We start from the raw sequence: 72089 nt of genomic DNA, 5'->3' as shown, positions 1-72089 counted from the left end.
CATCCGAGACTACAAGGAGGACATCCTCTCTCTGTAGGCTTCTGGTGACGAGGAGGTCATACAGGAGGGAAGTTCTTGCAGCTCGCTGGACAAGCTGCAGCAGGAACAGGAGGCATCTCCAGGACCTCTGTTGAGGCTCTGGTTGTGAGGGCGGCTTGATGCCTGGGGGTGGAATGGCCCATGGACAGGGAACCCCAGGGCTCCTGGTTCCCCTCGGCTACGCCGGTGCATAACAGGACACTGCCCCCTTTCCCGGACTTTGTCAGGGAGATCCAGTCTACCTGGTCCAATCCAGCTTTGGCACCTAGTACGGTTGCTGAAGCTCGGGTTTTCTCTTCCATGAAGGGAGCGGAAGGTGCCGGCTTGGCAGCCTTTCCCCCACGGTTGCCTCCGCCTTTGCGGCCCTCGTACAGGCGCCGGGCATTGGGCCAACCAAGGACCTACAATGTCCAAATAGACAATGCAGGACAACAGAGACGCACCTCAAGAAAGCTTATGCTGCTTGCTCCTAAGCAGCTAGGCTTTCTAACATATCAAGCATGCTCTCTATCTATCAGGCGACCCTTATCAAGGAGCTCCCTGATGTGATCACGGTGGCTCAGAGACGGGAGCTGAATTAGTTCCAAGAGGCTATCACCAGACTGCCCCATCTCACAGCCAGAGCGGAGGGTCGGTGCCTCGCAGCGCTTGTCGTCACCAGACGATAACTCTGGCTCTCCCAGGCTAGAGTTAAGGAGCAGGGCAAGTCCTCTCTCCTGGATGCCCCTATCACTCCTGGTCATACTTTTGGCCCCGCAGTGGAGGAGATGCTCCAGAGGAACCTGAAGACCAGGAAGGCGTCAAGGCAGTATGCCCAGCTGATCCCAAAGAAGCCTGCCTTGCCCGCTAGGGGTCCCCCCTGTGGGGGCGACAGCCTCCGCCCAGGCCTGCTCATGCTCCTATGGCACGCCCAGCAGCACCTGCTCTGCAGCGCGGTCGGCCTGCAAGGAGGGGCAACTGGCACCCTGGAGGGGGGCGGTGATCGCCAGCGACCCACGGGTCCCGTGACTGCGCCCCCCGAGCGGCCTAAGGCTCAGCATCCCTGAAGGCAGCCTTCAACCCCTGTCTCCCAGTTGCCTTACTGGCAAATCAGCACCAACGACAGTTGGGTGCTCAAGACTAAGCAGTCTGGTTACAGTCTTCAGTTCCAGTTAAAACCACCCCCATTTCGGGAGTTGATAGTAACTGCAGTGAAGGACCCGCTCCAACATAGAAATCTAGAGAAGCGTGCCATTCACAAAGTAGATTCTTCCTCTTGCAGGGAGGGGTTCTATTCAAAGTACTTCCTAGTGCCCAAGAAGGATGGTGGGTTCCGCCCTATCTTGGATCTGAGACTTATGAACAAACACCTTCGGGTGTTACGTTTCAAGATGCTCACGCACAGCCATGTCATCTAGGCCATTCGGCCGAGCGATTTGGTTTACCACCGTGGACCTAAAGGATGCATACTTTCACATACCCATCAGGCCCGGGCACTGGAAATTAACTAGACACCTGACATAAAAAGTAGTGTCACTATTACATTGCACCCCACTTTCATGGATGCACAATCTTTAGTTTTGTCAGGAGAGGGTCTTGAGTGTTTCCCAGCACCCGAAAATGAAGGGAAAATGGCTGTTTTAACTAGATACCTGACCTAAAAAGTAGTGTTGCTATTACAGTGACGTTTTCTGTACCCCCAGTGTGTCTACATTACATTGCACCCCACTTTCTATGTGGATATAAACTATATATTTTTTTGCTGAATACGGGCTTTTATTTTGATACATTGTCTGCGCTAAGCCATTTCAAAACCGGAAGTAATCGTCTTACTGTTGCTTATTGTTACTAGCTTCACATTGCTATATTAAACAGCACATATCGCAAGAAAAAAACACCATGGTTTGAACTTGCAACATGACGTCCTTGAAAAGCACACAACCTTAGCCTGCTGCGCCACTGGGCAGTTGTTGTAATGCGCTAATTTTTTAAGCTTACATCCATGCCTGATTAGATTTTGCTGAAAACGGAGATTCTGCTCGATTCTAGAAATGCTCTATTTCCTGTTTGAAAATTTCTGGTTTCCTGTTTGGTAGAATGTAGTGCTCCGGGCAAATTGTTCCCTCAAGTACTGATCTAGGATCAGTGAGAGAAACAAAAAAAACTAAAAATACCTTGTCATTAAGTCCTGATAGCGGGAAGGCAAGCTGTACTTAACCGTACCCTAACCCTATCCTTAGCCATAACCTATATAGTGAAAATCATTTTCTGTGTTTTTCTCTCACTGATCCTGGATCAGTACTCGTGGGAACAATCTGCCTGCACTGAATGTCATTCCTCGTTTAACACTAGAACTGCCGGGTCTATGCTACTAACCACCAGCAGTTTGTAAGGTTTCTGCCAGACTAACAGTGTAGGAAAGAGTCCTTGAATGAATACGCAGAAGTCCAGATATTTGGAAAGGCCTCAGTTTATTTTCCAACACATACTTCGTTACTCCATCCTCACAATCGAGTACACAAACCCCAGATAGCCAATATATGCATATTGTTGTAAGAGTTCCCGTATCCCTGCACAACTATTAACCGCCATGCTGTACTTGTTCCACTCTCCTCTCCTCTGTCGGGAGGTGGAGTTTGACGTCGGTCTCTCAAGAGCCCCAAACCTTAAAGGTGCAGAGCTAATATTAATATATAAGGGATTGTGGCGTTGTGGTCATAAAAGGAAAGAGAGCGAGTCTGTGCTATCCAATGCTAACACGTCTTTATTGTTTCTTACGTTCTCTCCAGTTACAAGGGCACATGCGTATACAAAACAACATAGCTTTATTAACTGCTATTACAAGAACAATAGCAACCCATCACAGGGATCATCACAAGTTGTCGTTTTGTCGGGTACATTTTAAACAGCTTCGATATAAAAATGAAACGCCAACTATCACATACAACTGAAAATATTTATTAACATTATATCTAACATTTGCATAGAAGAAACACCGTATTTAAATGACAAAATAAACATAAAAGTCTTTATTTCGAAATGTGCACATATAATTTTAAAAAAATGAAATACTGTAATAATAAAAAAAAAACATTTAAAAAAAATATATTATGTAAGCAGGTGTAAACTACTATATGTACATATACAATTGTAAAAATGAAGTAATTATTTACAAAAATAACATAAAAAGGCTTTTTTCACATTAGCCTACTGCAGCACAACTTCAAAAAATGAAAACTATAATAAAATAAACATTTCAAAAGAAAATATTGTGTAACCAGCTGTAAACTGGTTATATGTAGGCCTACGTACAGAACTGTAAAATCGAAATCAATATAAAAAAAGAAAATAACTGTTCACATTGTGTAACGGGAATGCACATTCAAGGAAACACAGCCTACTTCAAAGTAGCCCCATATTAGCACAATCCACACAGATGTAACGCTCATCAACTTGTATTATAGATAGATAGAATAAGCTTTGGTTGTTTAGATGTTTGTAGCGTACTCAATTAAAAAAATAAATAAATAAATAAATAAATGACTGTTTCTCATTTCGTTAATGTTTACAGTGTTTTGAATACAGCCGTCATAAAGACTGCTGCGGGGCTTCTAGTATGAGTATATCTCCTGTCCTTCTAGTGTTAATTGATATGGCTGGTGCTTTAATCCAGAGCAATTGACATTTGTATACCTATACAAAAAGTATGTTTCATGTTAAAGAAAAAAGTTTAGTATATGTGGAGTAGTGATTAGAGCAATGTGCTCGTGACTGAAAGGTCGCAAGTTCCATCACAGGTGCGGGACGCACTGTTGCTTTACTTAGATTGATCAAGTATTTTAATAAAAGAAAAACACCTGTATAAATGAGTAACTGTATGCAAAAAAAGTACCTGGTTGGTACTTGGATGGGAGACTGCCTGGCAATACCAGATACTTCAAAATTTCTTTGAAGTTGTACTTGTTTACAATAACAAATAGTACATTAAACAGCAAAAAATGCTGATTTATTCATGCCAGCTCGCTGCGCTGAACTTAAAAAATTCCCACCTCGCTTTGCTCACCATAAAAAAGATTCCCGGGTCTCTGGGATCGCCAGCTACTCACTACTATTCTCTCCTGGCAGAACTTTTCATTTCTGATTCCAGTGAGAGGAACGGTAGTTCCTCGTTCAAGTTTTACAGCAGCCATGCCGGTGCAGCGTGCTGCTCTTTCACTTTTCTATAAGGCACCTGAGACGCGTTGTTATGACTAATTTTATTAATCGCTATTGAAATCTATTTATTTCACGCCTCCACCTGCTGTTTTGATTGCATTTGGATCATTCCAGACACCACCTGATGCGTGAGCGCAACAAACTCAGCAATCCACCGTTGGTTGAAAAAAAAATAAAACGGACACATTTGTTATATAAGGTAGGCTATTAGGTAGATGGCAGATTACTAATATTGTGAAGGTCGCTCTTTTGATAAAAAACAAAGTAGTCGTAATAGTAATAGTTGCCTACTTACTTTGAATATTAACTTTTAAATATTTAGTCGTGCTGTTTTGAGAATAGGCCTATACAGTGTATGTTTTTGTTTTAATTAGTCATGGCCCTAAAGGAATTGATACACTCTCATTTGGCCCCTAGAAAAAATATTCTTGATAAACACCTCGGGCAGATCCAGACTTTCATGAAAGGGGGACCAGACTGTCGTGAAGGGGGGATACCTGATATGAAACATACTGTTAAAGTAAACATTACATTGACATTTTTAATGAAAAGGGGGGGTCTGGACCCAAGGACTGTGGCGAAGAAGTGCATATGAAGCAAACCTGCCCTAAGCTCAGATCAACGGCTGCGGCGGAGGGCAGCGCTGAAAGGCAGTGGGCTGGTCTGGCTGAGGGTGTTCAGGGAGCACAGGTGGAGGAGTCAGCGGAGACGCCCGTGCCTGCGCCCTGAGTTAAGAAGAGGATTGCTACGGAGGAGCAGTCTGTAGTAACGGATCCTCCTGCAGAGTCAACCGTACAGGAACCCCCTGCCAATCCGGAGGGGAGCTTTCCTGCTGTGATAAAAAAAAAAAGAAAATGCAGAAAAGAGCTGAAGCAGCGGTCGTGGGAGAGTCTATCTGGGGCCCTGTGGCGGCTCACAAAGGTAGCGACGAGCCTCAACTCGCTGCTCCTGGGGAGCCGAGCCACGGCTCGCTGGTTGGTGGTGATTTTACTCAATTAACTCATTAGCTTGGTACAAATGATATTGAGCAGTTTTCTTATCTGATTCAGTTCCGCTGTGGCTGGATTCCCTGCTCTGGAGGCGGCTGCAGCTGCGTAGCTGTCTGGCTGGGCTGGCTGCTGCTGCTGCTGGCTGCTCACTCTGCCGTTGCTGTACTGTGCGGAGACTCGGGGGCTGGGGGCTCTGCGTGGTCTCGCGGTCGGGGGGTTCCTGTGCACTCGGGGGCGCCTGGGCGTGCTCCTGACCTCAGTGTAGGTGCTGGTGGTGTCTCGGCCCAGGGCAGTGTCCTTGAGGACCTTAGCAAACAGCCTCATGCGCTCCCTGTTGAGGTACACCGGGTCGTAGAGATGATGATGCCGGATGTCGCGGTGGTGTGCCAGGTGCACGTTTGGCATCAGGGCGCAGCCTCAGGACACTTCCACGTTGATGCCATGGATGACTCGTTGTGGCACCTCTGCTCTGGGTAGTAGGGTGGAGATGGTAACCTTGGCTGATGGGAATTCCTTGGTGGCTTTAGCTGCTACCTGCCTCAGGGCTTTGGCCAGATCGCCCCTGTGTGTGCTCAGGTCATTGGTCCCCGTGTGGATCACAATGTGTTTGGGGTCACTAAGTCTTCGTTCCGACAGCAACTCCAGGGCTGTCTGTGTTGTTGGGCACCAGATCTTATTTACCCTTTTGCCAGGGAAGAGGCGCTTCTCATTTAGATATTTCCCATTCGAATCGCTCAGGATGACAATTTCTGCACCGGCCATCTGCACCGTGTGTGTGTCAGGGATGGGGGTGTTGGGGGGGGGCAGCGTCAGTGCTGTGGGGGGTAGTGTGTGTATCAGAGGTGTGAGTACTGGGGGTGCTGGGGGGGGCAGTGTTTGTGTCAAGGGTGTGAGTGCTGGGAGTGGCAGTGTGCGTGTCAGTGCTGGGAGTGGCAACAGTGTGTGTGTCGGTGCTGGCTGAGCGGTGGGTGTTGTGCAATGCCTCTCTCAGTCCCTCCAGGTCTCTCTGCAGGCTCCTCATCTGGCTGGCTTGTGCTGTCTTGCAATGCTCCTCTCTCAGTCTCCGCAGCTCAGTTTTCATGGCCTGGTTGTCCTCCTCCAGTCCTCTCAGCGCCGCTCTCAGCTCCTGCACCTCGGCCCGGTGCTCGCTCTTGAGTCTGGTCATCTCGTCCCTGAGCTGCTGTGTGGGGCTGGGCTGGTTCAGGCTAGTCAGGGTGTGCTCCTTGAACTCGATGAACTGCAGCTCCAGTACTGACAGGCACTCTCTCAGGGCTTTAATGTTGTTGTAAACTTTTGGAGAGGCAGGGGAGCAGGGAGTTGGGGGTGTTGCTTCGCTCCCTGGGTCGGTGTTTGGAGGGGCTTCATTCTGCATGGTTGCAGGCTCTTGTTCTTGTTTCTCCGTAGCTGCAAGATCTTTTAGTTTTTGGAAGCCGAGTGCAAATTGGTCCAGGATGCTCTCACTGCCCTGCTACATGATTGTGCCATTGTTATACACATTTATTGTGATCATGGTACTGTCTTCTTCCATCACCGAGATCTGCCTGCCCTTGCTAATCCCTCTCTTTTTAATGTTTGGATAGCTCCTGCACAGGGCAGTGTGCCAGGCTGTGGGGTGCTGTGTATAGAACAGCAGGTTGCTTTTTATTCTCCTCTCCTCCTTTTCAGTGTAGTCTACTATGAGGGTTTCAGGGGACTCCCACAGAACTTTATTTTTAAATAGTTTTTTAGCCTGAATAGAGCGAATCTCAGCTGGGTATTTCACTTCATATCCCTGCTCTGCACTGAGGCTGCTGCTGCTGCTGGGAGGAGGAGCTGCGATTGATACATTTGTATCAGTCTGGGGGGCCTCTTGGTCTAGCAGCTCAACTGTCTTTTTATTTGAATTTTCCCGCTGCATTTTTTTTTAAATGAATTGCAGTTAGTCTGTTATTGTGAATTGCAGTTATGAGTTTTTAATTTTATATGCTATTAATAAATAATTCTGCAGTTTTCTTTGTCTTCTCTTCAGATTAAATGTAGACAGGCTTACCTTGGCTGTCTTCTGTGCCTCTTTTTCACTTTTCCCCTTTTCTCTCTCCTAAAATCTTTCCTCTTTCTTGCCTTTTCTGTAAATTATTGTGATTTTGATGGATTTTCTCCTGAAAGCTGTCTTCCTTCCTTCCTTCCTTCTCTAGGTATTCACATAGCTTTATCTTCAATTTTAGATCACAACTCAAACATTTTAATGTGCAAACATTGAGAAGGTTAAGATATTTTTAGGAGCTAATCTCACTGCTTGCTTGCTTGCTCTCTCTCTCTCTCTCTCTCTCTCTCTCTCTCTCTCTCTCTCTCTCGGAATATAGTGAGGCCTTCTTTCTACTTTGCAGGGAAGGAGGTGATAAAGTAACAGTATTTACACAAGTAGAACATTTGCAAAGGTCTAGAATTGCTGGTAGCCCCTAACTGTAACAGTTATATGTGATTAAAATAATAACACGTATATAAAGCTGCAACAGTTTCACAACATTTAGTTTTTGCACAACGTTTTTGTTCTTCTTACTTACAATGACAAAAAAAGCCTTTAAATGTATTTAACATATTCATATATGTACATAGGCTATATTTGATACAAAATGGATACAATGCAATTACAGTGCAAAGGCAAGCAAACACACTACCTTACAATTATGTAGTTTACAACATGTAAGGAAAAATAAGCAAACAAAGCAAAACAGTTTAGATTTTAATATTATGCAGGGTGACATCAAATACAGAAACCTTGATGCATTTCCCATTTTCTTCTTCAAAAAATTAATTTGTTTTTACATTGTGTGTCATATGCATAAATAAATAAATAAAATAAACAGAATAAACAAACTAACATGTTTGTGTTTTATTTGGGAACCTCCTGTCTGAATACGAGAGAGAAATGAAACAATGTATTCTTGCTCTAAATGAGTTGCTGCTATATTAAACTATGTAACAGTGTAATGCCTGAGAAAGCACGACTGAACCCTTGAAACAATGCATCGAATTGAAGTGTTTGGCTGAAACGCTGTAACTAACAGATAGCACTAGTTTGTGCAATATGAGAATTGAAACGAAATTGTGTTTTAAATAAATGTGACTATTTTACATCCCTGGCGTTTTTATTGTGTGTTTGTGTTGTACTTGGTCAAGACCTTATCCTCTGGCCCAAATAAAATAACCTGGTGCTAACAACCGAAAATCTTAAACTTAATCTGAAGGTAGTGCCTTCAGTAGCGTAGACGGCTACCATAAATTATATTTTAAACTCAGTTTAGCCCTCGCTACAGTGTGACCTTTATTGCTAATAAGTAGCGGAATGTTTAGTCACCAACGAGGTATTTACTGTTGAAGTCTAATTGAATATATGGCTTTCAAATGTGGAGCCATGCACAAAATCTGTGATTTTTAATCAATTTGCATGGCTTTTTTAGTATTAGGCTATATAGATTAGAACCCCTGGGGGTTATTTTTGAGTTTTAGGGTTTCTTATTAATCTCTCGAGATTTCAACGTTTATTTATGGTTTATTATTATTATTTATTTATTTATTTATTTCTTAGCAGACTGTTAGCAGACTGTTTAGCCTGCTGTTTAAAAAGGTTCTTTGTATACTATTTGGAACCTCTGAAATACGTTTTCTTGGAATGACTTTTTCTAGATGTAAGATTTTTAAACCTCACGAATATGTTTTAGAATATTCCCAGAAGGTATTAGTAATAATCAGACACTTAACACAAGTGTAGCCCATCAATCAACAAAACCTTTATTATTTAACTTTCAGTACAGTACCACACAGTGTGAGTTGGGATTTGAACCGAGAACCACCTGGTATGAAGCCTTTGTCTTTTGCCACCTTACCCAAGCTTCATCGAACACCTAGCTAATTCACCTTTTTAACTCTCGACTCTCGCTCTTATGTCATTAGTCGAGTGCATGACAATTTGTAATTACACTGTAGCCTATAATATTCTGTGCACAGAGGGAGCACATTTACTAATGTAACAGGAGGAGGGAGGAGGAGGTGTTTTGGGGAGGGGTGTGTTGGGGGCTATTGTTGGTTGTTCGGCCAGGGAGGGAGGGAGCAATTACTGAATGGCTGGATATTGTGAGCACGGGTGTGGAGTGTGATTGTGGGGTTATCTGGGGGGGTTATTATTGGGCTTTGTAGTGGCTGCCAGGGTTTACAAATAACTTCAGTCTTTTATTTGCTCAGAGTTCCTGTTACCTTTTTCTTATTAATTTAATAAACATTGGCTTGAGATGTGTTGTAAAAAAAATCTGCCATTATCTGCCTCATTCGTACCACAGGAGTTGTATCTTACATTAAAGGCTAATGAAACCCCAATCTCATCATGCCCAACAGATAGGCCTACCACGTTAAAAATGAGATCCAGTTTAACAATCCGACCTACATCTCACTCGTTTACGTTGCAATCTTAATAGCACACATTTACTACTGCCGCTTTTGCATCTCACTCTAAAAACATTCTCATCAACAACACTAGCTTGTTAAAGAGAACAATCAACAATTTATATGTGGTTACACAGTCAACGTCTTAAAAGTACACACACATGTTTCTTATATTATGACTCTTAAAATATGTACATCTAGTAATATGGATGAATTCTCTCTCTATTAGTGATATGTGGACCAAGAAGCAGCGCATGGGAACCCAGGAGCAAGCTGATGCTCTCTAACCCCTATATTCTCATCATTCAGTCTACAACAACATCCAGTGTACCACAAACTTACCAACACAAGCTTGAATGGTTGTCAACGCTAAGCACATTCAGCAGTTTACAGAAGTCATGACATTTTGGAGAAATGAGTACAGAGTTCCCAGCATACTGCATGGACTATTAAACTGATTATTATAAAGTACAAATACAGAATCTTACACGTGTTTTCAAACAGCACCACGTAAACGGTTCCACATCTAAGACATAGAACCGTTTTTGCTCCATTTTGTTTTCCTGAAAGTATAACACATAGCTGAAATTTGCTTCTAGTGCTTAATCACTAAAAACAATATCTGGTCAAAAACATGACATTCTCTGTCGTCACTGAATTTGTAGGCAAATGTTGTGTTATGATCCAGTACAATATTAAAGTACTAACCAGTGGCCCTTTGCAGGTGTTTCCATCAAGGCTGAAAGGTGTAGTTTGTATAGACAGTAAAAATCAACGAACATCCCCTCGGCTAAATGCGCATTCTTGAATTCGCAGTAGATCAATTCATATTAACCCATTTCATGCAGGGAATCGGCAATTAAAGGTCAGTTAACACTTCGGACAGTTTTGTAAGTATGTTACTCACTGTATTGTGTGTCTTTTTTTTCATCTCCTGTGCAGCTTCTGGGCGGCTTTATTAATCAAGCTGTTTGTTGCACGCAATGGGAAATGAAAGATGGGTTTGGTGGGTTTTTTTCAGCAGTGTTATGATGTCCTCACTTAGTTGTATTGTGTGTATCATTTTCATACTCTGTGCAGTTTCGGAATCCCGTGTTCTGGCCGGTTTTGTCTATACAGCTGTTTATTGCACGGAATGGGCAGTTAAAGGTCGGTTCGGTGGGTTTTCTCAATAGTGTTATGATGTCCTCACTTAGTTGTATTGTGTGTATCATTTTCATACTCTGCAGTTTCGGAATCCCGTGTTCTGGCCGGTTTTGTCTATACAGCTGTTTATTGCACGGAATGGGCAGTTAAAGGTCGGTTCGGTGGGTTTTCTCAATAGTGTTATGTTGTTCTCACTTAGTTGTATTGTGTGTATCATTTTCATACTCTGTGCAGTTTCGGAATCCCGTGTTCTGGCCGGTTTTGTCTATACAGCTGTTTATTGCACGGAATGGGCAGCTAAAGGTCGGTTCGGTGGGTTTTCTCAATAGTGTTATGTTGTTCTCACTTAGTTGTATTGTGTGTATCATTTTCATACTCTGCAGTTTCGGAATCCCGTGTTCTGGCCGGTTTTGTCTATACAGCTGTTTATTGCACGGAATGGGCAGTTAAAGGTCGGTTCGGTGGGTTTTCTCAATAGTGTTATGTTGTTCTCACTTAGTTGTATTGTGTGTATAATTTTCGTCGTCTTTGCACCTTCGGAACCCAGTGTTCCGGGAGCTGTTAAAAAGAGGGTTCTGGGCCGGAACGGGTTAATGACAGCGCGTTATTAATCGGTTGTGATTGCTAAAATTTCTCCTCAAGTGTGTGTAACTTTCTATGATGTTTTATAAAGCAATTGAATTCATTAAAGTACCATTACGGGCCGTTCCGGCTTTTACCCCATCCCCTTGTATTAGTCTTTAGGGACATGCCTGATAATCAAGCTGCGTTTAGCCTCATTATTTAAACGTGTGGGGCAGGTAATAACATGGAGGTGGCTGCTGCAACAAAGCTTTGTTATTTGGGGATCTGGCGGGTTTCTTTTAGATTTTATCTAGTGACAAGGAGGCGCTTGTCACTATTTTTGTCATTTGAGTTAGGTCCATTTTATTTATTTGTATCACGTTTGTGTACACATTTAATTTTTTTTGTATTATTATTATTATTATTATAATTATTATTATTAACGCCAGGTTAAAGCAATGCAATCTTCCCAATAATGCTATTATCATACTAAATAAATCAGGACTTTTGGTATATGATTGTATTTAATAAATAAACCATGTTTGTTTTTACAACTTGACCTTACTGTTATTTTTCACCGACATAACTTTGGGTCACACATCATTAAATACATATTTTTGTTTTGTAATTATTTAAACCTTTTGTAAGAAACAAAGTATACGGTGCGTGGTGCGTGGTGGTTATAAATACAGAGACAAGTTCATATTGTAATGAGAATGTTTTACCCGAGAAGTCCATTCAATAAAGCGTGCAGTTCCACAGCGAGCTGGTAGTATGAGCGCCACGGTATGTCATAAAACAGGATCTGCGATGGAAATTGCTACTTGCGACTGCTGTCAGTCGCAGGTTTCTAGTGAAAATCTGCGATGTCGCAGCCCTGCGAAAGTTTTATGAAACACGAATTGCAACCTGCAAGGGGACTCTATATGTGGCAATTTCCGTTAGGATTAGGCTACTGTTCATTTTATTTCGTACTGCACGATACACAGTGCTTAATTTGAGCCGAATCCTGCCGGAGCAGGATCCGGCACCTCTCAGATTTGACTTTTTTCGTTCCGGCACCTAATTTGTCCGGATCCGGTACCTCTCGCGGCATGATTTATTATTTTTTCCACTGTTTGCACTGTAAACATTCTAATAAAAGCGATCAGAGTTAAAGTTGCTTCTGCCTTCTCGTTATTGCTCTCGTCCCCCGTAAAAGCGCATCCTATCCTGCCACACCGATTCCAGACCTGCTCTCTTATTTGTACAGAGAGGTTATAACTGATCTTGAAACAGCGGTGGTAAGCTAGTGAGAGGTCCCTACGTAATCACATCTCGTAGCCTAATCTTCGTTACTGAATTTGAAACGTGTCGTGGGAAAGGAAAGCCAAATCAAAAATGAGGTGGAAACTGCTCCTGATGGCGATGCCTTAGCTAGCAGAGCTGTCTGCGCTGCTAATCCCGTCAGTTCAGCATCACCACCGGCACGTCCTCCACTAGCTAGCAGGCCACTAGTGAGTCAGACTCGGCGTGAGAGGGGGACGGGGTCGGGGAGGACTAGTGATGGGCACTTCGATTATTTTTAGTGACTCGATTCATTTGATTCAGTTCAGTTTGGTGAATCGATTCATTTCGTTCATTAGATTCACTGATTCAATGACACAAAACCAATAAATGTAGACCGCATTAAGATTGTTTACGTAGGTTTACTTGAACCGGAAAGAACAAGTCGTTCACGAAATGCACATCACAAAAGCTAGGGAGAATCTATATTTGGTTGACTTGGTTCATAAACATTAAATTTAGTTTGACATATATATATATATATATATATATATATATATATATATATATATATATATATATATATATATATATATAACTGGAGATAACATAACAGTTTGAACCATTAGCATTGTTTAGCCATCAGTATCAATCTTATCTAATTTAATTTAATCTTTTTAAAAAAATAGTCAATTGCATTTCTTATGTGTTTTTTTCTATACATTTGGAGTCACCCATTGTTTTTTACAACAACAAAAAAGAGAGGCTTGAACGAGTGGTATTTGTGGAACTAATCCGTAGTATTTATTCAGCACAGAGCAAAACGCTGTTTGCCCAATTCCTCTTCTATCCAGTAAATCTTAGGGATTAGTCATGTGATCAATCACACGTTGAAGCACACCCATAACCGCAACATGTATATTTTATAAAAACAAAGTTTAAACGTGTATATATTTAGTATTTTTAGTGTTTAACACAGTAAAATAACATTTAGAAAATGTATATTTAATGTGCGTGTAAAATATAATAGACGTTTAAGAAAGTCATCCATTAGAATGTGCAATATCCTCCTAAAAGGTTGTTGTATCACAGCTGATACTACGTTTCACCTTGTGGACTAAGGGGAATCGCCGTCATTATTAAATTATAAAATATTAACCATAGTTGTAAATTGTCATATATAAAATACATTCATTCCTCTAGGTCAAAGATGTGATCAAAAGTTATATAATTAAGCCTTGGGTACAATAACGTTACAATACCAGTAGATGTTTGTATTTATTTATTTTGGAAATGAGGTGTATATCTCAATTATTATTATTATTATTATTATTATTATTATTATTATTATTATTATTATTATAATATAGTAATTTGGCTGACATTACTCAAGATGACTTAGAAGTATTAATCATAGGGAGGGATGAAACTAGCAAAAGAGTGTGTGGAATGTACAGTAACGTCCTCTGTCCCTCCGACGTAAAAAAACAACAACAAAGAGCCCTCAGAAAAAAGGTTTTTGAACATGCCCAAACCAAGGCCCATTTAACGGCAGCAAGCATTGTAGCCAAGGCTAACGATGACACTTTAACACAGGTTATAGTTACATTGTCTGGCTACATCGTGTTTGTCACTTCACACAGGTTATAGTTACACTGTCTGGCTACATTGTGTTTGTCACTTCACACAGGTTATAGTTACACTGTCTGGCTACATTGTGTTTGTCACTTCACACAGGTTATAGTTACATTGTCTGGCTACATTGTGTTTGTCACTTCACACAGGTTATAGTTACACTGTCTGGCTACATTGTGTTTGTCACTTCACACAGGTTATAGTTACACTGTCTGGCTACATTGTGTTTGTCACTTCACACAGGTTATAGTTACACTGTCTGGCTACATTGTGTTTGTCACTTCACACGGGTTATAGTTACACTGTCTGGCTACATTGTGTTTGTCACTTCACACGGGTTATAGTTACACTGTCTGGCTACATTGTGTTTGTCACTTCACACAGGTTATAGTTACACTGTCTGGCTACATTGTGTTTGTCACTTCACACAGGTTATAGTTACATTGTCTGGCTACATTGTGTTTGTCACTTCACACAGGTTATAGTTACACTGTCTGGCTACATTGTGTTTGTCACTTCACACAGGTTATAGTTACACTGTCTGGCTACATTGTGTTTGTCACTTCACACAGGTTATAGTTACACTGTCTGGCTACATTGTGTTTGTCACTTCACACAGGTTATAGTTACATTGTCTGGCTACATTGTGTTTGTCACTTCACACAGGTTATAGTTACACTGTCTGGCTACATTGTGTTTGTCACTTCACACAGGTTATAGTTACACTGTCTGGCTACATTGTGTTTGTCACTTCACACAGGTTATAGTTACACTGTCTGGCTACATTGTGTTTGTCACTTCACAAGGTTATAGTTACACTGTCTGGCTACATTGTGTTTGTCACTTCACAAGGTTATAGTTACATTGTCTGGCTACATTGTGTTTGTCACTTCACACAGGTTATAGTTACACTGTCTGGCTACATTGTGTTAAGAACATAAGAACATAAGAAAGTTTACAAACGAGAGGAGGCCATTCAGCCCATCTTGCTCGTTTGGTTGTTAGTAGCTTATTGATCCCAGAATCTCATCAAGCAGCTTCTTGAAGGATCCCAGGGTGTCAGCTTCAACAACATTACTGGGGAGTTGGTTCCAGACCCTCACAATTCTCTGTGTAAAAAAGTGCCTCCTATTTTCTGTTCTGAATGCCCCTTTATCTAATCTCCATTTATGACCCCTGGTCCTTTTTTCTTTTTTCAAGTCAAAGAAGTCCCCCGGGTTGACATTGTCTGTACCTTTTAGGATTTTGAATGTTTGAATCAGATCGCCGCGTAGTCTTCTTTGTTCAAGACTGAATAGATTCAATTCTTTTAGCCTGTCTGCATACGACATGCCTTTTAAACCTGGGATAATTCTGGTTGCTCTTCTTTGCACTCTTTCTAGAGCAGCAATATCCTTTTTGTAACGAGGTGACCAGAACTGAACACAATATTCTAGGTGAGGTCTTACTAATGCATTGTAGAGTTTTAACATTACTTCCCTTGACTTAAATTCAACACTTCTCACAATATATCCAAGCATCTTGTTAGCCTTTTTTATAGCTTCCCCACATTGTCTAGATGAAGACATTTCTGAGTCAACATAAACTCCTAGGTCTTTTTCATAGTTCCCTTCTTCAATTTCACTATCTCCCATATGATATTTATAATGCACATTTTTACTGCCCGCATGCAATACTTTACACTTTTCTCTATTAAATTTCATTTGCCATGTGTCTGCCCAATTTTGAATGCTGTCTAGATCATTTTGAATGACCTTTGCTGCTTCAACAGTGTCTGCCACTCCTCCTATTTTTGTGTCGTCTGCAAATTTAACGAGTTTGCTTACTATATCAGAGTCTAAATCATTAATGTAGATTAGGAATAGCAGAGGACCTAATACTGATCCCTGTGGTACACCACTGGTTACCTCACTCCATTTCGAGGTTTCTCCTCTAATCAGTACTTTCTGTTTTCTACCTGTTAACCACTCCCTAATCCATGTGCATGCATTTCCTTGAATCCCTACTGCGTTCAGTTTGAGAATTAATCTTTTATGCGGGACTTTGTCAAAAGCTTTCTGGAAATCTAAATAAACCATGTCGTATGCTTTGCAGTTATCCATTTTCAATGTTGCATCCTCAAAAAAGTCAAGTAGGTTAGTTAGACATGATCTCCCTTTCCTAAAACCATGCTGGCTGTCTCCCAGGATATTGTTACCATATAAGTAATTTTCCATTTTGGATCTTATTATAGTTTCCATAAGTTTACATATAATAGAAGTCAGGCTTATTGGTCTGTAGTTACCTGGTTCGGTTTTGTCTCCCTTTTTGTGGATTGGTATTACATTTGCTATTTTCCAGTCTGTTGGTACAACCCCTGTGTCAAGAGACTGTTGCATGATCTTGGTTAGCGGTTTGTAAATAACTTCTTTCATTTCTTTGAGTACTATTGGGAGGATCTCATCCGGCCCAGGGGATTTGTTTATTTTAAGAGCTCCTAGTCCCTTTAACACTTCTGCCTCTGTTATGCTAAAGTTATTTAAAACTGGATAGGAACAGGTCGACATGTGGGGCATGTTGTCCGTGTCCTCCTTTGTAAAAACCTGTGAAAAGTAATCATTTAATATATTTGCTATTTTTTTTTCTTCATCTATGATTTTGCCATTTGTGTCTCTTAGACATTTAACCTCCTCTTTGAATGTTCTCTTGCTGTTATAATATTGGAAAAACATTTTGGAATTGGTTTTAGCCCCCTTAGCAATATTGATTTCTATCTCTCTCTTGGCCTTTGTCACTTCACACAGGTTATAGTTACACTGTCTGGCTACATTGTGTTTGTCACTTCACACAGGTTATAGTTACACTGTCTGGCTACATTGTGTTTGTCACTTCACACAGGTTATAGTTACACTGTCTGGCTACATTGTGTTTGTCACTTCACACAGGTTATAGTTACACTGTCTGGCTACATTGTGTTTGTCACTTCACACAGGTTATAGTTACACTGTCTGGCTACATTGTGTTTATCACTTCACACAGGTTATAGTTACACTGTCTGGCTACATTGTGTTTGTCACTTTTATCTCATGCGTTCCGGTACCTCAGAGCCCCCCGGAACACCCCCCTCTCGCACTCACTATGTGTTCCGGGACCTCCCGATTTACAAATTAAGCACTGACGATACACATCACAAATATACAAAACAATTAAAAACAAAGCATTAATATCATACTGTTATCATATACACACGAATTGCACAATAATACAAAGCAAATTAAATATTGCTGAAGCGGTTTTTATTTTAGCAGACGAAGTGTTCAGTTGTAGCAGTCCAGTGTTGGGAATGGGTTCTTTCAATGCAGCGGGTTTGTGCATTTAAGAAAAGAGAGGAAGACTCGTAAAATGAGTTGGAGACAAGCAGATGAGAAGCAATTACCATCCGCAGTACGAATTAAAACGGGGTGCTGCTTTTTATGAGATAAATTAGAAAAAGCAAGTCAACAAAGTTAAAACATATTTACGATATATTGATATACTGATATATTGATAAGTGAAATGGAATTAATACACGGGGCTGCAGTCAGCACGTACTGTACTGCTGTTTGATTCTGAGGTGTTTACAGATTTTTCTTTAATGAAATACTAAATCAACATGTTCTGCATTATTTTCCCAGTTATAAACCTGCAGAGAAGTGGATAAGAACAGTGATATATGATCTGTTTCTCTTTGTACAGAGCCATTCTCAGACTCCAGTCCCATCCCCCACTCTCTCCTCTCCGCGTCTTTCACACGGTGTCAGCTCAGCCTGCTTTTCAAACCCCGCCTCTCAGAGCCACACACCACTCCAGGGAACCAGAGGGCACAGTTCAGCTTCTTCTGTTGTAAAATCGTCTCTCTCACGGAATCAAAAATGGCAGAAGCAAATATTCTAGTTGGAGAGGACCACTTTAGCTGTCCAGTGTGCCTGGATATATTGAAGAACCCAGTCGCTATTCCATGTGGACACAGTTACTGTATGGGGTGTATTAAGAACTGCTGGGATCAGACTGATCATATAGGAATCTACAGCTGCCCTGAGTGCAGAGAGACCTTTACGCCAAGGCCAGTTCTGCGCAGAAACACCATGCTGGCTGAAGTTGTGGAGAAATTAAAGAAGACTGGACTCAAGCCTCCTCCTGCTCAGAATTATGCTAGACTTGGAGATGTACGGTGTGATTTCTGCACTGGGAGAAAGTTCAAAGCTGTAAAATCCTGTTTGACGTGCCTGGCTTCTTACTGTGAAACACATGTCAAGCCACACTATGAAGCTGCTGCATTTAAGAGGCACAAACTGGTCGATGCAACTGGAAATCTGGATCAAAAGCTTTGTGCTGAACACCAGAAGATGTTGGATGGGTTCTGCAGAACTGATCAGATGTGCATTTGCTGGTTGTGTGCTGATAAAAAACACAAGAGCCACGACACAGTCTCAGCTGACACAGAAAGAACAGCGAAACAGGCAAGAGATTTTTAAATATAATCTATCTATCCTAGAAGGATTCCCGGATATTAAGCACGTTTTTTTACAGTGTCTTTTACTTTCTCTGCCTAAACTATTATGGATTAAAATGTATTTCAGGATTTTATTTTAAAGTTTGTGGAACAATAATTAGTAGTATTTATATTTCTAGTATTTTCTCTGTATAAAATCATAAATCATATTTCAGTTGAACTATTTAAGATATTATAGTTAAATCTTTATGTGTAAAATAAATAAAAAAAAAACCTTGCAAGCCAACACGTATTTCCAAACAGCATATTTAATATAATATTCTGAACATTCAAGTGAAAGCTGCTTCAGTTAGTTGCTTGACAAAAAGAAAATATGCAGCACATTCAAAGCAGCCACTATTCTGTACTTGTAGTTTGAAGAAGTTCCTTCTTCTGGACAGTTATTGTGCAGCCAGTTTCCTTTTGTATTGTTTTGTTGCTGGCAGCAGTTTGCCGTTGAGTAGATTACATTTGGCAGTTATTCTTACCAGATTATTTTAAAACTTGTTGGCAATACAGGACCCATCATTGGGAGTAATTTAAATAATCATTATTCTGAGCCAAAGCACTGTTATGTTCAAAGCCGCCATACATATATCAGACAGCGAGGCCCCTCTGAAGAGAGCCCAAGATATAGCCAACCCTCTAGTAGAGTGCACGGCTACTCTCCCAGGTGGGGGGTAAGCCTGCAGTGTCATAAGCCTCAGCAACCGTGTCAGCAATCCAATGCAACAGTCGCTGCTTTGAGAGGGGCTGTCCTAGGGTCCGGATACCGTAACAGACAAAGAGCTGGTCAGTATGAGACGGATGGCTCGCTTGCAGAGCAAGGCGGCCACTTCCTCTTTGAGTACCGAGGCCTGATGAGGGTCCGACATGAAAGTATGCGAGGCTCCTCGGAAGGGGGGAGGTCTCAAACGGAACTGCAACGCGTAACTGTTGTGTAAGGTAGCGAGCACCCAGGAGTCTGAGGTGCAAGGGCTTGCCCTTAAAGGCCAGATATATGGAGCAGCATACTAGATATGAGGCGGAGCTCCGTGGCCACCAGCTGTGGGAGCAGGGTCTCCGTGAGCACGCCATCCTGGTACGCGGTGACAATACTCGGGTGATGGCTCGGCCATGGGAGACTCAGCGTCTACTGTTGTACCGAGCACCATGCATATCAGGCACTGATTGCACTGTGTATCGTGAGCACTACGTGCACCGAATATAGTGTATACCGAGTTCACAGTGTGCACCAGTTGCACGGAGCACCCATGCGTACCAGAGAGCCGAGGGATATATACGCACTTTGTGCATAGAGCACCGTGTGCAATGAGCACCGTGTGCACCGAGGTACAGAAACACCGGGGGGCAGCTATGCAGCATGTCTACCCTAACCACGTAGTCATACACCTGGTCAGTGCATAGCATGCACCAGGGAGACACAAGGGCTGAAGCCACGGCGGTTGAGCTGAAAAGCAAACAGCAAACACAAGACAAGCGAGCAGGCTGCTGAAGACAGAAAAAGAAACTTCAGTTAGGAGTCACTGATTCCGGGAAAGTGACAAGCCGGCTTTCAGCACGAATGCAGGGAAATGCAGTCGACTCAGGAAGCTCTTTTTACAAACAACGCTCAGTTAAACACAGAGGTCTTACCAAACCATCTTGAGAAGCAAAAAGAGAAATAGCTTCCTCAGGATGATGGTTTTAATCCCTCGGTGGGCGGGACTGAGTGCATCATCCCAGGAAGGGGCCTATCGGCAGCTCTGATATAAAGAGCTCTGTAATACCTACCCAATGGGCAGGGATATCCCATACATAATGTTGTTGTTGGTCGTCTTCGAATTGAAGGGGATTGAATGCACTAGAGCAGGGGTTCTCAACCCTGGTCCTGGAGACCCACTATCCTGGTGGCTTTTGTTCCAACCCGAGTTCTTGGGTACTTAATTGAAACCTTAATTGAACTAATAATTTGCTTAATTTGACTTTGCTAATTGTTCAGCTTACAAAAAGTTTTGATCTCACCCAATGTCACATCAAAAATGTCACTGTTTTTGAACACAGAAGCAGCTGAGAGAGACGCAGGCAGAACTACAACAGAGAATCTTGGAGAGACTGAAAGAATTGGGGGAGCTGAAACAGGCTGTGCACTTACTGAAAGTGAGTATGGAGCACAGGGCTAACCAATACCATTTAGACTTTTATTTTAATAATTTAAACATTTTAACTATAAGACTAAGTGACACAGACACACACAGCATTTCAACTATAAGACTAAGAGGCACAGACACACTCAGTATTTCAACTATAAGACTAAGTGACACAGACACACACAGCATTTCAACTATAAGACTAAGTGACACAGACACACACAGCATTTCAACTATAAGACTAAGAGGGACAGACACACACAGCATTTCAACTATAAGACTAAGAGGCACAGACACACTCAGCATTTCAACTATAAGACTAAGTGACACAGACACACTCAGCATTTCAACTATAAGACTAAGAGGCACAGACACACACAGCATTTCAACTATAAGACTAAGTGACACAGACACACTCAGCATTTCAACTATAAGACTAAGAGGCACAGACACACACAGCATTTCAACTATAAGACTAAGTGACACAGACACACACAGCATTTCAACTATAAGACTAAGAGGCACAGACAAACACAGCATTTCAACTATAAGACTAAGAGGCACAGACACACACAGCATTTCAACTATAAGACCAAATGACACACACACACAGCATTTCAACTATAAGACTAAGTGACATTAAGTTCTTTCCTTTTCACTGTGTTTTTCTCAAGTATACACTAATTAAATATAATACTAAACATTTATTAAAACGTCATTGTTTATTCGTTTCAACGTTTAAACCTAACAGATTTGTAGTTGAAGTTGCCAATGTGGACCTAAATACAGATTTATTTGATTTCTTGGCACAGAGGTAGACAACCCTGGTCCTGGAGGGCCTCAATCCTGCAGTATGTTTTGTAGGCATCTCTTAATCATCAATTGCTAAATACCTGGAACAAATGGAAATTCAGACCAATTACAACAATCATTTAATCAATTAGGGTAAAATCCAGAAGATCCTGTGGCACTGTGGACTAGAGTCTCAGCAGACACAAGTGTTACAAGATATCACATTCATTTATAATACAAATTCTGGTACCCATTTATATAGGGGATTTGAACCCCCAACCATCAGACAGGATTAGCACTTGTATGTGCTCGCTCTATCCGAGATCAGCTGTTAATTAAGCTGGTAGGTGTGTCTCGGCGGAGCGCGTATACCAACCAGCTGATCAGTGTGATCAGGGCTGCTGCAAGGCCTCTGTGAGGAGCTGCACATTTTAATTTCGTTTTGGAGAGGTACGTTTTTTTCTCGGTACGTTTCCCATTGTTGGTAACGTGCCTGAGTGTGTCTTTTGTTTGATAATAAATACTGCGCCAGTGCGTGTGTGTTCACCGCAACTCTGTGTCTCCGTGCCTCCATTACGAGCCTCACCTGCCTGCCTACCTGCTTCAGCTGGGATAACAAAACGACTCCATCACAGTGCTTCACAAAAACCATCAAAAACACGATACACACAGCATAGGAAAACATTCATTATAGATATAGCAGAACTAAAATAATAAAAAGATAACAACAACGACTCCATCACAGTGCTTCACAAAAACCATCAAAAACACGATACACACAGCATAGGAAAACATTCATTATAGATATAGCAGAACTAAAATAATAAAAAGATAACAACAACGACTCCATCACAGTGCTTCACAAAAACCATCAAAAACACGATACACACAGCATAGGAAAACATTCATTATAGATATAGCAGAACTAAAATAATAAAAAGATAACAACAACGACTCCATCACAGTGCTTCACAAAAACCATCAAAAACACGATACACACAGCATAGGAAAACATTCATTATAGATATATCAGAACTAAAATAATAAAAAGGATATTTTATATAAATAAGTCTCCAATCATGCGTTGAAAAAATGTGATATTAAAAAATAATAAAACAACATCATACACACAACATAATAAAAACAGTGCTAATGGATATCAATAATAGAAAGGCTATAATAAAAAAAAGGCTTTTGAATATAAATACGTTTTCAATCTTCACTTAAAAACAGCGAGACTTCTAGCTTCTCTGATAAAAGAAGGCAGAGAATTCTATAATGTAGGAGCCTCATAGGAAAAGTCCCTTCCTCCCATATATTTGTATTTACCCTTGGGTAAATGGGTGCTAATCCATTAAGGGTTTTATAAGTTAAAAGTAAAATGTTAGCATCAGTTCGAAACTGACAGGAAGCCACTGTGTATTTATGTATTTTGCATATACATTCTAAATAATATGATGTTTTGTCTACTTCACTGTTTCACTCAGAGCACAGCACAGACAGAAATAAAGGAAAGTAAGATGATATTTACTGCGCTAATCCGATCCATTAAGAGAGTCCGCGCTGAGGTTCTTGTGCTGATAGAAGCTAATGAGAAGGCTTCAGTGAATCAGGCTGAAGGACTCATAAAGAGACTGGAGCAGGAGATTGATGCGCTGAGGAGGAGAAACGCTGAGCTGAAACAGCTTTCAGAAACAGAGGATCACATCCATTTTCTACAGGTAAACTCACTGCTGTGAAGAAAGTTTGAAATTAATTAGGAGTGTGGTTTCAGACAGTCTTTTCCAATTGAATAGACCATTGGTGTTCCCCAGAAAAGTTTTGGACCCCATTCTGTTTCACTGAAAACTAATTTTCTCCACTTTCATGTTGTAGAATTTCCAGGCTCTCTGTGCCCCTCCTGTAACTGGAGATTTACCCAGTGTTACTGTCAATCCAAACATCTCTTCTGGGACGATGAGGAAAGTTGTGGCTGAACTTAAGGAACATATTGAGGACTTCTGCAAGGGGGAATTAAGCAAAATGACTAAAACAGGTTGGTGTGAAACCTATTTATATGTAAGGGATAACACACGACAAGGCGTGGAGTGTACTGCATTAACATACGGCTGTGGGTGGGCTGGAGGCACGAAGCAAGCTAAGTATTATTATTATTATTTATTTCTTAGCCAACGCTCTTATCCAGGGCGACTTACAATTGTTACAAGATATCACATTATTTTTACAAACAAATACCCATTTATACAGTTGGATTTTTACTGGAGCAATCTAGGTAAAGTACCTCGCTCAAGGGTACAGCAGCAGTGTCCCCCACCTGGAATCGACCCCACGACCCTCTGGTCAAGAGTCCAGAGCCTTAACCACTACTCCACACTGCTATCAACAAACATATCAACAAAGACATATGTTAATGCAACACAGCCCACAAGCCCTGGAGTGTGTTATCCCACTTATAAAACAGACACAATAAAACATAGAAAAAAACAATTTGTTTTTATTTAAAAAAAAACAAACAATGTTATTGTGACGGGGTACTGCCCCGTCTTTATGATCAATGTTGGGACTGGCAGGGAGGGGGTTAAAATTCCTCCCTGCCAGAAAAACATGTGAGAATGTGGCTGGAGCCCTAATTGACTAATCAGTAATTATTGAATAATTGGGCTCCAGCCACAGGGAATAAAAGCCAGGGGAGAGGCCCTGGCTAGGAGAGAGTTGAAGGAGAGTTCCAGAAGCAAGAGTGTGTTTGTATGTGGTGTTTTTCTGTTCCAGTGAAGGCAACGCCCAGCCTGGAAATCTTTATTTTTGTAAGTTTTGCTTTGTGTGTATTTTGTGTTTAAAACCTTTTTTGTTTGGCCCTTGTGCTGGTTTATTTTGTATTTTTGTTTATTAAAAACTTTATTTTTGAACTTTATACTGTCTCTGAGTCTCAAACCTCAGTCCATCCTGTCACAGTTGGTGTTCAGAAGTGGGATAGCGCCACCTGGAGACTCAGAGACAGTATAAAGTTCAAAAATAAAGTTTTTAATAAACAAAAATACAAAATAAACCAGCACAAGGGCCAAACAAAAAAGGTTTTAAACACAAAATACACACAAAGCAAAACTTACAAAAATAAAGATTTCCAGGCTGGGCGTTGCCTTCACTGGAACAGAAAAACACCACATACAAAAACACTCTTGCTTCTGGAACTCTCCTTCAACTCTCTCCTAGCCAGGGCCTCTCCCCTGGCTTTTATTCCCTGTGGCTGGAGCCCAATTATTCAATAATTACTGATTAGTCAATTAGGGCTCCAGCCACATTCTCACATGTTTTTCTGGCAGGGAGGAATTTTAACCCCCTCCCTGCCAGTCCCAACATTGATCATAAAGACGGGGCAGTACCCCGTCACAGTTATTATATATTCTTCCGCTTTGGAGAAATAATAGTCCATGAGACAAGGTTAAACAGGAGGTTTTCAACATTTCCAACATCAAATACAATACTAGTTTATCCCAACCGGGATAAAAAAATAATTAATTGTAGCTCTGTCCAGCTACTTACCTCTAATGGCTAAAGCTAGTTAAAATGAGAGTACACACCACCGAGATGTGCTAGACCTGGGGGAAGAGCAAAATCTAGCTGCAGGCTTCGCAATGCGCTAGGTCGTGATGGGATAACTAGCAGAAATGGCTGAAATAATAGTAAAACATGTCTAAAAACTTAAGGACTGTGAATATATATATATATATATATATATATATATATATATATATATATATACTGCTTATAGTGAAAATAATCGAGAAAAAAATAATAAGGCACAGAGTAGAAACTGAAAATAACTACACCCAGGCTCAGCTGTTGCGAGTCTAATATGCTGTGTATTGATATTTATTAATCTTACTCCAATTAGACAAAAATAAGTTCCGCCATGCATTAAACTATTTAATGCACTGTTGAAAGCCCCTCAACAGCCAATCAGCTTGCAGCATCCAACATTCCGTTTTGTCAATGTATGTATTATATACACAAATATATACATTCTTTAATCCAGTGCTTGTAAAATATTAATAAACACCTCTTGCACATTCCTGGCTATATAAACATTGTAGATTCATTGCAGATTCAGTCACTAAGTTGATTTTTCTCTCTTTTCATTGCCCAGTGAATGAAGTTGCAGTTTACAGTCTGCAGGATCCAGAGCCAAGGACCAGAGCTGAGTTTTTAAAATGTAAGTCTGTTTGATTGGATGATGTGTCACTTCATTTTGAGTTAACAGCAGAGAACAGAGAAGGGTAGAGTTTGAAGACTGCAATTATTATTTATTAGTAACTGTGTGTACATTTGAGATTTTATTTGAAAATAGGAACTAATTCTAATAGTTGTAATATTTTAAAATATTTTTTTTACAAAGTAAATTATTTGAAAATATTTAAATATGTTTTGGCATAGGCACTGGAACCTCCTGAATCTTACTGGTGCTGAGGTTTACTATGGTCACATGACATGGCAAGAAAAAAAAACTCTTACTGTTAAAAAAACATGCTTAAATACTGTTAACCATTATAAATAGCGTACCAGCCAGGACACTCACAAAAAGCAAACCACATATGACAATGTATTATTTAAAACGCTTGTTCACAGAAAAACTTCGAGCTCCAATCAGAATTTCCGTGTGGTTTTTCTGCACTGATTGGCTGTCTCTCTATTGCCTTTATATTATTATTTATTTATTTCTTATCAGACACCCTTACCCAGGGCGACTTACAGTCGTAAACAAATACATTTCAAGAATCACAGTACAAGTAATAATACAATTAACAGCAAGATAAATACAATGACTTTGGTTCAAGCAAGTACAAGTATGACAAAATACAATTCAATAATACAGCAGATAACAGTGTCAGTGATAGTTACATCAGGATGTGATTAAGTACAAAATACTACCGATTAAACACTTGACAGGTTACAGTACTCTGAAGTAAAGGATTAAATGCAGTAAAATAGGGGGCAGATAAGAGCAAGTAAAGCGCATTTAAGGAAGGGTGATAAGTGTCCCAGGGGAAAAACAGAGGAGTTCTACAGGTGCTTTCTGAAGAGGTGAGTCTTAAGGAGGCGCCGGAATGTGGTCAGGGACTGGGCAGTCCTGACATCTGTAGGAAGGTCATTCCACCACTGCGGAGCGAGGGTGGAGAAGGAGCGGGCTCTGGAGGCAGGGGAGTGTAGAGGAGGTAGAGCCAGTCTTCAAGTGCAGGCGGAGCGGAGAGGTCGAGTGGGGGTGTAGGGAGAGATGAGGGTCTGGAGGTAGCTGGGTGCAGTCTGGTCAAGGCATCTGAGGCTAGTACAAGAGTCTTGAACTGGATGCGAGCGGTGAACGGGAGCCAGTGGAGTGAGCGGAGCAGTGGAGTTGCGTGGGAGAAGCGGAGTTCTGGATGAGCTGGAGCGGACGGGTGGCGGACGCAGGGAGGCCAGCCAGGAGGGAGTTGCAGTAGTCTAGGTGGGAGAGTACCAAGGCCTGGACCAGGAGCTGGGTGGTGTAGTTGGTGAGGAAGGGTCGGATTCTTCGGATGTTGCTCAGGAAGAATCGGCAAGTGCGTGCCAGAGTGGAGATGTGCTGGGAATAAGAGAGGCAGGGGTCCAGGGTGACTCCGAGGTTCTTAGCAGAGGAAGAGGGAGAGAGTGTGGTAGATTCCAGAGGAACAGAGATAGAGAGAGAGGGGAGGAGGAGGAGGGAGGAGGAGGGAAAGAAAAGGAGGTCAGATTTAGAGAGGTTGAGTTTGAGGTGATGCGAGTGCATCCAGGAGGAGATAGCAGACAGACAGGTAGAGATACGGGATGGGATTGTGGGGTCAGAGGGGGGGAAGGAGAGGAAGATCTGAGCATCGTCAGCATAGAAGTGGTATGAGAAACCATAGGATGCGATGAGGGGGCCCAGGGAGTGGGTGTAGAGTGAGAACAGGAGAGGACCCAAGACTGACCCTTGGGGGACTCCTGTTGAGAGAGGGCGAGGTGTGGAGGTTGAGCCGCGCCAGGTTACCTGGTAGGTGCGGTCAGAGAGGTAGGAGGTGAACCAGGCAGAGCAGTGCCGGAGAGTCCCAGGTCAGCGAGAGAGGATATTAGCTGACGTGGTTCTAGTGCCAGCTGCAAAATATTTATCATGAATGCTGGTGCTATGAGTAAAATCATTTTAAATACATTTAAGTATTTTCTTTTTAAACTATTTTCAAATTTATAATTGCACAAACAGTAATTAACTCATGGTGGCATTCTGACATGCAGAATGCTAAATAAATATGTTCATTTCAATAACTTCAAAAAAGGCCCTTAAAACAATTGAGAAGAATTTGTTGATACTATTCTACATTTACTTTCCACAAAAGACATTAAAATATCTTCAAATAATATTTACTTTCTGACATAGATATATTTTTTCAAATAACATTTACTTTAAAAAAATTGAAATGATTGATTTTTCCAGGTTTGCTGCAAGGCAAAATAATTCTGGTACCCATTCATATAGTTGTCTTTTGTCTAACTGTCCTCTTCTCTTTAATCAGATTCCCGTCAGCTGACACTGGACCCCAACACAGCGCATAGAAAACTCCATCTGTCTGACGGGAACAGAAAGGTGACCCGAAGTACACAAGCCCAGCGATATCCTGATCCCCAGAGAGATTTGACAGGTGGACCCAGGTGCTTTGCAGAGAGAGTTTGTCTGGAACTCGCTGCTACTGGGAGGTTGAGTGGAGTGGGGGAGATGCTTTTATAGGAGTCACATATAAAGGAATCAACAGGAAAGGGGGGCAGTATGCCTGTGTCCTTGGACGCAATGACATCTCCTGCAGTTTGTACTGCTCTGATTCCATTTATACTGCCCGGCATAATAACAAGAAAATTGAAATAATTGCTCCCTACCGCCGTCGAATAGGAGTGTATCTGGACTTTACTGCCGCCTCCTTGTCATTTTATGGAGTCTCTGGGGACTCAATGATGTTCCTGCACACATTCCAAACCACATTCACTGAGCCACTCTATCCTGGGTTTTGACTTCCTTGTGTAAATTCCAGTGTAACAATCTGCAAGCTGAACTAGACCACTGTTATGTTGAAAGGGAACGTTCTTAGCCTCCTTGAGTTTCTGGGTATCTTCCAGAAGGCTTTGGTGCTTAGAATTGTTCATAAGCACATAATTAATGCTTAAAATATGCTTTTAATATGCTTTATAGAACAAGTAATACATGGTACTATCAACATTTCCAAATGTGTTATACATGCATCGTAGTTTGTTAAATATTCTGTTTATACTGTACCAGAACTGTATTTTTAAAAAGAAGAGCAAATATTTACCTTTTATATTAAATCAATATATCCAGGGATGATTCTACCTGGCAGATCATTTATTATCAACAGACTTTTCCTTAATTTAGAACCCTCTTCATGTCCTTGATAGAATGTTGATGCCTTCAGTGGTGCAGATAGCTTTTCATGCCAGGGTGGGGGTGGGGTTGGGGGGGATACTTATTCAAGGGGCCCTGTGACAGAGTGTGTGCATGTGTGTGTGCGTGTGTTTGAAGTGTTCAGTGTGAATGGGTATGTGTTCATTGTTCACATTTGGAATATGCACACGGGAGGGAGAGGGGGAAATTAATTAAGTCACGTCACAAATATAAGGGAGGAAGGTGCACTGTGTGTTGAAGTGTTGTGCAGGGAGAGATTGTGTGATTGTGTTAGCCGTGCTGTTTGTTTATTGTTTTGTTTGTGTTTAAATAAATACTTAAAACCTACCATTTCTCCTCCATGTCTGCCACAGCCCCCACTGATAAGACTTTTCTTTCATTTGTGTAAACCAACAATGTTCAATACATGGGCAGTATATGAAACATATACTTGGTAACAAAAGTATCATCAAGAGATGGTTTGTAGAAAACAAACAAACAGTGCCTGAATCACTAACAACATAGCTGATGTACTAATACTTTCACAAATATCTTTTATTATTATTTTATTTCTTAGCAGACGCCCTTATCCAGGGCGACTTACAATTGTTACAAGATCTCACATTATACATTATTTCACATTATACAGATATCACATTATTTTTACATACAATTACCCATTTATACAGTTGGGTTTTTACTGGAGCAATCTAGGTAAAGTACCTTGCTCAAGGGTACAACAGCAGTGTCCCCCACCCACAACCCTCCGGTCAAGAGTCCAGAGCCCTAACCACTACTCCACACTGCTGCCCTATTATCATCACTCTCATCTCATTTTCTAACCAGTAGCTGAGCTATTTTTCTGACACAAGATTAGAACTTGATGTATGTACACTTGCTTGCCATTTTAGAGGTATACGTTTCACAGGGGAACTAGGAGCTAAAAACATTGGCAGGAAAAACTAGCCTAACAGTGAGCTTGTAAACAGCACCTGTACGGAGCCACACTGGGTTTTAGTGGAGTTTGTCGTGTTTGTTGACCTTTTGTTTATGTAAAGTGGTACAGACTAACAGTTTGCTAAATGCAAAGAGGAGGAAGTTAAAAGGAATGCTATTCGTGACAAGCCTTATCAGACCTCACCATGCTCTATCATTACACCTTTACTAGAAAATAGAGATGGTGTTGACCACTTCAAAAAAAGAATAATTGTCATTAGGTTAAGAGGTATTGTGATGGAGTGAATGTTCCAAACTGTAATGTGGAGGCTTTAGGAAATACACTCCATCTCGCTGAGACTCATCGAGGCCAGCATGCCAGGATTGTATAATTAAGCATTTGAGCCCTTTACTGTGTGGTAATGCCCGCCTCGTGCAGTCACATACCCGCCTTGTGCAGTCACATGCCCTCCTCGTGCAGTCACATACCCGCCTCGTGCAGTCACATGCCCTCCTCGTGCAGTCACATGCCCTCCTTGTGCAGTCACATACCCGCCTCGTGCAGTCACATGCCCTCCTCGTGCAGTCACATACCCGCCTCGTGCAGTCACATGCCCTCTTTGTGCAGTCACATGCCCTCCTCGTGCAGTCACATGCCCTCCTTGTGCAGTCACATACCCGCCTCCTGCAGTCACATGCCCTCCTCGTGCAGTCACATGCCCGCCTCGTGCAGTCACTTGCCCTCCTCGTGCAGTCACATGCCCTCCTCGTGCAGTCACATACCCGCCTCCTGCAGTCACATGCCCGACCCTTCTTGTTATTGTAATGAGAAGGGCATTACCACACAAGTAAAGAACTGAGGGCTCAAAAGCTATTAGAATATGGATCTGTAAAAAAATAAAAAGGTTTTCTAATAGCTTTTATCCTGATTTTATGTACAGTGCCATGAAAAAGTATTTGCCCCCTGTCTGATTTTCTGCATTTTTGCACATTCTTCACATTATATTTGGTCAGATTTTTTTGTGGGTTGTTGTAGTATAGGGTGTTTCTTTCATTTGTTTGGTGTGCAAGGTAATCAAACATGTAATCTTCAGGTCTGAAAAAGTTATTGCCCCCACTAGTTAACTCAACCCAATTAAAAGGGATAATTAGGGTCAGCTGTTTAAGTACTTTGGTTAACAACCAGGCCTGATTTGGGCCAGCCCTGCCCAATATAAATCTGACTAACTTTGGCCCTTACCATCAGAGTTAAGTTGTTAGCACACAGCTTCTAGAGGCACATCATGCCATGAACAAAAGAAATTCCTGAAGACTTCCAGAAAAAAGTTGTTGATGCCTATCAGTCTGGAAAGGGTTACAAAGCCATTTCTAAGGCTCTGGGGCTCCACCGAACCACAGAAAGAAGCCATATTGTCCAAATGGAGAAAGTTTGGGACAGTAGTGAATCTTCCCAGGAGTGGCCGTCCTGCCAAAATCTCTCCAAGAGCAAGCCGTAAAATCATCCAGGAAGTCACAAAGAACCCTAGAATAACATCCAGGGATCTGCAGGCCTCTCTCGCTCATGTTTCATGTGTTCATGACTCCACCATCAGAAAGACACTGGGCAAAAATGGGATTCATGGCAGAGTAGCAAAGCGGAAACCATTGCTCACTAAGAAGAACATGAATGCTCGTCTCAAGTTTGCCAAAAAGCACCTGGATGATCCTCAAGAGTTCTGGAACAATGTTCTATGGATAGATGAGCCAAAAGTGGAACTTTTTGGCCGATATGGGCCCAGTTATGTCTGGCGAAAACCAAACACTGCATTCCACAGTAAGAACCTCATACCAACGGTCAAGCATGGTGGTGGTAGTGTCATGGTTTGGGGATGCTTTGCTGCATCAGGACCTGGACACCTTGCCATCATTGAAGGAACCATGAATTCTGCTCTGTATCAGAGAATTCTACAGGAGAATGTCAGGCCATCTGTCCGTGAGCTGAAGCTGAAGCGCAGAATGGGTCATGCAGCAAGACAATGATCCGAAACACACAAGCAAGTCTACATCAGAATGGTTGAAGAACAAGAAATGTAAAGTTTTGGAAAGGCCTAGTCAAAGTCCAGACCTAAACCTCATTGAGATGTTGTGGCAGAACCTGAAACGAGCAGTTCATGCTTGAAAACCCACAAATGTCACTGAGTTGAAGCAGTTCTGCATGGAGGAGTGGGCCAAAATTCCTCCACGGCGCTGTGGGAGACTAATCAATAACTACAGGAAGCGTTTGGTTGCAGTTATTGCTGTTAAAGGTGGCGTAACCAGTTATTGAGTCTAAGGGGGTGATTACTTTTTCACATGGGTGCATTGGGTGTTGCATAACTTTCTTTAATAAATAAATGAAATATGTATCACATTTTTGTGTTATTTGTTCACTCAGGGTCCCTTTTATCTAATATTAGGTTTTGGTTGAAGATCTGACAACATTCAGTGTCAAAAATATGCAACAATGCAGAAAATCAGAAGGGGCAAATACTTTTTCACAGCACTGTATATGTATATGTGTGTGTGTGTGTGTGTATATATATATATTGTGAGATTAAAAGAGTTTTGAAGGGGTTAGAGACAGCAGGTACCGGGAGTAACCGGGGAAGAGACACAGAACAACCAGGAACTACATTTCCCAACAACGGGGAAAAAACACAGTGCCTGACGGGTAACAGCGGCAGCTTTAAAAAGCTACTGGAATCAGATAGAGAGGAGCGTGAGAACAGGTGCACACACGAGCCGTGGGACGGGAGAGTACCGAACCTAAACGAAAGTGGGCAGCTGCATTGGGAGCGAGAAGGGGATGTTAACCAGTGGTAAACCAGAGGATTACAAATTTAACACTTGTTTCTAAACAAAACGGAACAGCGTATTGGGCGCTGCATTGAAGCAACCTTGTGGACTACCAGTCGGAGACAACCATTGTTTCTACAGCGGGACAGTGCACGGTGGTTCTACCTTGAAACAACACGGTGGACTACAAGCTTCCCTGCATCGGAGCAACGCAGAGAACATGGATTGCTGTAGAGTGAGTATGCTGTGTTTTACCTTTGATATGCTGGGAGCTAGTGAAGTACGGGACTTGTGTGTATTCAAACAGAGTGCTTAAAGACTGTATCAAAAGCCCATGAACAGGGCAAGTTATTAACCCAGGAGAACTGTGTCCAGCTGGAAGTGTTGAACGGTGTAATAATACGCAGGGACGCAACAAGGGTTATTTAAACGAAACACCATTTTATTTTATGTCCAGGGAACAGTGGAACCTGCAACAAAAGAGAGGAGAGAGTTAGAGAACGCTCATTGCTCACTGTTTGATCACCTGTATTAATTCTAATCTACACAGCAGTGTTATTACTTACCTTTACGAAAGGTTGGCTGGGTGTTGGGGCTGCACTCTACCGCAAACAGACCTCGGGGCAGTCGGAAGTACAAACCTGTGAGTAGGACGGGGACGATCACGACTCCACAGCGCCATCTGGTGGACATCCGCGATAACCTGGAAAAGAGAAAGAAGCCACAATACCAAGCCAACACCAAAGGAACTTGGATACAACAAGCCATTACTTACCTGAGGGTCTCGATCCACAAAGAAAGTCCTGGACTGTGTTTATTTGAGTTTGATTATTATTTTGCTTGATAACTGGAACTTCTGTGTGTTCATTTTTATTGAAGATACGAGAAAGAGGAAAATCATTAAACCAGAAATCTCCTTGGATCTGGGTCTCTGTCACGTTCTTCTGCACCAAAACAGACACCGCTTACACATCTCATACTTACGTGGACTATTCCTGTTCACAATATATATATATATATATATATATATATATATATATATATATATATATATATATAAGTACTTGCTCTTGCACTATTACTGTTATTAAACAAAGACTTGTCACGAAAAGTTGTAAGTAAAGTAATTTTTGTGAGTGTTCCTATGATTGACCTCAGTTACGGAGAATGACCCAATGTGGAATCTGCCTTGTGGTAGATGAAGCAATATTGGTTTGGAATTAGGAGAAGAGTCTCTTAGTTGCCTTGGGAGAGATGTTACAAAGGAGAGCAAGCTACCATCTAGAGGGCAGACTCAGAGCCTTTTCTCTCACCCTAACCAGTTTTCCGCTTTATTATCACATTTCTCGACAGGACTAACGCAGATGTCTTTGTATAATGATTTGGTAGAGACTGTCTGATCACTTGCAGGCTGATTTCCATTGACTTTAAAGTACAGAGTGTTCGTCAAGCTCTGTCTGATGAAGAATGAGATTGAAAAAACTTGGGCTGTTCTGTGATGAAGAAAAGAGGAGGAAAGACTCCGCCACAGTGGAACCATATGAATTATGAGCAGTTAAAACTACATTGTAATCAAGATGAACTCTCTATGAACATTTGTCCTGTATAGAGTAAATGTAAAACAAACTTTGCTGAAATTCAGTATTGATAAAGCAAATACAATGAATTCAGAACGAGCATTTTAATGTTAATTTGTAGGATTTGGGCTGTCGTGTGAGCGTCATTGTGCATCACGCTGGTCCGTAAAGGAGAACACATAACATTGATGCCGAAATTAAAAAAATAAGTTTTAATCGGTTGACATCTTCTTGAGTGTATTGCTTTTATGAAATTCACGCTGTGATTTAGGTTGAAGAGTGTATAGAAATAAACATTGTAAACTTTTTACTCAAGAAAGTTTATTGAGTTTTTGGGTAACACTTTACAATAAGTGTCCCTAGTTACAGTGTATTTACATAGTAGTTACATCTGTAGTTACACAAATACAGTGTAATTCTGCATTGTTACAATGCACTTAATGTGTATAAACCACACAGTATATGTAAGTACACAATTTTAACTACATTTGTAACTACTTTTTTTTACATGAGTGTGAATTACATATGTGATTACATATAAATCTTACAGGTCCCAATTCATTTTTAAAAAGCTAAATATGGTTTTAGAGTGAGTAACAATTGTGTAACAGCGGTTACATTGCAAAAAAAAAATAGTAACAAATGTAGTTACAATTGTGCTCTTACATATGCCGTGTGGTTTTTACACATTAAGTACATTGTAACAATGAAGAATCACTAAGTTGATTTTTCTCTCTTTTCATTGCCCAGTGAATGAAGTTGCAGTTTACAGTCTGCAGGATCCAGAGCCAAGGACCAGAGCTGAGTTTTTAAAATGTAAGTCTGTTTGATTGGATGATGTGTCACTTCATTTTGAGTTAACAGCAGAGAACAGAGAAGGGTAGAGTTTGAAGACTGCAATTATTATTTATTAGTAACTGTGTGTACATTTGAGATTTTATTTGAAAATAGGAACTAATTCTAATAGTTGTAATATTTTAAAATATTTTTTTTACAAAGTAAATTATTTGAAAATATTTAAATATGTTTTGGCATAGGCACTGGAACCTCCTGAATCTTACTGGTGCTGAGGTTTACTATGGTCACATGACATGGCAAGAAAAAAAAACTCTTACTGTTAAAAAAACATGCTTAAATACTGTTAACCATTATAAATAGCGTACCAGCCAGGACACTCACAAAAAGCAAACCACATATGACAATGTATTATTTAAAACGCTTGTTCACAGAAAAACTTCGAGCTCCAATCAGAATTTCCGTGTGGTTTTTCTGCACTGATTGGCTGTCTCTCTATTGCCTTTATATTATTATTTATTTATTTCTTATCAGACACCCTTACCCAGGGCGACTTACAGTCGTAAACAAATACATTTCAAGAATCACAGTACAAGTAATAATACAATTAACAGCAAGATAAATACAATGACTTTGGTTCAAGCAAGTACAAGTATGACAAAATACAATTCAATAATACAGCAGATAACAGTGTCAGTGATAGTTACATCAGGATGTGATTAAGTACAAAATACTACCGATTAAACACTTGACAGGTTACAGTACTCTGAAGTAAAGGATTAAATGCAGTAAAATAGGGGGCAGATAAGAGCAAGTAAAGCGCATTTAAGGAAGGGTGATAAGTGTCCCAGGGGAAAAACAGAGGAGTTCTACAGGTGCTTTCTGAAGAGGTGAGTCTTAAGGAGGCGCCGGAATGTGGTCAGGGACTGGGCAGTCCTGACATCTGTAGGAAGGTCATTCCACCACTGCGGAGCGAGGGTGGAGAAGGAGCGGGCTCTGGAGGCAGGGGAGTGTAGAGGAGGTAGAGCCAGTCTTCAAGTGCAGGCGGAGCGGAGAGGTCGAGTGGGGGTGTAGGGAGAGATGAGGGTCTGGAGGTAGCTGGGTGCAGTCTGGTCAAGGCATCTGAGGCTAGTACAAGAGTCTTGAACTGGATGCGAGCGGTGAACGGGAGCCAGTGGAGTGAGCGGAGCAGTGGAGTTGCGTGGGAGAAGCGGAGTTCTGGATGAGCTGGAGCGGACGGGTGGCGGACGCAGGGAGGCCAGCCAGGAGGGAGTTGCAGTAGTCTAGGTGGGAGAGTACCAAGGCCTGGACCAGGAGCTGGGTGGTGTAGTTGGTGAGGAAGGGTCGGATTCTTCGGATGTTGCTCAGGAAGAATCGGCAAGTGCGTGCCAGAGTGGAGATGTGCTGGGAATAAGAGAGGCAGGGGTCCAGGGTGACTCCGAGGTTCTTAGCAGAGGAAGAGGGAGAGAGTGTGGTAGATTCCAGAGGAACAGAGATAGAGAGAGAGGGGAGGAGGAGGAGGGAGGAGGAGGGAAAGAAAAGGAGGTCAGATTTAGAGAGGTTGAGTTTGAGGTGATGCGAGTGCATCCAGGAGGAGATAGCAGACAGACAGGTAGAGATACGGGATGGGATTGTGGGGTCAGAGGGGGGGAAGGAGAGGAAGATCTGAGCATCGTCAGCATAGAAGTGGTATGAGAAACCATAGGATGCGATGAGGGGGCCCAGGGAGTGGGTGTAGAGTGAGAACAGGAGAGGACCCAAGACTGACCCTTGGGGGACTCCTGTTGAGAGAGGGCGAGGTGTGGAGGTTGAGCCGCGCCAGGTTACCTGGTAGGTGCGGTCAGAGAGGTAGGAGGTGAACCAGGCAGAGCAGTGCCGGAGAGTCCCAGGTCAGCGAGAGAGGATATTAGCTGACGTGGTTCTAGTGCCAGCTGCAAAATATTTATCATGAATGCTGGTGCTATGAGTAAAATCATTTTAAATACATTTAAGTATTTTCTTTTTAAACTATTTTCAAATTTATAATTGCACAAACAGTAATTAACTCATGGTGGCATTCTGACATGCAGAATGCTAAATAAATATGTTCATTTCAATAACTTCAAAAAAGGCCCTTAAAACAATTGAGAAGAATTTGTTGATACTATTCTACATTTACTTTCCACAAAAGACATTAAAATATCTTCAAATAATATTTACTTTCTGACATAGATATATTTTTTCAAATAACATTTACTTTAAAAAAAATTGAAATGATTGATTTTTCCAGGTTTGCTGCAAGGCAAAATAATTCTGGTACCCATTCATATAGTTGTCTTTTGTCTAACTGTCCTCTTCTCTTTAATCAGATTCCCGTCAGCTGACACTGGACCCCAACACAGCGCATAGAAAACTCCATCTGTCTGACGGGAACAGAAAGGTGACCCGAAGTACACAAGCCCAGCGATATCCTGATCCCCAGAGAGATTTGACAGGTGGACCCAGGTGCTTTGCAGAGAGAGTTTGTCTGGAACTCGCTGCTACTGGGAGGTTGAGTGGAGTGGGGGAGATGCTTTTATAGGAGTCACATATAAAGGAATCAACAGGAAAGGGGGGCAGTATGCCTGTGTCCTTGGACGCAATGACATCTCCTGCAGTTTGTACTGCTCTGATTCCATTTATACTGCCCGGCATAATAACAAGAAAATTGAAATAATTGCTCCCTACCGCCGTCGAATAGGAGTGTATCTGGACTTTACTGCCGCCTCCTTGTCATTTTATGGAGTCTCTGGGGACTCAATGATGTTCCTGCACACATTCCAAACCACATTCACTGAGCCACTCTATCCTGGGTTTTGACTTCCTTGTGTAAATTCCAGTGTAACAATCTGCAAGCTGAACTAGACCACTGTTATGTTGAAAGGGAACGTTCTTAGCCTCCTTGAGTTTCTGGGTATCTTCCAGAAGGCTTTGGTGCTTAGAATTGTTCATAAGCACATAATTAATGCTTAAAATATGCTTTTAATATGCTTTATAGAACAAGTAATACATGGTACTATCAACATTTCCAAATGTGTTATACATGCATCGTAGTTTGTTAAATATTCTGTTTATACTGTACCAGAACTGTATTTTTAAAAAGAAGAGCAAATATTTACCTTTTATATTAAATCAATATATCCAGGGATGATTCTACCTGGCAGATCATTTATTATCAACAGACTTTTCCTTAATTTAGAACCCTCTTCATGTCCTTGATAGAATGTTGATGCCTTCAGTGGTGCAGATAGCTTTTCATGCCAGGGTGGGGGTGGGGTTGGGGGGGATACTTATTCAAGGGGCCCTGTGACAGAGTGTGTGCATGTGTGTGTGCGTGTGTTTGAAGTGTTCAGTGTGAATGGGTATGTGTTCATTGTTCACATTTGGAATATGCACACGGGAGGGAGAGGGGGAAATTAATTAAGTCACGTCACAAATATAAGGGAGGAAGGTGCACTGTGTGTTGAAGTGTTGTGCAGGGAGAGATTGTGTGATTGTGTTAGCCGTGCTGTTTGTTTATTGTTTTGTTTGTGTTTAAATAAATACTTAAAACCTACCATTTCTCCTCCATGTCTGCCACAGCCCCCACTGATAAGACTTTTCTTTCATTTGTGTAAACCAACAATGTTCAATACATGGGCAGTATATGAAACATATACTTGGTAACAAAAGTATCATCAAGAGATGGTTTGTAGAAAACAAACAAACAGTGCCTGAATCACTAACAACATAGCTGATGTACTAATACTTTCACAAATATCTTTTATTATTATTTTATTTCTTAGCAGACGCCCTTATCCAGGGCGACTTACAATTGTTACAAGATCTCACATTATACATTATTTCACATTATACAGATATCACATTATTTTTACATACAATTACCCATTTATACAGTTGGGTTTTTACTGGAGCAATCTAGGTAAAGTACCTTGCTCAAGGGTACAACAGCAGTGTCCCCCACCCACAACCCTCCGGTCAAGAGTCCAGAGCCCTAACCACTACTCCACACTGCTGCCCTATTATCATCACTCTCATCTCATTTTCTAACCAGTAGCTGAGCTATTTTTCTGACACAAGATTAGAACTTGATGTATGTACACTTGCTTGCCATTTTAGAGGTATACGTTTCACAGGGGAACTAGGAGCTAAAAACATTGGCAGGAAAAACTAGCCTAACAGTGAGCTTGTAAACAGCACCTGTACGGAGCCACACTGGGTTTTAGTGGAGTTTGTCGTGTTTGTTGACCTTTTGTTTATGTAAAGTGGTACAGACTAACAGTTTGCTAAATGCAAAGAGGAGGAAGTTAAAAGGAATGCTATTCGTGACAAGCCTTATCAGACCTCACCATGCTCTATCATTACACCTTTACTAGAAAATAGAGATGGTGTTGACCACTTCAAAAAAAGAATAATTGTCATTAGGTTAAGAGGTATTGTGATGGAGTGAATGTTCCAAACTGTAATGTGGAGGCTTTAGGAAATACACTCCATCTCGCTGAGACTCATCGAGGCCAGCATGCCAGGATTGTATAATTAAGCATTTGAGCCCTTTACTGTGTGGTAATGCCCGCCTCGTGCAGTCACATACCCGCCTTGTGCAGTCACATGCCCTCCTCGTGCAGTCACATACCCGCCTCGTGCAGTCACATGCCCTCCTCGTGCAGTCACATGCCCTCCTTGTGCAGTCACATACCCGCCTCGTGCAGTCACATGCCCTCCTCGTGCAGTCACATACCCGCCTCGTGCAGTCACATGCCCTCTTTGTGCAGTCACATGCCCTCCTCGTGCAGTCACATGCCCTCCTTGTGCAGTCACATACCCGCCTCCTGCAGTCACATGCCCTCCTCGTGCAGTCACATGCCCGCCTCGTGCAGTCACTTGCCCTCCTCGTGCAGTCACATGCCCTCCTCGTGCAGTCACATACCCGCCTCCTGCAGTCACATGCCCGACCCTTCTTGTTATTGTAATGAGAAGGGCATTACCACACAAGTAAAGAACTGAGGGCTCAAAAGCTATTAGAATATGGATCTGTAAAAAAATAAAAAGGTTTTCTAATAGCTTTTATCCTGATTTTATGTACAGTGCCATGAAAAAGTATTTGCCCCCTGTCTGATTTTCTGCATTTTTGCACATTCTTCACATTATATTTGGTCAGATTTTTTTGTGGGTTGTTGTAGTATAGGGTGTTTCTTTCATTTGTTTGGTGTGCAAGGTAATCAAACATGTAATCTTCAGGTCTGAAAAAGTTATTGCCCCCACTAGTTAACTCAACCCAATTAAAAGGGATAATTAGGGTCAGCTGTTTAAGTACTTTGGTTAACAACCAGGCCTGATTTGGGCCAGCCCTGCCCAATATAAATCTGACTAACTTTGGCCCTTACCATCAGAGTTAAGTTGTTAGCACACAGCTTCTAGAGGCACATCATGCCATGAACAAAAGAAATTCCTGAAGACTTCCAGAAAAAAGTTGTTGATGCCTATCAGTCTGGAAAGGGTTACAAAGCCATTTCTAAGGCTCTGGGGCTCCACCGAACCACAGAAAGAAGCCATATTGTCCAAATGGAGAAAGTTTGGGACAGTAGTGAATCTTCCCAGGAGTGGCCGTCCTGCCAAAATCTCTCCAAGAGCAAGCCGTAAAATCATCCAGGAAGTCACAAAGAACCCTAGAATAACATCCAGGGATCTGCAGGCCTCTCTCGCTCATGTTTCATGTGTTCATGACTCCACCATCAGAAAGACACTGGGCAAAAATGGGATTCATGGCAGAGTAGCAAAGCGGAAACCATTGCTCACTAAGAAGAACATGAATGCTCGTCTCAAGTTTGCCAAAAAGCACCTGGATGATCCTCAAGAGTTCTGGAACAATGTTCTATGGATAGATGAGCCAAAAGTGGAACTTTTTGGCCGATATGGGCCCAGTTATGTCTGGCGAAAACCAAACACTGCATTCCACAGTAAGAACCTCATACCAACGGTCAAGCATGGTGGTGGTAGTGTCATGGTTTGGGGATGCTTTGCTGCATCAGGACCTGGACACCTTGCCATCATTGAAGGAACCATGAATTCTGCTCTGTATCAGAGAATTCTACAGGAGAATGTCAGGCCATCTGTCCGTGAGCTGAAGCTGAAGCGCAGAATGGGTCATGCAGCAAGACAATGATCCGAAACACACAAGCAAGTCTACATCAGAATGGTTGAAGAACAAGAAATGTAAAGTTTTGGAAAGGCCTAGTCAAAGTCCAGACCTAAACCTCATTGAGATGTTGTGGCAGAACCTGAAACGAGCAGTTCATGCTTGAAAACCCACAAATGTCACTGAGTTGAAGCAGTTCTGCATGGAGGAGTGGGCCAAAATTCCTCCACGGCGCTGTGGGAGACTAATCAATAACTACAGGAAGCGTTTGGTTGCAGTTATTGCTGTTAAAGGTGGCGTAACCAGTTATTGAGTCTAAGGGGGTGATTACTTTTTCACATGGGTGCATTGGGTGTTGCATAACTTTCTTTAATAAATAAATGAAATATGTATCACATTTTTGTGTTATTTGTTCACTCAGGGTCCCTTTTATCTAATATTAGGTTTTGGTTGAAGATCTGACAACATTCAGTGTCAAAAATATGCAACAATGCAGAAAATCAGAAGGGGCAAATACTTTTTCACAGCACTGTATATGTATATGTGTGTGTGTGTGTGTGTATATATATATATTGTGAGATTAAAAGAGTTTTGAAGGGGTTAGAGACAGCAGGTACCGGGAGTAACCGGGGAAGAGACACAGAACAACCAGGAACTACATTTCCCAACAACGGGGAAAAAACACAGTGCCTGACGGGTAACAGCGGCAGCTTTAAAAAGCTACTGGAATCAGATAGAGAGGAGCGTGAGAACAGGTGCACACACGAGCCGTGGGACGGGAGAGTACCGAACCTAAACGAAAGTGGGCAGCTGCATTGGGAGCGAGAAGGGGATGTTAACCAGTGGTAAACCAGAGGATTACAAATTTAACACTTGTTTCTAAACAAAACGGAACAGCGTATTGGGCGCTGCATTGAAGCAACCTTGTGGACTACCAGTCGGAGACAACCATTGTTTCTACAGCGGGACAGTGCACGGTGGTTCTACCTTGAAACAACACGGTGGACTACAAGCTTCCCTGCATCGGAGCAACGCAGAGAACATGGATTGCTGTAGAGTGAGTATGCTGTGTTTTACCTTTGATATGCTGGGAGCTAGTGAAGTACGGGACTTGTGTGTATTCAAACAGAGTGCTTAAAGACTGTATCAAAAGCCCATGAACAGGGCAAGTTATTAACCCAGGAGAACTGTGTCCAGCTGGAAGTGTTGAACGGTGTAATAATACGCAGGGACGCAACAAGGGTTATTTAAACGAAACACCATTTTATTTTATGTCCAGGGAACAGTGGAACCTGCAACAAAAGAGAGGAGAGAGTTAGAGAACGCTCATTGCTCACTGTTTGATCACCTGTATTAATTCTAATCTACACAGCAGTGTTATTACTTACCTTTACGAAAGGTTGGCTGGGTGTTGGGGCTGCACTCTACCGCAAACAGACCTCGGGGCAGTCGGAAGTACAAACCTGTGAGTAGGACGGGGACGATCACGACTCCACAGCGCCATCTGGTGGACATCCGCGATAACCTGGAAAAGAGAAAGAAGCCACAATACCAAGCCAACACCAAAGGAACTTGGATACAACAAGCCATTACTTACCTGAGGGTCTCGATCCACAAAGAAAGTCCTGGACTGTGTTTATTTGAGTTTGATTATTATTTTGCTTGATAACTGGAACTTCTGTGTGTTCATTTTTATTGAAGATACGAGAAAGAGGAAAATCATTAAACCAGAAATCTCCTTGGATCTGGGTCTCTGTCACGTTCTTCTGCACCAAAACAGACACCGCTTACACATCTCATACTTACGTGGACTATTCCTGTTCACAATATATATATATATATATATATATATATATATATATATATATATATATAAGTACTTGCTCTTGCACTATTACTGTTATTAAACAAAGACTTGTCACGAAAAGTTGTAAGTAAAGTAATTTTTGTGAGTGTTCCTATGATTGACCTCAGTTACGGAGAATGACCCAATGTGGAATCTGCCTTGTGGTAGATGAAGCAATATTGGTTTGGAATTAGGAGAAGAGTCTCTTAGTTGCCTTGGGAGAGATGTTACAAAGGAGAGCAAGCTACCATCTAGAGGGCAGACTCAGAGCCTTTTCTCTCACCCTAACCAGTTTTCCGCTTTATTATCACATTTCTCGACAGGACTAACGCAGATGTCTTTGTATAATGATTTGGTAGAGACTGTCTGATCACTTGCAGGCTGATTTCCATTGACTTTAAAGTACAGAGTGTTCGTCAAGCTCTGTCTGATGAAGAATGAGATTGAAAAAACTTGGGCTGTTCTGTGATGAAGAAAAGAGGAGGAAAGACTCCGCCACAGTGGAACCATATGAATTATGAGCAGTTAAAACTACATTGTAATCAAGATGAACTCTCTATGAACATTTGTCCTGTATAGAGTAAATGTAAAACAAACTTTGCTGAAATTCAGTATTGATAAAGCAAATACAATGAATTCAGAACGAGCATTTTAATGTTAATTTGTAGGATTTGGGCTGTCGTGTGAGCGTCATTGTGCATCACGCTGGTCCGTAAAGGAGAACACATAACATTGATGCCGAAATTAAAAAAATAAGTTTTAATCGGTTGACATCTTCTTGAGTGTATTGCTTTTATGAAATTCACGCTGTGATTTAGGTTGATAGAGTGTATAGAAATAAACATTGTAAACTTTTTACTCAAGAAAGTTTATTGAGTTTTTGGGTAACACTTTACAATAAGTGTCCCTAGTTACAGTGTATTTACATAGTAGTTACATCTGTAGTTACACAAATACAGTGTAATTCTGCATTGTTACAATGCACTTAATGTGTATAAACCACACAGTATATGTAAGTACACAATTTTAACTACATTTGTAACTACTTTTTTTTACATGAGTGTGAATTACATATGTGATTACATATAAATCTTACAGGTCCCAATTCATTTTTAAAAAGCTAAATATGGTTTTAGAGTGAGTAACAATTGTGTAACAGCGGTTACATTGCAAAAAAAAAATAGTAACAAATGTAGTTACAATTGTGCTCTTACATATGCCGTGTGGTTTTTACACATTAAGTACATTGTAACAATGAAGAATCACACTGTATGTATGTGTAGCTACAGATGTAACTCGGGACACTTATTGTAAAGTGTTACCAGTTTTTGTTTTATCAAATATACAGCCAGTCAGCGAGCCACGAGCCACGAGTCCTAAAAAAAATAATATATATATATATATATATATATATATATATATGCCATGGTTTGTTTCTAATAGCAGAAAAAGACAGCCCTTTGAATATTTAAACGAAATAAGAGTTTTTATATTAGGCCTAATAGGATCATTTTGAAGTCTGTGACACTGGCCTATATTCATCAAGGTGTTTTACACCAATTCGCAATTACCAGCACTTTCTAAATTGAATAATATACAAATTAAAGTGAACACGCGGAGCTCACAGCACGGAGAGTTTGATTTAAGATGTGGGGTATGATGAGGAAGTCATTCCGCATTCATTTCTTTCAGCTTATTTGTACATTTGAAAAGTTTCATAGCAAAACGAGTGAAATGTCAATTCCACACATTTCCAGATATCGCTATAGCCTAGATTTACTCCTGGCGAGTGGCCTTATCACGTAGTGTAATAGGAATGAATAGCATCTAAAAAAAACAAATAAAAACATCAATTTACCAAAAACAACGAAAATGGATATAGGGCATTTTGGATTGAAGTTCTTCATTTATTTTTTTCAGAAAAAAAGTGTTGGCAATTGCAAATTGGTGTAAAACCCTTGATGAATATAGGCCACCGTGGCAGATTGGATGCATTTTAATTGGGGTTACATTTTATTTAAATGCATTTACAGGCTCAATCGGCTACGGCAAAGAAAAGGTGTTTATTTAAAACTTAGTAGTTTTGGTGTTTAGCTTGAATAGTGTGTCTGTTGTTGCTGTGTTTTCTTTTTGTGTGCAAATATTTTAAAATATAATAGCCTACAGTACATTCTCCGATTTAAAGTGATTAGCTGGTATTAACCGATGGTTTTTTTGGTATTATTGTTAATATTTATTTAGCATTAGTTAGGCTATTCGTTTATTTATTTATTGGCTTAGTTGTTTTTCTGTGAATAAGTGTTGCACCAGTGAGCTGCTATCGGTAAAGTTTAAAACTATATCTTTCTGTATATATTTGCACATTGTTTAAGAGAAAAAAATAACTAGAGTTATGTGTGCACACAAGATGTATAGAGCAGCCCCTCCAATAGTCTGTCTAGCCTGCCTCAGCTCCCCACCCCCACCGGGAGGAGGTTGACGCCACCCCAAACTGAAGATCTAAGAATTTGGAAATCCAGCACTATTTCTGAGGGACAACAGAGAACTTCTGCTCTTTCACAAAAATACTTCTATTCTTCAATGAAAAACTTGAACTCTTCAACGAAAAGCTTAAACTCTTAAACAAAAAATGTATATTCTTCAACGAAGAACTTTAGCAATCCAGAAAAATAATTTTAAAAGAGAACTTTCGTAAAAAAAAAAATTATATATGAAATAAGAATTGTTACGTAATAATAAAAAAAGGGCACAGTAGGCCTACTGTCTTTTTACTAGCTGGACTGCTGCTGCCACCTAGTGACATATTACTGCACTACACACAGGTAAAATATTAAAGAGATTGCAAAACTGAATCAATACCAGCGTGCTGGCACATACTTGCTTTCATTATGATTGTGATTATTATTATTTAAATAAATTATATTTTGAAATCATAAGTTTTTATAAGACAAGAATACACAACTTTTTTTTTGGTCAAAAACTTTATTAGAAAAAAAACAAAATTCATATTTCTTTTAAAATGGGTTCATGTAAAAATTTTAAAAGCACAGTTGTACATGTTGCACCAGGCACTAAAAAGGGGGTACAGCAATAGAGCTGAGAGACATGCGCATTCAATCAGTGTACATTATTAAACAGAAATTACACTTCAGGATCTCATTACACTGTACTGTCTTGCACTTACACTAGCATTTAATTGATGTGTCATTTCATTTATTGAATTTCAGTTTTATTCATTATTTTCTTGTATTTTCTTTTTTTTTTTATTTGAAATTGCCAATTATTTTGACCCCATTTTCTCCCAATTTGGAATATCCAATTGTTTAAAGCTTGTCTCAGCGCTGCTGCTGCAACTCCTGTATCGACTCGGGAGAGACGAAGACAAGCGCGCTCAAGCAAGCAAGCGTCCTCCGAAGCCAACTTCCTCTTTTCAACCAGACCTGTCACGTCGGAGGAAACGCAGTTCCGCCAGCAACTCGGTCAACTCGCAGGCAGGCAGGCGCCCGGCTGCCACAGGAGTCTCTGGTGCAGCGCAGTGGTGAGACAAGGATTACCCTGCCGACCTAAACCATCCCAACCAGGGCGGCGCTCTGCCAATTGAGACTCCCGGCCTCAGTCGGCGATGGCATAGCCTGGATTGGAACCAGCGATCTCCATGCTGTAGGGTGCATCCTGCACTTCCGGTGAAGTGCCTTGCCACACGGAAGCCCCAATTTCTTGTATTTCTATAGCGCTTTTCATACAGATGTATCGCAAAACACTGTACAATACATAACAAAAAAACATAAGAGTCCCCAGACACATTCTCTGCCAAAACATATTGAAATTACACAAAATGAAATGTTTAAAAAATAGCATAAGTTATATTAAAATCACTAAGATAATTTAAAAAATAATTAAAAACAAAATGTAGATCAATTAAACTTAATTAGCTTCATTGTGTGTGTGTGCGTGTAGAATATTTTATATATATATATATATATATATATAAAATATTTTTTAATATATATATATAGAATATTTTATATATATATATATATATATATATATATATATATATATATATATATATATATATATATATATATATATATAAAATTATATAAAATAAATGTTTTCCCACTTTGAAAAGTTACATCACATATTAGGATATTGAAAAAATGAAAGGGAGGGGATGGTTAAAATGCTTTACCAGTAAAACTAGGCATCGATATGAACATAGGCAGACCATCATAGGACAGCGTTATAGGAAGCAGAAACGCTAGGTGTTGGCTTCACAAATTAAAGGAGTGATCCTGTATGCCACTAGATCAATTTCAATACCACCAAGGCTACACTCGTGGCAGATCAGTCTGTTTCTGTATTCTTCTTGCATTCAATAAGCAGGGTACCCAGTTTACTGCTTTTGTTGGACAGAGACTCCAGCAGCGTGTAGCATTGCAGATTTAATTGCAAGCAGTTTTTTAAGATTGTCCTTGTCCTTGAATGACGGCATGCATATTCTACCAGTGGCTTCAGAACAGATTTTAACAATGGTTTATCAGGAGAGATACTGCACATTTCCTGTAGCAAGGTGGCAGCTATTTTGCGCTGCAGCATGCTTTGAAGAATAGCCGTCATGTGGATGCCATACTCGATCACACTTTCTGTTTTTCCCCCCCCCCGTCCAGTTTGTATGCATACCCTCCCTGTTGCATGGCTACCGGCTGATGTTGGGCATTGAAGACCGGAGACCCAGAAGAGCCATCGTAAAAACAGGTGTCGTAAAACAATAGCCTTCTGTCTTGCAGCATCTCAAAAGAGTAGACGCTAAGTGCCTGATAAAATCTTTCATTTTCGATTTTATCTAGTGTTTTAGAATGGCAGGCAATGTGCTCTTGTGCTTTGGCTTTGCAGTTCTCAGCCTTTATAATGGAACACAGATCAATTAACTTTACTCTACCTTCTGGGTGACCAATGATACAAATCCCTCCACTTGTCTGAGGAACGGCAAGTATATCAATCAGCGCTGGGGGGAGTGGAGGGTGCTCCTGGGATAGATCAAGCTCGAGTAAAGCATAGTCAATGCTTCTGTCATAAGCAACTATCTGCTTTACATAGAAAACCTCACACTCAGCCTTTATTAGCTTTTCATATTTAAAGGTTACAGAAACTTTTGTAATGAGCTCTGGCTCATATTGTGAGTTTATCATGCATTTATCCAAGACGTGGGCACATGTTAAAATGCCATTCCTAATGAAATGGAAACCTGTGCCCTCAGCTACTGTGCCATCTCTTGCTGGTACAGTGATGAAGCAGACAGATTCACTGAGTTCGGTCTGCCTTCTTATGGTGTGAATCTCAGTAAATATCTCTGTGTTTTTACCAAACTCCTGTCTCAGCAGCTCCCTGATCGGTCGATTATCTTTGGTCTCTTTCTTTCTTTCTTTCTTTAACTTAATAAGATCATCCATTTGAGATCTGAGGATCATGCACACTTCTTCAGTGTCAGGTAGGCGGTATACTTTACCTGTACCTCTAGCTCTTCTGGCAGGTTGGGAATCCCCATTACCTGAACTGGGAGGCTGTGAATCGCCAGCAGTTGTACTGGTAGATTGAGGTTCACCAGTAGCTATACTGGGAACCTGATGATCAGCAGTAGGCTTATTGCTCAGCCCTGTGTTACAGAGCACCTGCTGACTGTCTGGTGCATCTTCATTTGAAACAATCAGTGTGGACTTCCTCTTATCCATCTTAAAAATAATGTGATATCTGTATAATGTGATATCTTGTAACAATTGTAAGTCGCCCTGGATAAGGGCGTCTGCTAAGAAATAAATAATAATAATAATAATAATATCCACAGAAACATGCATTTCAATATTTCTATTAGTATCAACTTCACTCAGTTGACACCTCTTTTTGAAAACCACGTCCTCAAATCTGCCATCCCTGTGCAAAGCCTGCAGAACCGTCTCCCCCTTAAAGGCATAAACGCACAGCTTTCCACCCTGTTTGTTAACGTGATTGTTTTTCACGATTTTTCTGTTTCCTCTTCCTTTGTGCTCTATGTAAAAAACTATGTGTTTTGCTCTTTGAGGTGTGTTTGGATCCCTACCCCGACTACTCCCTTCCTCGCCTGCAATTAATTCAATTTTAAAACACTCTTGGTTGGTTATAAAACTGCAGGGCAGGTGGAGAGGAACAATTCCAGTCAAGAATCTCTGCCCAGTGATCAGCAGCTGGTTTCTCTTTTTGCTACTCTTCAGCTTATCTAACGTCAAATTTTTGTTCAAGACATCCGACAGGGTTTCGTCATCATAAAAGCTTTCTTCGCTTAAAGAATTGTCTGGAAGACGAATTGTGAACGATCCCTTGGTCTGGCTTCTGGTCCGTTTGGATGGAGGAGATTCCCCGTCATCCGTGCAAAGTGGTGTCTCTTCAGTCTCAGGCTTGCGAAGAGAAAAAACCAAAACCGAGCATTAGAAAACAACAATCCGTGCTCCTTACCTCTCATTAGCTTTATTAACATTATCACTGCCCCCCTTTTTAACTATTGCTATTTATTAGAGGCCCCCAGTATTGCATAACTATGACTGAAAATGACCATGCATGTATGAAACTAACACACATTGTAATCTTTGATTATTTTGTAACTTACTTTAATATCCGGTGCAGGGCTGGCTGTAGCTCCCTGCTCTGTGGGGTCCAGCCTCTCTGCTTGTGATCTTTTAAATAAAGAGAAACAGGACTTTAATCTGCTGTTTAAACTCTCTCTCCCCACACTCTTGCCTTTCTGCGCTTAAAATACATGTTACCAGGTGTGTTAGCTGCACTCCTCGTGTTTTCTGGGAAACTTCTTTTTTTTTTTTTTAAACCTGTGGTACCTTTTTTACCTGCACTTTCCCACACTGTTAAATATCCCAATCAATCATGGCTTTGCATACATCCACTATATATCATATTTCCCTCTCACTTTACCACAATATACAGTATTATGTATATTATTGTACACTTAAATTCAATATTTTATAAGAACATTTACAAAGTTTACAAACGAGAGGAAGCCATTCAGCCCATCTTGCTCGTTTGGTTGTTAGTAGCTTATTGATCCCAGAATCTCATCAAGCAGCTTCTTGAAGGATCCCAGGGTGTCAGCTTCAACAACATTACTGGGGAGTTGGTTCCAGACCCTCACAATTCTCTGTGTAAAAAAGTGCCTCCTATTTTCTGTTCTGAATGCCCCTTTATCTAATCTCCATTTGTGACCCCTGGTCCTTGTTTCTTTTTTCAGGTCAAAAAAGTCCCCTGGGTCGACATTGTCTATATCTTTTAGGATTTTGAATGTTTGAATCAGATCGCCGCGTAGTCTTCTTTGTTCAAGACTGAATAGATTCAATTCTTTTAGCCTGTCTGCATACGACATGCCTGGTTGCTCTTCTTTGCACTCTTTCTAGAGCAGCTATATCCTTTTTGTAACGAGGTGACCAGAACTGAACACAATATTCTAGGTGAGGTCTTACTAATGCATTGTAAAGTTTTAACATTACTTCCCTTGATTTAAATTCTACACTTCTCACAATATATCCAAGCATCTTGTTAGCCTTTTTTATAGCTTCCCCACATTGTCTAGATGAAGACATTTCTGAGTCAACATAAACTCCTAGGTCTTTTTCATAGATTCCTTCTGCAATTTCATTATCTCCCATATGATATTTATAATGCACATTTTTATTGCCTGCATGCAATACTTTACACTTTTCTCTATTAAATGTCATTTGCCGTGTGTCTGCCCAGTTCTGAATGCTGTCTAGATCATTTTGAATGACCTTTGCTATTGCAACAGTGTTTGCCACTCCTCCGATTATCATGATAGTAGCGGTTATTTTTCAATTACTTTAACTAAAAAAAAATAACAAGTTCTGTCTTCTTCTCTGTGGGAGATGGTCTGCAACACAAGGAAGCAACAGACTTTAAAAAAGAGCAAGATTCTAGCAAGAATGAAAAAACTTACAGGCACACAGGTGGAAGAAAAATAATCTTAATGAAACTGTCCTTATTACCATCATTAATAGTTAATCTGTCAAAATGGGACTGCAAGCTTTTTTCCTCCTTCTGCTTTATTTACACATTTTATTTATTTAAATGTACTTGGAAACAGTACATAATTACAAATTATGAAGCATCTGTATTTCTTTCAATGCATTTAAAGTACTTGCTTTACACACATACTGCTAACTGTTTGAAAAAGAATTGAGAATAGTCTGCAAAATAAATAAATTATTTTGTACTATACAACCTGTAAGTATAGACTAGAGCAGTATGGGCATGGTGTTCTTTATGCATATTCCTTTGTTTATTCATTTTTGTCGTTATTTAATTTTTAAATTTAAGAAAACATTTCAATACCGTTATCAACTTTACCTGAGGTAGCCTGTTTTTCTGGTGGCATAATAGGCTATAAAACGTGTACATTTTAATGAACATATTGAATATTGTTAAATATGAATTATATAACAGTTCATTTTGAAACTCCAAAGCAGCGCAAACTGTATCCAGTCAGATTTCTTCAATGTGCACAATTTATTTACAAGCTTTTTTTTTTTTTTTAACACAGTGAAGCATTTTCAAATCTGATTCGCTGGTAGGATGGGACCAGCAAATCAGATGCTGGTTAACACGGGCAGGAAAAGAAGAGCATGTCCACTGCTTGTCTGTGGCAGAAATACTATAAATAGCAAGGCAGGGCGTTCGGTACAGTTTCGTTGATAAACTTAAATAATGTTATTAACTGTGCGTGTTACAAAAACGTAATTATTGAATCGATTATCCCGTATTTATATCCATGTATATAATGAGGAATGGAATCGATGGAAACGTGTTTTTGATTTAATCGTAGCAGCCCCAGTACACACCGATGATTTTACTTTTATTTGGAGAGAAAAGCATCGGTTCTGCTTCGAATAATTAAAACATGTTCACGATACGATTATCACGAATATTCATAATCATGATATATCGCACTAGCGAAAAATTGTTTCATCCCGAGGTGTGAAATAACCCAGCTAGTAAAAGGAGTTTTCCGAGGAAAGCCGAATAGATGGACGGAGTAGCAGCGTTTTAGGAACGCAAAAGAGTTGTTGGCACTGGCATTATCCTGCTAGTTTGGACCACACACCTGACCACTAACCTGGGAGAGGGACATAAAAGTATCCCGTGTTGGACTCTGAAGCACTTTGAAGAATGGACTTATGATGGCAAAGCTCCTGAAGAAGAACAGGGAAACAGCTGTGTACTCTGTGACAGCAAGGGATTTGAAACATGTCAAGGAGATTATACAGGACCATTACCGGCAACTGACAGAGCTAGCTTTGAAAACTGGCTTCATACACAACCATTACTGTCCCAAGAAAGAAAACTAAGGATGGAAACCAAAAGTAATGAAAACGTAGCAGAAAAACAGAAAAGGACACAGCAAGTAATGACTAAGAAAGCTGGAAAAGAATTCTGTAGGGGAAACAGAAGGCAACAACGAAAGCTGGGATCCCAGCATAATGCTGAAGAGATAAATATAGATCTAACAGTATTCGACAGGACTGAAGGAGGAATAGGAGAGGGGTAGATATAACAACCCTTGAAGTGGCTGGAGAAAGCTGGATTAATAGCAATCCATGCTGGAAGGATGTCACTGCAGAATGGGTGACAGAAACGGAAGACAATAGCCAAAGAATGGTTGAAACTGAAAGTGCAGATGCAACGGTCTCAACCACAGGTGAGGCAAACAGGAACAATAACTAAAAAAATAGGTCATCTACAAAACCAGAGCAGACGAACCACAAATAAGCATCAGCCACCTGGCATGAAAGAAATACAAAAGTGAAAATTTACAGGAAATTAGCTGATAATAACAACCCCTATTTGAACTTAACACACACAGTAGAGACCTTTAAAATTGAAGATAAAGCTGTAGAAAAGTGAACTGGTTACAGAAAAAGAATGGAACGCAATCACAGTGGAAGTCAGCAGGAAACCCCAACACTTTGCAAGGAAATGCACCTATCATGAACAGACAATGAACTTGGATCTTGCACACAAACAGCCGCTTAAAAAAACTATAAAAGAAGAGACATGTCTTTACTGCTTCGGACTTACTTTGAGATCAATATGTTTGTGCCTTGGATTGACAAGTGTATCTGCATTTTTACTAATTTTATATTACTTTGCTTTAAATACTGGATTTTTTATTCTTCCGTACCAATTAAGTAGTTCTAATGGCTTGGTGCTAAAACACTTGTATTACAAAGAAAATGAAATGCAAAGTAGGAAGGAGGTATTTAAACAAAAAGAACCTGTTTGAGGCAACAAGAGTCTTGAGTAACAGCCTTTTGCTCCTGGTCCCTGAAGGTCTCACCTTGTAGTTTGATAAATACCAATCGAACGCTTGGTGACAATTTCCTAATATACCAGTACTCAAGGTTCCTGTTTCAAGTGAAACGCTCGCAGGATACCCTCCTTCTGAATTGAGCAGTTAGTATTTGTAATGAGGTGGGATTATGGGAGCAAGTGACACCAAGAACTCTTAAGTGATCGGTGGGAGAAAACGCCTTTAATAAAAGATCTCCTCGAGAGACAGGGTTACCACTGCGAACGCCGCTTGGGGGTTAACCTTTAGGTACAACTGAATTAGTATAAACTGACGTGTATAAACACCGAATCAAAGCTACCTGATCCGTGACACTGATGTATATTGGTTTATGTTGTTAAATACTTGCAAAGAAAAAAACAAAGAATTGGATTTGAATCTTACAATTGAGAGCTGAGTCTTTATTGTTCACCTAAATAATGTAAACCTTCTTCATATTAAAAACGACCGGTCTGGGGTTACCTGGTTTGAAGAATAACTGAGGTGGGGTCCGGATTAAATTGATTAACTACTAGAATATGGTAAGCATAGCACTCATTCACCTATAATTATATACATAAACATTTTCTGTGCATTTAAATGTTAAGCATAATTGATTGAATTCTAACTGATATATGTATACTGTATGCATCAACTAGAGTTAATACTCATTCACATATAGTTATATAAATAAAGTTTTCTGTGCATTTAAATGTTACGCATTATTATTTTTATTTTTTATTATTATTATTATTATTATTATTATTATTTATTTCTTAGCAGATGCCCTTATCCAGGGCGACTCACAATTGTTACAAGATATCACATTATTTTTACATACAATTACCCATTTATACAGTTGGGTTTTTACTGGAGCAATCTAGGTAAAGTACCTTGCTCAAGGGTACAGCAGCAGTGTCCTCCACCTGGGATTGAACCCACAACTCTCCGGTCAAGAGTCCAGAGCCCTAACCACTACTCCACACTGCTGCATAACTGATTAAATTCTAATTGATGAGAATTTTGTGTGCCAGCAAGAGTCAATACATATCTTGACATCCTAAAAATATAATACATATATGTTGCATGTACCAGTGAATGCCTTTTAAAACTATCAAGCTAGTATTTAAAATAGTTTATTGATTTCTCATAGTGATTAACAGTAAGGTCCTATACTCGGCAGTCAACGGGTGATCCCGAAATTCTGAATACGTGACATTGCCATACCTTGATACCTCCGCACCAGAGCACTTTGGTCTTTTCTTTAAAAAGCTGCTAATACTGGTCTGCTTTTTTCCTGCCATGGTTTTTGCTCCCCGATTGGTGCCGCTGGTCTGGATCGGTCCCAAGTTCTGTGTTCTGAAATGGAAAATATCAAACAAGGAAACCAAAAAGCAAAGACAGGTTCTTCTGTTCTTTTGTATGATTTATTAGCAGACATACCTTTGTTTGGTAATGCACAGCAAATACACAGCTGCTGCTGCTGCCTCCCCAGGTTCATAATAATAATAATATTTAATTAATTTAATTATTTAATTTATATAGCTCCTTTCATGAAAGATATCCCAGAGCGCTTACCAGTAGAAAGGCCAATAAAACAACAACAAGGAGGTCACATACAGTACAATTAGTGTTTTCAGTTTTTATTTTTGTCCCTTTTAAAACATATTTTCAGGCGATTCTCTTTCTTAATCGAACTCTATTTACCAAAGGAAGATGTTTCTTTTTAGAGGTAGACACCGGCCCGGTTTTTGGGATGGAACCGCATAACAGTCTCGCTTTTTGATTGGTCCATGCCTGTCACATGAATACGTCGTCACACGAGTGGAAAAGCTTGCAGGCATTTTTAACATTGTGATCAGATAGAGAGAGTGATCTGCTTTCCACAACCTTACCATTAAAATATAATGTGGTATTACACTGTACTGATATTACAAACTATGAGGAATTACTTTATATGAATTATCATGTTATGCACGAATGTAAGAATTGGCTTTCTGTGGTGGTGTACTTTTTTCTTTCAAGAAGCATATATCTATAATCGTTTTTGCGATATATTCTAATATAAAATGTATACACTATTGCAGTTTTGTTGGAGGATACATTAGTTTATCGCTAATGTAATCACAGTTGTACATATAGACTGCCCCTGTTTTCATTTACGTTCCAAATTCTGGGCCGCCTTGGTTTTTAGATAACGTCCCAAATTCTGGGCCGATTTGGTTTGCAGATAACGATAGGTTGCGGATGCAACCCCGGTTCCCTGAAAGAGAAAATAACCATCAAGGTATAGGACATTGCCGTCAGGCAGTAGGGATTGGCTGAGCTTTATGTCAAAGCTGCCGATAGGCCTCCGCGCAAGCTGCCCTGTAAGCCCGCCCCCCTGGGAGCTTACTATACGCAGCGTATAGTAGGCAGTACATCTACACATATGCGGAGCTGCACCTCAGCGTCTATGCTCGCAATGACACCTGTCCCAAGGTGGAATAGTCACACCATATTGTCAACCACTCTAGACGTCCGCAACCTGAGGCGTCATAGAGTGCAACACAGATGCTCCAAATGACGGAGCAGAGGATTCCAGTTCATTTAACCTGTAAAACCTCATGAAAGTATGCGGCGTAGCCCAACTGGCTGCCGCGCAAATATCAGACACCGGCACCCCTCGAAAGAGGGCCCAGGATGTCGCCATACCCCTGGTAGAATGCGCCTTCAACTGCCCTGGTGGTGGAAGGCCTGCAGATTCATACGCTAATTTAATAGCATCCACTATCCAGTGGGAAAGGCGCTGTTTAGACAGCGGCTGACCCAAAGATCTAGAACCATGGCATATGAACAACTGTTCTGTCTGCCTCACAGTCTTTGTACGGTCAATATGACACCTCAATGCCCTCACAGGGCAGAGCATGTGTAACCGCTCTTCCTCTGGGGAAGAAAAAGGAGGAGGATGGAACGCCACCAACTCGACTGACTGGTTCATGTGGAACGGGGATATAACCTTTGGTAAAAAGGCCGGATTAGGGCGCATGGAGACCTTAGAACCGTCTCCTGCAAAACGAGTACAAGAAGGATGCACTGAAAGTGCATGTAACTCGCTCACGCGTTTTGCTGATACCACAGCCAGCAAAAACGCAGTCTTAATAGATATGAGCTTCATATCCACGCTGTGGAGAGGCTCAAACGGTGCCTTGGCAAGGGCTTCTAGCACCACATCAAGGCTCCACGACGGTAAACTGGTCGTTCTTGGAGGCCGCAAGCGTCTTGCGCCTTTCAGAAACTGAGATGCCAAAAAATGGCAACCAGGTGATAACCCGTCAATGCGTACATGGCAAGCCGAAATAGCGGCCAAATACACTTTAAGTGTAGAGGGAGACTTACCCTCATCTAACAGCTTCTGCAGAAACTGTAATATCACTGCCATAGGGCAGGAGACCGGGTCATGGCCCTCAGCCAGACACCAACTCTGAAATAATTGCCACTTATACGCATATTGCGACCGAGTAGAGGGCGCTCTCGCACTCTGAATAGTGAATATAACCGCCGTCGAAAGCCCTAAGGCTGACAGGCGCTCCCGCTCAGGGGCCAAGCCCATAGCTGCATGAGCTTGGGGTTCGGATGCCATAGCCCTCCTTGGGCTTGGGGCAACAGGTCCGCTCGCAGAGGGAGCTCCCTCGGGCGACCGTGCAACAACTGCACTAGACTCGGGAACCATATCCTCCGAGGCCACCGAGGAGCGATCAGGATCACTGTCGCTTGCTCTACCCTGACCTTCTCCAAGAAGGCGGGGAGCATCGAAATCGGTGGAAATGCGTACAGGAGCCCTGGCGGCCATTCGTGAGCCAGTGCATCGACTCCTAGGGGGCTGTCGAGGTCCTTCACCGAGAACCATAGGGGGCAGTGCGTGGTCTCTCGCGAAGCGAAGAGATTGACTTGCGCTGTGCCGAACCAGTCCCAAATGCGCTCTACCACCCGAGGGTGAAGACGCCATTCGCCCGCAAGAGGACCTCCTCTGGACAGGAGATCCGCTGCGTAATTGACTCTGCCCGGCAGATGAACTGCACGCAGAGAGGCTAAACGCGGTTGAGCCCAGAGCAACAGCCACGTTACCATCCGGTGAAGACCGGGGGACCGCAATCCGCCCTGGCGATTGATATACGCCACTACTGTGGTGTTGTCTGACCGCACTAACACGTGCTTGTCTAGAAGCACTGGCAAGAAGTGCCGAAGGGCGAGGTCCACTGCTCTGAGTTCCAGAGCGTTGATGTGGGCTGACCTCCAGGGTCCTGCCCACACTCCACGGGTCCCTGTCCCGTTCCAGACTGCTCCCCAACCTTGGTTGGAAGCGTCGGTTGTGATAACTTCCCTTCGGAAAATGGGACCCAAGCGCACGCCCTGGCGGATGTTCGACTGAACTTTCCACCAGCGTAATGCTTCCCAGCAGGTTCGGGACACCCTCAACCTGCGGTGCTTGTCTCTCCGCGGGTGTAACGCGAAGGCATTGAACCAGGCCTGCAGAGGTCTCTGGTGTAGTAAGCCCAAAGGAAGGGCTTGCGAGGCGGCAGCCATCAACCCCCAGCATGCGCTGACAGAGCTCCATGCTGACTGAGCTCCATGCTGACTGTTTCTCTCAACCTGAATAGGGAGAGACACCGCTCTAATGAGGCAACTCTGTGTCGATAAGGTCGCTTCCATGGACACTGAGTCCAGATGCAGACCCAAAAACTCGGTCTGTTGGCTGGGCACGAGGCGGCCTTGTCTGGATTGACCTTCAGACCTAGCCGCTGAAGATGGTCTGTAACCATCACTGTGTGCTGTGCCAACTGCTCCTTGACTGCGCGCAGACGAGCCAGTCGTCCAGATAGTTCAGCAGTCGAACGCCTTGAACCCGCAAGGGGGCTAAAATGGCGTCCATACACTTCGAAAAGGTTCGAGGAGCTAGAGACAGGCTGAATGGCAGGACACAAAACTCGTAGACCCTGCTCTGAATGCGAAACGTAGGTACTTCCTGTGACCCGGACAGATGGGAACGTGAAAGTATGCATCTGTGAGGTCTACAGTGGTAAACCAGTCGCCCTGCCGGACAGACTGGACAATGTGCCTGTGCGTAAGCATCTTGAACGACAACACCCGTAGGTATTTGTTCAGTACACGCAGGTCTAGAATAGGGCGGAGCCCGCCGTCCTTCTTTGGCACAAGGAAGTATTTGGAGTAGAACCCCTGGTCGGTCAGAGCAGGGTCTACTAGTTGAATGGCACGCTTCTTGAGCAATGCCTGTATTTCTGCATTTAGAGCTGAGGACTGAACCGAGTCCTTCACTGCAGTTACCACCACTCCCCTGAAGGGGGGGGGGGGTTTAACCGGAATTTAAGGGTGTACCCGGTGAGTATAGTTTTGCGCATAGTTTTGCGCCGAGCACCGAGCGTCGAAGCGTCGAGCGTCGAGCAGCGAGTGTCGAGCACCGAGGTGCGTGCGCCGAGCGTCGAGCGCCGAGCGTCGAGCGTCGAGGGTGCGTGCGTCGAGGCGCCAAGCGCCGAGCACCGAGCGTGGAACGCTAGCACAGACGCCTAAGCGTCAGCTGACCCGCCAAGCGGAGACGCTAAGTGCTGGTACAGTGTCTGATGCTGTGCAATACCTACCTGAAAGGTGATGGGGATTTTGCACGTTGGTGGTTGTCTTTCTCTGATAGTGAAGGGAAAAACTTTTTTTTTTTTTTTTTTTTTTTTTTTGTGGACTGCAGAAGGAAAGGGAGTGTAATGCAATACCACGTGGCGGGAACGCGCCGCGGGGGGGGACACTGCAGAGCAGACTACCCGCACACACACACGGTCTAGCCTAAGCTAGACCGAGGATGCAATTGCGCGTGGCCAAGGCCAACGCAACACGCGTCCGACACACAATGTAAATATATACAAATATACATATATACGATAATATAATATATATAAAATATATATATACAAAAAACCCACACAATAACAATAAAGGAACAGAGGAAAGACGGGGAGACCACGAAGAAAGCAATGCCGAAGCAAAGCGAAAAGGAATATAAATGTTAAACAAAATATATCCTAAATAATAATACAATACACAATAATAAACAATAATAACTGAAATAAACTCGGAGAAGGGGATAAACCAGCTTCTCAAGCCTAAGCTTAGTGAGTACAATCAGTTAAAATAGCTCTAAGTCCTACCGCTACTGATGCTGAAGGCAAAAGAGGAAGTGACTCTCCGCGCGCTGCGTATAGTAAGCTCCCAGGGGGGCGGGCTTACACGGCAGCTTGCGCGGAGGCCTATCGGCAGCTTTGACATAAAGCTCAGCCAATCCCTACTGCCTGACGGCAATGTCCCATACCTTGATGGTTATTTTCGACTTGAAAGGGAACGTCCCAAATTCTGGGCCGCTTTGCATTTTCGAATTCAGCCCAGTTTTGGGGACTCAGCTGACAGCGAGTTTCTAAGTCATCCATGCACAGTTTACCATAAACTGGATCGTGAATTCATTTGAGAGTAACCCTTAGTACATGAATCAAAGTTAATGTATTTTTTACTCTCACCAGAAATCTTTTTTTTTTTTTATGAAAAAACAAATAAAATGTAAATGTTAAAAAAAAAAAAACGTATTTCTTATTACGTGAAGAAACTACATTGCGCTGAAATAGATACATGAAAATTAATTAAAGCAGTCGTTTTCCTTTATTAAAGGCTAATATTAAACACATTTTTGGGAAGTAACATGGTATTCCGAAAAAAGGACATCTCGTTTTCTTATGTAACGTCCATCAATATATTGTAGTGTTTCAGGTTCTTTCTGGACAGAAATGAGACTGCAACTGTGAGTAGATGAAGGCCGTTTATTTTGACAATAATTAAATAATCACAAAATAAAATCATAAAGTGAGGGAAAGGAGACTGGGAGTCGAAAGTGAAAATAAATTATTGTAGTAATTTTTCTTTTACCCTACCCTTCCCAGTCTTTTCCCGCCCCTCTTTTGCGCAAAACCTGAACTCCAATTCCCCTCCACACACGTGTACCACCATGCAACCCCGGCACGCACACACCACCATGCAACCCCTGCACACACACACCACCATGCAACCCCTGCACGCATACACCCACCATGCAACCCCTGCACACACACACCACCATGCAACCCCTACATGCACACACCACCATGCAACCCCTACATGCACACACCACCATGCAACCCCTACACGCAGACACCACCATGCAACCCCTGCACGCAGACACCACCATGTAACCCCTGCACGCATACACCCACCGTAGCAATTCTTTGCAAAATATATTTTCGGGTATTCAGCCCCATTCATGTCTATGACAGTGTTAAAAAACACATTTTCAGTCATATCTCTCGAACCAGAGCACCTACAACCACCGTCCGTAGGGTTCTAGACCAGCCTGAATGTAATATGCCCAGTTTCGTAGCAATTCTGTGCAAAAAATATTTTCAGGACGTTCAGCCTCATTCATGTCTATAGCAGGGTTGAAAAACACATTTCAGGCATATCTCTCGAACCTGAGCACGTAGAACCACCATTCAAAGTGATATAGACTCAGGGGAGCACCCCAAACCACCCCCTAAACGGTGTGGTGGTTCACCCAAAAACTCATGTCATGACGAAAAAATTCACTTTGCAAAGCCGTCCTGGCATCTGAACCATGAAAATGGTGACTCCTTATGCGGGGCCCCATGGGGCCCCGCCGCAAAAAAAAAATCAAGTTCCTAACCCCCACAGAACCAGAGATACGCCCTGTCAAAAATGTCCAAAAACTACCCTTTTCGGGGTCACATCTCCATGACCCTGGGTCCTAGAAACCGGGTTGAACTTCCTAGGGTCATGTATGGGGGCCCTCTTTCACAGGGAGCCACCCGTTTTCAAATGGTTCATTTTCAACAAATTTACACATTTTCAGCTTGATGGCATGTCAAGGTTGCATTTCCAATAGCTTTTGAGCTTCAGGTTGGCAAAAAAAGTCTAAACTGGTGTCCTTTCTAGCTGGGGACACTTCGCTTGGAGTGATTTTCAAGTCTCGGGGACCCCCGGAACCCGAGATATAGCACCCTGAAAAATGTCTATGGGAAATCCCATTATAAAACCCCTTTGGGGCAACGCCCACCATCTGGCGGTGGGGTGGCGTACGAACCCGTGGCTGATGTCTTTCTTTAGCTAAGACTCTTGTGCACGCAAAGAGTGCCCTTCTGAGTTCGATGGCCCAGGGGTCGTGGAGATACGGATACGATAAGAGACCACCCCCTTCCCTATGGCAAATTCCATTATAAAACACCATTGGGGTAACTCTTGGCCAATGGCGGTCGTGGGTCGTATGAACTCGAAGGAACCCATTTTCTTTAGCTAAGACTGTTGTGCATCTAAAGAGAGTACTAGCGAGTTTGTTGTCCCAGGATTTGTGGACTCATGGGGTACGACAGGAGGACCCCCCTCCCCGACTGCGATTTCCTATAACAAAATACGTACAAAAAATGTCCATTATATATAAGACCTGAAATGTGCACATTTTGTAGTGTATTTATGCAACAGAAGCACCAATTTAAGTCCATTCCAAGTGTTTTGTGATCACAGTATCAGCTTGAGTGTATCGGAGCATAGTTTTGCACCAAAAGCGAGCAGAGGCGAAAAAAAGCACTATATACCCTATTCTTTAAAATATCACTTTTCAGTGCAAATTTGAGGAACACAACCACTTAGCAACTTGCAAATTGGTACTGCAATTTAAAGGCCTGTAGTGCCAGACTGGTAGTGCCTAACTGATTCAAGTGTTTTTGGAATGATTCTTGCAAAGACTGATTTATAAGAAAAAAGAGAGATTGACAAACAGCATTTTGCTTTATATGCAGAAACGGGCAACTACAAGAGGGTGTCAAACAAGCTGTGAATATCCCAGGAGGCTACAGAGTACCTCTGGGTATGAATCCAGATGCTCGCAGTACCTGTTCTTAGATGTCCGAAACCACTGTATCGCTGTATAACTGTATACCCTATAAATATCACTTTTATTGTGTATTTGAGGAACACAACCAATTACAAACTTCATTTGAATTGCTGTGCTATCAGAATATCAGTGTATAACTTTGCTGGGTATTGCAGTGTATGCTGGGTATCAAAAGGCCTTCACTTTTACAAAAGGCTGTCAGAATTTAAAAAAGGCCGTCAAAGTTACAAAAAAATAGGTGTGCTCCTAACCCAATACTTGTCTTTTTAATTCTGTGCATCCAAATACTTGTAGTTAAAAGTTTTAAGAATTAAGTCTACTGTTTGTTGTTCTGTCCTAAACCAGCAGTTTGTCACCCAAATTTATTAAATAAACGGGGGGGGGGGGGGGGGGGTATCAGATTATTCTCCATTTTACTGTAACTGCGGTACCGTTCAGTTGAGCGAAAATTGTAAAGGGGTATTCGAGCTGAAACCTCCAGATAGAAGGGGTACAGTTTCAAAAAAAGGTTGAAAAACTCTAACCTACAGTATAAACTATCAGGAATAGATAAGGGAAATGTTGACTAATACAATACAATAGGATTTATTTGAAGTTGTTGAAGGGCACTGGTCTCTTAAACCCAGAAGTTCTGATAAACCCCAATGCCTCACTGTATATTTATAGACATTACATAAGCAAATGAGATGTACTTTTTTTTTTTGGTATACCATGTCCCTAAATGTTTTCTGGGAGATTAAAAATACATTAACTTTGATTCATGTACTAAGGGTTACTCTCAAATGAATTCACGATCCAGTTTATGGTAAACTGTGCATGGATGACTTAGAAACTCGCTGTCAGCTGAGTCCCCAAAACTGGGCTGAATTCGAAAATGCAAAGCGGCCCAGAATTTGGGACGTTCCCTTTCAAGTCGAAAATAACCATCAAGGTATGGGACATTGCCGTCAGGCAGTAGGGATTGGCTGAGCTTTATGTCAAAGCTGCCGATAGGCCTCCGCGCAAGCTGCCGTGTAAGCCCGCCCCCCTGGGAGCTTACTATACGCAGCGCGCGGAGAGTCACTTCCTCTTTTGCCTTCAGCATCAGTAGCGGTAGGACTTAGAGCTATTTTAACTGATTGTACTCACTAAGCTTAGGCTTGAGAAGCTGGTTTATCCCCTTCTCCGAGTTTATTTCAGTTATTATTGTTTATTATTGTGTATTGTATTATTATTTAGGATATATTTTGTTTAACATTTATATTCCTTTTCGCTTTGCTTCGGCATTGCTTTCTTCGTGGTCTCCCCGTCTTTCCTCTGTTCCTTTATTGTTATTGTGTGGGTTTTTTGTATATATATATTTTATATATATTATATTATAATAACTCGGCTGTCAGCTGAGCAGAATATCTCAAAAACTGTCCTAAATTCGAAAATGCAGAATTTGGGACGTTATCTAAAAACCAAAGAGGCCCAGAATTTGGGACGTTATCTAAAAACCAAAGCGGCCCAGAATTTGGGACGTTATCTAAAAACCAAATCGGCCCATAATTTGCGACGTAAATGAAAACAGGGGCAGTCTATATGTACAACTGTGATTACATTAGAGACTGCAATAAACACATTCACACACACACACACACACCAATACAATCATACAGTGAGCAGCCCTCTACAGAGACTGAAATAAACACACACACACCAATACAATCATACAGTGAGCAGCCCTCTACAGAGACTGCAATAAACACATTCACACACACACACACACCAATACAATCATACAGTGAGCAGCCCTCTACAGAGACTGCAATAAACACATTCACACACACACACACACCAATACAATCATACAGTGAGCAGCCCTCTATAGAGACTGCAATAAACACATTTACACACACACCAATACAATCATACAGTGAGCAGCCCTCTACAGAGAATTATTATTTATTTCTTAGCAGACACCCTTATCCAGGGCGACTTACAATTGTTACAAGATATCACATTATACATTATTTCACATTATACAGGTATCACATTATTTTTACATACAATTACCCATTTAGTTGGGTTTTTACTGGAGCAATCTAGGTAAAGTACCTTGCTCAAGGGTACAGCAGCAGTGTCCCCTACCAGGGATTGAACCCACGACCTTCCAGTCAAGAGTCCAGAGCCCTAACCACTACTCCACACTGCTGCCCAACAGTGAGCAGCCCTCTACAGAGACTGCAATAAACACATTCACACACACACCAATACAATCACACAGAGAGCAGCCCTCCACAGAGACTGAAATAAACACACACACACCAATACAATCATACAGTGAGCAGCCCTCTACAGAGACTGAAATAAACACATTCACACACACACCAATACAATCACACAGAGAGCAGCCGTCTACAGAGACTGAAATAAACACACACACACCAATACAATCATACAGTGAGCAGCCGTCTACAGAGACTGAAATAAACACACACCAATACAATCATACAGTGAGCAGCCCTCTACAGAGACTGCAATAAACACATTCACACACACACCCCCCAATACAATCACACAGTGAGCAGCCCTCTACAGAGACTGCAATAAACACATTCACACACACACACACCAATACAATCACACAGTGAGCAGCCCTCTACAGAGACTGCAATAAACACATTCACACACACACACACACCAATACAATCATACAGTGAGCAGCCCTCTACAGAGACTGCAATAAACACATTCACACACCACCAATACAATCATACAGAGAGCAGCTCTCTACAGAGACTGAAATAAACACACACACACCAATATAATCATAAAGTGAGCAGCCCTCTACAGAGACTGCAATAAACACATTCACACACACACACACCCCAATACAATCACACAGTGAGCAGCCCTCTACAGAGACTGAAATAAACACATTCACACACACACACACACACCAATACAATCATACAGTGAGCAGCCCTCTACAGAGACTGCAATAAACACATTCACACACACACCAATACAATCATACAGAGAGCAGCCCTCTACAGAGACTGAAATAAACACACACACACCAATACAATCATACAGTGAGCAGCCCTCTACAGAGACTGCAAAAAACACATTCACACACACCAATACAATCATACAGTGAGCAGCCCTCTACAGAGACTGCAATAAACACATTCACACACACACCAATACAATCATACAGAGAGCAGCTCTCTACAGAGACTGAAATAAACACACACACACACCAATACAATCATACAGTGAGCAGCCCTCTACAGAGACTGCAATAAACACATTCACACACACACACACCAATACAATCATACAGAGAGCAGCCCTCTACAGAGACTGCAATAAACACACACACACCAATACAATCATACAGTGAGCAGCCGTCTACAGAGACTGAAATAAACACACACACACCAATACAATCATACAGTGAGCAGCCCTCTACAGAGACTGCAATAAACACATTCACACACACACCAATACAATCACACAGAGAGCAGCCCTCTACAGAGACTGCAATAAACACATTCACACACACACACACCCCAATACAATCACACAGTGAGCAGCCCTCTACAGAGACTGCAATAAACACATTCACACACACACACACCCCAATACAATCACACAGTGAGCAGCTCTCTACAGAGACTGCAATAAACACATTCACACACACACACACCAATACAATCACACAGAGAGCAGCCGTCTACAGAGACTGAAATAAACACACACACAGCAATACAATCATACAGTGAGCAGCCCTCTACAGAGACTGCAATAAACACATTCACACACACACACACACCAATACAATCATACAGTGAGCAGCCCTCTACAGAGACTGCAATACATTCACACACACACCAATACAATCACACAGAGAGCAGCCGTCTACAGAGACTGAAATAAACACACACACACCAATACAATCATACAGTGAGCAGCCCTCTACAGAGACTGCAATAAACACATTCACACACACACACCAATACAATCATACAGAGAGCAGCCCTCTACAGAGACTGCAATAAACACATTCACACACACACACACACCAATACAATCATACAGTGAGCAGCCCTCTACAGAGACTGCAATAAACACATTCACACACACAAACACACCAATACAATCATACAGTGAGCAGCCCTCTACAGAGACTGCAATAAACACATTCACACACACACACACACCAATACAATCATACAGTGAGCAGCCCTCTACAGAGACTGAAATAAACACACACACACCAATACAATCATACAGTGAGCAGCCCTCTACAGAGACTGCAATAAACACATTCACACACACACACACACACCAATACAATCATACAGTGAGCAAGAAACACATTTCCGGTCGATGATCGCTCTAACTAAACAAGACACTGCAAGAAAAAAACATCGAAAACTAGCTTACCTTTATGTCTGATGAAACAATTGCTTTGTCTACCTTTAAGCAGCTCCAAGAAAATAAAACATATAAATGAGTGAAATCTATTACAAAACCACTTCACTGGGCGTGAGCTGGGGGGGAAAGATAAGGCAGAAGAAGCAGCAAGGAGCAGTTAGTAGGACAGAATGTGGTCACCGACTGGGGCCGACGCTGTCGACATCCCAGGGGCGGAGGACCCGGCAACCTGAAAACACATATGAGGGTTAGACTTGAAAAGCCACCCCTCGGGAGGAGATGAGAGAGGTACCCAGCATTTGAGGCTTATGTAAGGGGCGCTCGTAAAACCCCCGATTGGCCGAGACATCACGCTGCCTGGGACCTGAAAATAAGGACAGAGCATTGAGGTTAGTATAGGACTCGGCACGAGTGACCACGTCCTGAAGAGAGGCAGAATAGAAGAGAGCCTCGAGTGAGATGAGCGCAGGAGCTGCGACAGGACAGAGTTTGGCCGGGGGTCCGCTCTGACTCACGCGGTAGAACCCCTGAAGGTAAGGGAGGCGGCTGCCTAGCCCTGAGGTCGGGGAAGTGAGCCTCACTTGCCCCCCAAAGGATGGACCCCCGGCACCTCACGAAAACTCCCACACCGTGAGACAAACAAGACAGCACATGCCAACGCATAAAACATACACAAAAGACCAGAATGACGAACAGGACGAACAGAGGGAGATTAGTAAATTTGTTAGTAGGCTGCGACTATGTGTATACCTGCCGCTCAGTGGAGAGGAAAAAACCCCTTGAGGCAGATTAGGGGAAAACCTCTGGTGGCCCCGGCAAACAGGTAGCCCCCACTCCGGGCATGCTAGTGATTTTAAAATGGGCTGCAACTATATCGGAGGAGATGAATGAACGTAATAAATCTACTGCAGAAGAGGACCAGCAGCCCATGGTCTTAATCAGACTGTGGTTGATGCTGGCTCTTGCAGCAGAGGTAGCTGCACCTATACGAAATGAATGGGGAGAATACAGCTGAGGAGGGAGGCCTGCTCTAGAAAGGAGAGTGGAGAGGTGGGCTGATTAGGAGATCTTCGTCGCTGCAGGGAAGCTTGAAGCTGAATAAACTGTGTATTCTGAGCTTCTGAGGAAGCCGAAGAAGGCTGTGAGTGATGTTGGCCCTCGCAGCAGAGGGGGCTGTGCCTACGGAATGATTGGGGGGGGGGGGGGGGGGAGGCCCGCTCTGGAGGCGAGGTAGGTTGGAATCCAGTGACGAGTGATCCTAGGAGCGAGAGAAATCAATAAGGGGGTGGAGTAGAGGAGGGAGGCTTGCTCTGGAGGGTGGAAGGTGGGTGAGAACCAGCGATGAGTGATGATAGGAGTGAGAGGAATCAATGAACTGAGGGTCCTGGGGAGGGGGGGGAGGGGGGTTTGCTGGGGAGATACCTTGCTGATGAAAGGGGCAGATAGGGACTCTTCTTGACAGCTGAATGGACTAACCACGTTGAAATTGATCCCTCTTGGAGGTACGACCGAATGGTGAAGTAAATTAGAAGCAACAGAAACAGCGAGTTCTGAACGTAATAATCTACTGCGGAAGAGGAGCAGTGGCCCATGGCCGAGAAGCAGATGAGATACCTTGACGTTGAAAATAAGGGGCAAATAGGGGAATCTGCTTGACAGCTGAATTAACTGACCGCGCTGAAATGGATCCGTCTGTAGGTACACGACTGAATGATGGAGTAAATTAGAACTGTGATTTCTGAGCTCCTAAGGAAACCGAAGAGAGCTCAGATGCAGATGGTCTCCATAGGTAGATCCTTGTATGGGGAGAAGTGGCGTTTCAGAAGAGAAGAATGAGCAAACTGAGAATGGTCATTGATGCGGACAGCGGGAAGGTGAGGCAGAGGGGAAGGCTCTTAAGAATCAGCTGTTAGGCAGATGGTCTCCATGAGGAGATCTTCGTAAGGGGACAAGCAAACTTTCCGAAGAGTAGAGATGAGTGAAAGAGAATGTCTATTGATATGGGCAGGCGGGAAGGTGCAGCGGGCGGGGGGGGGGGACTTTGAAGATTCCACGAAGAGTGAGACAAACTACTGGTATGGAGAGAATGGTGGGAAAAAAAAAATCCCTAGCTGGACGATGAAAGCCGTGATCTGGTTTGATTTGAAGGAATAGGATGAATCCGATTCTGGCACAGAACGTTTAAAACACTGACCAAGCTGTACAATATGAAGCTGTCGAAGGAGGGAGAGAGCTGCAGATATGAAATGCTGAGCAGATTGAAGGAGGTTACTGAGAGTATGATTCAGTCAAATGACAGCTGGTGAAGCTGGTGAATTTGGGAGGGGGGCACGCAGCAGACGGGAGCAGTCGACGGAACTTGAACACTAAAAGTGAAGGCCGAAGGGGAGCTGGAACTGACAGTTGAGGTAGCAGCTGGATCTGAACGAACGTGTGTAAATCGACTGCTGGGGAGGCTCAGCACGCTTTGTGCTCCATTTACTGGAATGGAGGGCAGAGATGAGCTGTTGACTATCCTATGTGTCAGTTAAATACGGGATCGATCTGCGGTCTGCTACTATCATGTCTGCTTGAAATGGAAAAGGTGAACTCACATTGAGAGACTGGGTTTCACAACTCCAGATATTCTCCTAGAGTGGAACTCCTTAACTCATAAACAAGACAGATTTCCAGTCTCACCGCGTCTCTCACCATGTATTAATGCTGTAATATTTGAGAGGATGTGTGGACATATAAATAGATTGCTGAGAAAGACAAGCACCTCGTATTTTTGATCAGATGGGGATTAGGGTTAGCCTTGACTGCGGAATGCTTCCACGATCTGCGTATTGGAGGAAAGCGGAAGCGCTGGAAGATCTGGAGTCGTGCAGGTCCAGATTTAGACTGAACTAAAGCAACTTGCATGCTAGAACAGTGAGTAGATCTGAAGAGGGAGCAGAGATCTGCTGCAGGGAGGAGCAATTAACAGTAGAGGACGGGATCTGCTGGACGGTGCAGAGATCTGAGGAAGTAAACAAAGAAATGCTGTCAATAATGAGCTGTGGTCTGCTGTAGAGAGAGAGAGAGAGAGAGAGAGAGAGAGAGAGAGATCTGCTGAAGCAGTGATCTGTTATTGTGAATGGTGGACTGCCATTGGTAGAGCGTGGTGGTCTGCTGCAGAACGCAGATATCTGCTGAAGCAGGGATCTGTAATAGTGAATGGTGGATTGCCATCGGTAGTGTGATGATCTGCTGTAGAGCACAGACATCTGCTGAATGCGGTGGATATTGGACTGTGAGTTAAAGTGATTTAGATGAAGCCAGAGATGGAGAATACATAGAGCTGAGGCCGCTGTAGAACCTAAGAGGATGAAGAATCCGCTGCTCTGAGGCTGTTGAAAAATCTATTGATTTGGTCGGGAGCAGTCCGCCTCAAAGGGGCGGGGTGAGGGGGGGTAAGAGTTGAAATTGAAGAATGTCATTTGATATAGATAGAGGATGAGGCAGGAGGGAACTCTCGAGAATCAATCCGAGCGAGAACTGCGGGAATAGATAGAAAAGCTGTAGTGTCCGAGCTTTGCAGCGAAACCAAACTAGTTTAATGTATAGAGAGAGAGCTTGTGGTATTATACTGCCATCCAGAGGTTATGATTGGAATTACATCATTGACTTGAGTGAATCAGGGTAGACTCTATGAAGTTAAGATTAAAATCCTTGTCTATGTAGAACAACATGTGCTTATTCCTTTAGATTTGAATAATAAATATTCTAGACATGTTTAGGACAGATAGTCATGAATATAAATAAGTTAACGCAATATTTAGATGTTATGGTTCGGCGCGTTGAATTGGTCCCCGCCATTTGTGAAAGCGCAGCAACAGGAAGCAGGAAGATTGCAGTGCTGAGGCGCAGAGCACGCAGAGCCTGATGAAGCTGCCTGGTCACCATGATAACTTACCACTCCCCGCAGTCACTCAATAAGGGCGTTGTCGTGGTAACCATAGCCTGTGAGGCGCCGGTGGAAAAGTTACAGTACAATAGTGTAGTTAGAGAATGTTGTGACCAGTCGAGTCACGAGCCGCCACTAGTTAAATTGAGTTTAGAATGGGCTGGATACGTCTTTAAAATGTTGAACGTAGCTGATGGAGGTCCAGGGCAGGATCTTCTGATGAAACGGTAATTGTGCTGGCTCGGTGGGAGCAAGGGAGGGGCGCCTGATTGCAGGCGAGGAGTAAAGAAAGATTCCGCCGACAAAACTTCGTAGTAGAATTAAATAGAGCTAAGGTAAGGCAATCGCAGACAACGGGAATGTCGAAGGATGTATTTCTTAAAAGTCGAGGTCGGATCTTCTGACTTGTAACTCATGAAACTGTCACACTGCCCCTCCCTGAGAACGATTTGTAAACTTGAGATTGACAGTCGTCACTGCTCTAGAAGCCAGGACTGATTCAATGCATTTTTAACTATTTAGTTTGTCTCCAGACAAGGAGTAATATAAAAGAGAAACAGTGCACAGAATTAAAACACAGAGGTTTTAAATGGTCCTGTTCCATCAGTCTGAATGACTCAAAATAAAATAATTACTGAGCAGTGTCCAAGCGAGGAAATAGCAATGCAACCATGCAGCTCGTGCAGCCCAGAGTCTCTGCAGCCTCGCTGTGAATAATACATTACTCAGCAACCATATCATCTGGCACTCAGATAAGACACAAGGGGTGTTTCCCTTCATTGAGTCTTTTCTGGGAAATTGAAAGTTAAATAAACACAACGTGTGGGTTTCTAGGAAAGCAGTCCTGAAACTTATCGTAAAGGGCTTTTTAAATGCTGGGCAATTACCTGTGTGGTAACATCAAACTCCTTGTTCTTTTCAATAAATTCAGATAGAAGTGGGAACATTTCAGAACAGCATTCTGTCATTCGTTTCTGCCACAGTTGCAGCTTTACTTTGAATGCCTCAATTTTACAGTGCTGCTCAAACATATGACCACCTTTCCCCTGCATTGCTAATTATAATACGTTCAGGTAAATGAATAAATCTGCAGGGTACCCTGGCTGAAGCAGCCAGTTAATCTCATCAATAAAATCAGCAAGGGGTTCTTTTTAGAGTAAGGAACGCACCACTTCTCGAA

General features: G+C 42.0%; 1 protein-coding gene and 2 pseudogenes across 1 annotated transcript; 2 read left to right on the top strand and 1 right to left on the bottom strand.

Annotated features, from left to right (window-relative positions):
• The first annotated feature begins 16778 nt into the window (after window positions 1–16778).
• Window positions 16779–29148, top strand: LOC117414380 (tripartite motif-containing protein 16-like; annotated as a pseudogene).
• A 3919-nt stretch (window positions 29149–33067) lies between these two features.
• LOC131708049 (tripartite motif-containing protein 16-like) lies at window positions 33068–38496 on the top strand (annotated as a pseudogene).
• A 9360-nt stretch (window positions 38497–47856) lies between these two features.
• On the bottom strand, window positions 47857–55353 carry LOC117414378 (serine protease FAM111A-like). The gene is made up of 3 exons (XM_059009964.1): window positions 54828–55353; window positions 49860–49926; window positions 47857–49650 (listed from the first exon to the last, which is right to left on the bottom strand). Exons 1-3 carry the CDS (start codon window positions 54902–54904, stop codon window positions 47857–47859), a joined length of 1938 nt encoding a protein of 645 aa, XP_058865947.1. The 5' UTR covers window positions 54905–55353.
• Between the last annotated feature and the right edge of the window lie 16736 nt (window positions 55354–72089).

The sequence above is a fragment of the Acipenser ruthenus genome, chromosome 40, assembly GCF_902713425.1.
Source record: "Acipenser ruthenus chromosome 40, fAciRut3.2 maternal haplotype, whole genome shotgun sequence".
In the NCBI taxonomy this organism is placed as follows: domain Eukaryota; kingdom Metazoa; phylum Chordata; class Actinopteri; order Acipenseriformes; family Acipenseridae; genus Acipenser; species Acipenser ruthenus.
The sequence above is the reverse complement of the archived record's forward strand: the minus strand, read 5'-3'. Positions and strand labels throughout refer to the sequence as shown.

What these genes read in the sequence shown, in the direction of transcription:
- LOC117414378 (XM_059009964.1), bottom strand. Translation starts at nt 54,904, where the DNA reads ATGGCAGGAAAAAAGCAGACCAGTATTAGCAGCTTTTTAAAGAAAAGA. An exon ending in TCTGGTGCGGAGGTATCAAG is followed by an intron (nt 49,927 to 54,827) that starts GTATGGCAATGT and finishes TTTATTTAAAAG; the next exon opens with ATCACAAGCAGAGAGGCTGG. An exon ending in GCCCTGCACCGGATATTAAA is followed by an intron (nt 49,651 to 49,859) that starts GTAAGTTACAAA and finishes TCTCTTCGCAAG; the next exon opens with CCTGAGACTGAAGAGACACC.